At 47.0% G+C, this 71,730-nt stretch overlaps 1 protein-coding gene and 1 non-coding gene across 6 annotated transcripts; one reads left to right on the forward strand and one right to left on the reverse strand.

Moving 5' to 3' along the window:
• Positions 1-15,476: 15,476 nt before the first annotated feature.
• Positions 15,477-47,069, reverse strand: LOC128336851 (ATP-sensitive inward rectifier potassium channel 12). 5 transcript variants are annotated; one of them, XM_053277156.1, is made up of 4 exons: positions 46,448-47,069; positions 25,648-25,709; positions 19,174-19,290; positions 15,477-17,152 (listed from the first exon to the last, which is right to left on the reverse strand). In XM_053277156.1, the coding sequence occupies exon 4, from the start codon at positions 17,011-17,013 to the stop codon at positions 15,715-15,717; it is 1,299 nt and encodes a 432-aa protein (XP_053133131.1). In that variant the 5' UTR covers positions 17,014-17,152; positions 19,174-19,290; positions 25,648-25,709; positions 46,448-47,069; the 3' UTR covers positions 15,477-15,714. The 5 variants fall into 5 exon arrangements, with proteins under 5 accessions (XP_053133131.1, XP_053133132.1, XP_053133134.1 ...); XM_053277157.1 differs by lacking the exon at positions 25,648-25,709; XM_053277159.1 differs by lacking the exons at positions 19,174-19,290; positions 25,648-25,709 and adding an exon at positions 20,908-20,972.
• TRNAV-GAC (transfer RNA valine (anticodon GAC)) lies at positions 21,579-21,648 on the forward strand. The gene has a single exon. It is a non-coding gene; the product is annotated as a tRNA-Val (tRNA).
• Positions 47,070-71,730: the final 24,661 nt, after the last annotated feature.

The following is a 71,730-nucleotide window of genomic DNA, read 5'->3' on the forward strand; positions in this document are numbered from 1 at the left end:
CCTTTAAAAATCATTGTAAGGTTATGTATGTATTGCTTTCTAAGGGGGGGGGCAGTTCACGAAGAGGACGTTTCTCTGTCCCAAAGGGTTCGGAATCTTTAAAAAGGGGGGAAAAACAAGGGAGGCACCAGTAACAGCCCCCAGGAGGTTTGCTGTGCTCCACTAAATCGGAGAACTGCCCTCCTCCAGCTAAATATGAGAGTCACCACTTGAAAAAGGGCCTCTTTGTTCAGCCAGCAGAGGCTACCCACTATTTCAGAAGAGACCCAGGATAGAATTCCATGCAGGATTTGGAAACAATTGAGTTGTTTTTCTGAGCCTGTCACTGAATCCACTCTCACCCCTCTTATTGAATATTTATTCTAGTAGTATTTCCATCATCGGGTGGCTTTGATGCCAGGACCATGGACAGCTTCTGGGAAGAACAAGATGCTCTCCATAGCCAGCTGCTGACATCCGTCCATTTCCTTTCCGCTTATTGGGGCTGTGCTAATCATGCTGACCTCAGAGGACAAGAGAGGAGAATGTACATAGAGGAGAGGCGATGCTGTCTATTGCCCTGGCTTGTGTTACACAGATTATGCTCGTGGACAAGGACCAAGAGAGTTAAGTTGCAGAGAAGTAGGGGAGGAGAGCTGGTCCTGTGGGAGCAAGCATGATTTGCCCCCTTTGCTAAGTGGTTTGCATTTGGATGGGGCACTATATGTGAGCACTCTCTGCTGTAAGGGGATAGGACCATAGCTCAGTGGAAGAGCATCCACATGGTCCCAGGTCCCTGGCAGCATCTCCAGGTAGGGCTGGGAGAGACTCCTGCCTGAAACTTTGGAGAGCCTCTGCTAGTCAGTGCAGACAATACTGAGCTCGATGGACTCAGTATATGGCAGCTTCCTGTGTTCCTCCATATTCAGAGGCAGGATGCCTCCAAATACCAGTTGCAGAGTAGTAGTGGCAGGAGAGGGGGTATGCCTTCCTTGTGTGGCTTCCCAGTGGCATCTGGTGGGCCACTGTGCAAACCAGGGTGCTTAGGTCTGATCCAGCAAGGCTGTTCTTATTTCCCCCTTGAAAACAATTGTTTCAGTTGTATGCAGATCTGATTACAGAACAATTTGTTATGGGGTGGCTAACAAATAAAGTATTATTTCTTGTTTGCACAGGTGTTATTGACTGGTTTGTTTTATCCAGACATCGTGTCCTTCCCAAGGACCTGGGATGCCAGAATTTTGTTATCAGTATTGATGTTGTTATAGGTATCACTGCAAAATGTAGGCTGTTCCTAGTAAAGTTGCTATTTGTAATTGGCTGATGGTGATTTCTGTGGCCCCAATGGTGTTTAGGTGCTCTTCAAGATGTTTTGGAATTGCACCTAGGGCGCCAATTACTATTGGAATTATGTTGTTCTTCTTCTGCCACAGCCTTTCAATTTTGATTTGTAGATCTTTGTATTTTGTTATTTTTTTCTGTTTCTTTTTATTCTATTCTGCTGTCACCTGGTATTGCTATGTCGATTATTTTGACTTAGATAGATAGATACATTTCATTCATTCATTCAATTTCTATACCTCCCTTCCAAAAATGGCTCAGGGCAGTTTACACAGAGAAATAATAAATAAATAAGATGTTATTGACGAGTAAATTTGACTTTTTTTTCTTTCATCTCGGCTAAAGTTATATCTGGTGTATTGTGCGGCAGATGTTTGTCTGTTTGTAGTTGAAAGTCCCATAACGTTTTTACATCTTCATTTTCTACAACTTTTTCAATATTGTGGTCCCACCAAGTTTTGGCTACAGGTAGCTTGTGTTTCCCCCCCCAGATGTTCCAGTGTATCATTGCTGCTGCTGTTGTTGTTATTCTATTTACAGACAGTCTACCAGATGTTATTGACTGGATTTGGTACTTTAATTATCGGGCCATTTCCAAGGGTCTAGGATAACTAAAGAAGAATTAAAGATATCGTTGTGCTTTCCCGAGTAGCGTGGCCTTCTGTAGTTGATGTGTTGTAATTTTATTAATGCCCAAGGTGTTGAGATGGTGTTCAATATTATTATTGTTATTATTATTATTTCTTGTTCACACAGTCAGACAGGTGTTATTGACTGGTTTGTTTTATCCAGACATCGAGTCCTTCCCAAGGACCTGGGATGCCAGAATTTTATTGTCAATTGTTATAGATATCGTTGCAGAGTATAGGCTGTTCCCAGTAAAGCTGCTTTTTGTAATTGGCTGAAGGTGATTTCTGTGGCCCCTATGGTGTTGAGGTGCTCTTCAAGGTCTTTTGGAATTGCACCTAGGGTGCCAATTACCACTGGGATTACTTTGGCCACAGCCTTTCAATTTCAATTTGTAGATCTTTGTATTTTGTTATTTTACAAAGATTATTATAATAATTATATTATATTATAATTATATTAAATTTCTTCTGCTATTATTATCATTATCATTATTTCTTTATTTATTATTTATTTATTTAGCACATTTTTATACCGCCTTAACCCAAGGTCTCAGGGCGGTTATCATTACAATTACAATTAAACTTGTTTAACCAAAACAGTGTTCTTTAACTGGGTGATAGCCACAACGCCTGCAACATTCCAGACTGCACAAAAGTTATTCCCATGAGCTCCCAAAGAGGGTGAGAGAGGGCCAGGAGAGATTTGTGCATCACATCTGAAAATGTTCCAGTCTTTCTCTTTGGCTCATTGTACAGAAATCTTAGCGATCATTTTGTTAAGAGCTGCAAAGTGATGGGAGCACCAAGTCAGGCATTTTCAAATACAAATGTGTCCATTAATAAAGATTTGGGCCAGAGACCGAGGATGTTCGTGCACAGACATGTGTTTGCTGATGCAAATAACTCGTCCATTGACATTCTGGTCTTTCCTGATGGGAAACAGAATAAATTAAAGTTGCTGCTACCAGACCTAAGGGACAGAAATGCTTTCTCTCCAGAGTCCCAGGGAAAGTACGTGGACACATCATGTAGAGCAGGTTCACAAGATGAGATTCTTTCTCCTTGTGTTCTTCAAAAGAACTGCAGTGCTCAAAGTCCGATTTTTTGAATAGTAAAACTGGTACACAATAGAAATGTTTCAGAATCAGAGATACCTTTGAAAATGTTGGCCCTCTTATATTTAGCAGGGGGAGAGCAACCGTCCCTATTCAACCCAGGACAGCATCCCTCCAGTGGTTGTTGCTGGTAGGAAGCTACCTTATACTGAGTCAGACCACTGGTCCTTTGAGCTTGATATTGTCTACAATGACTGACAGCAGCTCTCCAAGGTTTCAGGCAGGAGTCTCTCTCAGTCCTGGAGATGCCAGGGAATGAACTTGGAATCTTCTGCTCTTCCACTGAGCTACAGCCCCATCCCTTAAGGGGGATAACTTACAGCATGCTCACATGTAGCCACCCATCCAGGGAAAGGGAACAGCGATCTCATGACGCAGAACAGGGCTACATCACTTTGCTCCCCTTTCCTTAGAATGACAAACAAGATTGCTAATCAGCCTTCCCTGTAACAGGAGTTTCCACATGTGGTGGGCTATGAGTCCCATGATTAGGGAGGTGCAAGTCGATTCGAATTCTAATCAATTCAACTCGAATCTGGGGGATTCAGGGGATTTGAATTTGAATGGAGTCACCCCTTAAAAGGGCAATTCGATCGAAATTTTCCAAATTTGATTTGAATTTGATTCAAGAGCTATTGGGCATCTTTAAAAACCATTCAGGCTGAATCAATTTGAATTTGATTTTAATTGGAAACCAATTTTCAGACCAGCTTTGAATTTGATTTGAATGCAAAACGAATTTTTGGAATTCGATTCAAATTCGAAACGAATATAAAAATTCATTTTGTGCACATCTCTACCCATTATCCTCAACTTTATGGCCTTTGGCTGGGGATGATGGGAGCTGTGGTCAACAACATCGATCTGGGCATCCTTGTTACAGGAACACTGCTGCTAAAGTCTGCACACCCAGCTGCCATTGAATGCATAGTAGCTAGCAACCCCATGTTGCTCTTATCGAGATGATGCAGCACCGTATCTAAGAGTGCAAACTGAAAAGTTTGAATCCATGAATTCATATGGTGGCCGCAGCCAAGTAGCCATTTCTCAGCCCCCTTTCTCCAATAAGGGATAATAACCCTGTCCTACCTTACAAGAGTGTTGTTAGAATTGCTGGGAATAGTAGACAAACTGTTCTGGGTGTTCTGGATAAACCCTAAGTATTATTCATATAGTGAAAGAGCTATTAAAGGGGAAACATCATCCTTGTCTCTAATACCAAACCTCAGGGAAACCCTTGGTTTTAAACCCCTTCATAATTAATAATTTAATAATGCAGTATTTAATTGGTTTTAAATGGTTTTTAAAAAATGAGTTTTTCATTAATATTTTAACTGCTTTTATTTTGTGTTTCATGTCAACCATCCTGAGCCACTCTGGGATGGGCTGTATAGAAATGAAATGAAATAGTAATAAAATAAAATTACTCTTTAAGGAGGAATGAAGAAATTAGATAGTTTTGGAGATTCCAGGGACTTGTCTCTCCTGTTATGTACTTTAATGCTAGGGAATTTACCTCAGAGTTAACCAGCTGTGGCTCAAGACTGCTGTGTGTCAAATGCACCCCACCTTGCATTAAATGCAACCCACCTTGTGTGCACCCTTCTCCCCCTCTATCCCTTTAAAAAAAGGGGGGGCATCTTGCCACTTCACTGATGTTTCAATAATCTTCTGCCTGAGGTGACCACCTCACTTTGCCTCACGGAAGGGCCGCCCCTAGAGTACACAACGAAGAACCAAGGACAAATCCCTTGCTAGCGGTTTCATGTGTGTGCATTTAATTGAGTCAAAGAGAGAGGGAGAGAAAGGAGCTCTTCCTTAATGCCAGCAGAAAAACAAAATTGACATTAGAAGCGGTGGAGAAGCTGATGATGTGTTACTATGGTTACCTCGTGAGTTACCTCTATGGTTACCTCATGGTTCCCAGTGGTATCGTACCCTAGGGTAAGAGCAGACATCCTCAGACAACAAGGCAGTGGGGCCTTCGCAGAAGGCATTGCAGTGAAAAAGCAGGTCTGGAAGAGGAAGGACACAAACAAAACTGAGGAGCAAAGGCAAACTTGTCTTCCCTTCCCTCTCATTTGGATAAAAGCTAGGCCCTAAAAGTGGGGGTGGGGGGAGAGATTTTACCTTCTGCAGATTTCCTAGGGGCCATGAGACATTTCCGTGTCTTGAAACAGAGACTGGTGTAGGACTGACATCTCTTTTCCATGTCTCTTGACAGGGCTTCCAAACACTGAAATGCAACTGATGAATATGCCCAGCATGGAGATAATTGTGGCAGAAAAAATTTCACTTGATGCACACTGGAACTGTGAAAAACACACATGAAGGGGTTGTCAAGAAGCTGGGAGTCTTGCAATGTTCAAAAAGAATTTTCCATAAAAGCAAAAGAGCAAAAGACATGTCATGTGGTGTGGCTGAAATACAACCAGGCTGCCGAGCACAGAGAAAATTGTCTCTTAAGGTTTATACACTCTGGTACAGCTCTGTATGCAGGTACAGTTATTCACATGCTGTCTTGAACGCAGGTACAGCAGTACACTTCCTGTTAGGGCTGTGCAAAGCTTCGGGTTTTTATTTGATTCAGCTGAGATTCAGGCCGAATCGGTCATCAGATTGAATCGATCAAATAGCTGAATCGATCATACAGGCCCAACCATTCACATGCAGAACTACAACTATTCTCCTACAGTAGGCAACCCTAACCCTGGAGGGTTGCCCTCCCTCTTATTTTTCCTATGATTTCTCAAAATATCAAGCCAACAAAATTTCCAGGTTTGCTTTCATGGGTCACCTGGAGATAGATGCTGATCCCTGGAGACTCCGAGCCAGCCCTCGAGGGTCGATCACACAGGCCCAACCATTCACACAGGCTGCTGCAAACCTAAAACTGTACTCCTAGGGTAGCCAACTCCTGCTGAAGCTATTCCTAGAGATTTCCCCCCAATATTTACAGAGTATCAAGCCATTAAAATCTCCAGGCTTGTTTTCAAGGGTCACCTGAAGATTGATGCCAATACCGTAACCTTGAGACACCTGTCCAGTCCTGAAGGGTTGATTACACAGGCCCAACCATTCACACAGGCTGCTGAAAACCTAAAATCTCCAGGCTTGCTTTCAGGAGTCAGCTGGAGACTACAGACCAGTCCTGGAAGTTTGGCATGGGCAGCCTTCTGTGAAAATCATTGCGTTGTGCTGAAATTTTCTTTTGAAGATTTGGTTCTTATGATGGTTGTGAGCCCTCAACCAGTGCCTGACCTGGCCAGCTCCTGCCACCACCCCTGGCTAAACATGCAGGAGAGAGTTGCCTTCAGGCTCCTACTTCAGAGGAAGTGGCTCCTTATTCATACAACATGGGTTAGATTTTTGTGGGGGTTTTGCCCCAGATACAGCTATGTGTATTTGCATCGGCTATCTCCACAACCAAGTTATTTTTGTACCCGTTCGATAAATATTTCCCAGGCTCCTCCATATTTCTACACCTTTGCCTCTCAGCTGGCGTCAGTTTTCCTTCTGGGCTTACCTTTCTGTGCCTGGTCTCTGCTCTCTTGTTCTTCCTGGTGCTCCAGTGTTCCTCCAATTTGTTGCTCTTACTCCTTCCCTTCTAAATATACTTTGCCTTCTAGGACCTTTCCCAGCCTCTCCCCGATTCCCACCCTCTTGTTTGGCAATAGGTCTCCGCGGACTGCTCCAGATGTGGGTCTGAAGGACAACAAGCAAGCAACTCAGTATTCCCAGTGCAGCAAGGGCGGCCGTTTCATGAGGCAAGGTGTCACAGTTGCCTCAGGCAGCAGCTTCTTGGGGTGGCAGCAGGGCGGCAGGATGCCCCCTCCACTGTCAGCTCCTTGGGGACCAATCTGACCCCTGAAAGCTTCACAAGAAGCACCTCTTCTCATTCCTTGAAAAGCTTGCAAGAGGCTGGCAACCTTCCCTCCTCCCTGTGAACTTCCAGAGCTTGCAAGGATCAATTTTGGCTAGGGGGACCATCGCAGGGGACAAAAGCTCATTGTGATCTTTGGCAACGTCTACCCTGCTAGAGATGGAAATGATCGTCTTGTTGCACTTTGCAGCTTTCTCTGTGTTATTGCCCCTTCTTTATCCCGATTCCCAAACCATCAGGGTAACACTGCAGTCATTTTTGCACAGAGAAAAGGGTTAGGGTAACAAGCAACAAATGGTAGTACATGTTGGGGTTTGTGATTATTTAGCAAAGTGCCAAAGAAGTGACCAGTTACAGAGTGCAGAGTTTAGTTGTTGCAGCTATTTAAGGAATATGCATGGAGATCACTGTAGAACAGGGCTGCTAAACGTTGACCCTCCTGCAGATGTTGGCCTACAACTCCCACAATCCCTGGTTATTGGCCACTGTGGCTGGGGATTATGGGTATTGTAGTCCAAAGGCAGCTGGAGGGCCTGATGTGTAGAGTCTAAATTGATTTATTGGTGAAGTACATTTGAGATAGGAAAGATCTATTTGATCTAACTACTACATAATGAATAGGTAGGGAGAGAGAGAGAGAGAGAGATGTTTCCATTTTCTTTCCAGGAGGAAAGGAAGAGGACTGACACACCACAGGAAGTACCTGAGGAGTCAAAGCAAGAGTCATAGAGTAGACACAAGCAGGGACAGGTAAGGAGACCCTCATGAACTACCTCTACTCCCAATGCCCCAGTGGTCATTAAAGAATAGTCGGTGCAAAAGGTCGATGCACTGGAACTCCATCTCCAACAGTACAATCTCCATGAAGTAATCTTTGGATTTGCATGTCCACTCCTCTGACCACACTGATGACATCTGATAGTCGTTTTTGTGTTTTTAAAACTTCTTAGAGCTTTTAGAACACAAAATTGTCCACTGCAGGCCTAGTGGTCAGGCCAATAAAAAGCAAGAGAACATCTGAAAGCTGCAAGTTTTGCAATACTATCCCTCCTTTTCCATCTCTCAGGATGTAGACAAAGTCATTCGCACCATCAAAAGCTGTGTTCTACCCAGAACACAGCTGTGAGAGCTCCCATTTTTTGCTTGTGTGGAAGCAAGGTAAGAGGAAAACCTAGTTAGAAGTGATTATGTGGAAGCAAGGTAGAAACCTAGGTCGCTTTTCCTCCTACCTTGCTTCCACAGAATCACTTCTTCCCAGGTTTTCCTCTTACCTTGATTCCACACAACTAACACACAACTCCCAAGCCCGGGTAGAACACAGTTTGTGATTGTGTGAATGACCTCCTTGTCAAAAATCACAACGAGCACTCATCCTCCAGATGATGCCAGCTGGGGTGGATGGTATCCTCTGGAGGACCGATGCTCATTGTGATTTTTGACAAGGAGGTCATTCACACAAAAACTGTGTCAGCTGAAGTCAGCAGCAATTCCTTGAGGATAGAGGAATCAAGAAATGTATATTCACGTGCGAACTGATCCTTTGTTCTATGAACAGAGCTGATCTCTGAAGAGCGAGTGCATCAGTGATTGCACAGCTAGATCCAGAAGAAAACTCTAATCTCTCCCTGGCTCCAAGCTGCCTCTCTGTAGTGCTGGGAAAATAAAGGCGAGAGAAATATCTTTTGGTCTTTCTGCCCAAACAGGAGAGCGAGCGAGCCACAGAGCTTCTTTAAAAAATAAACATGTTTGTTCTGCCTTATTAAAGATAGAGAAGGCGGCTTTGAATCCATTGCCCACAAAAGGTTTGAAGGTCAAGCAGCCACGGACTCCGGAAAGGTTAAGGGATATGATTGGCACCGACAGCTCTGAAAGCCAAGTGCCTGAGATACCAGAAGGAGGAGAGGAGATGTGTCTCAAAAGCGTCTTTCCCTTGCAAGCAGAGGATGGCTACAGAGTTTTCTTCTGCAGCTGGCACTAGACCAAGGGGGTATCATAATAGCCACTCCAAATCACTGACGGTCGCTACTGTGCAGTTTTTAGGGCTGTTGTGTGTTGCGTCTTTCAGAGGCAAAGCAAAGGGCTTCTGAAACTCTACTCCATTCAAAAAGCAGCTTGGCCCACGACACAGAATGTATATGAAGATATAGGGCTGCTGTCTACTGAGTCAGACTGTTGCTCCATCTAGCCCAGTACTGTCTACTCTGACTGGCAGCAGCTCTCCAGGGTTTCAGAAAGGGTAAAAGGTAAAGTGTGCCGTCAAGTCGATTTTGACTGCTGGTGCCCACAGAGGCCTCTCTATAAATGTCAGTGATTGAATCTGGGATGTTCTTGCATGCAAAGCAGGTGTTCTCCCACTGAGCGATGGCTTCACCCCTTGAAGCTGCCTTATGCTGAGTCAGAGCATTGGGCCATCTAGCTCAGGAGTGTCAACACTGACTGGCAGCAGCTCTCCAGAATTCCAGGCAAGAGTCTTTTCCAATTCCAGCCCTATAATGTCAGAGATTAAGCCCAGGGTCTGTCTATATCCAAAGCAGGTGCCCTGCCACAGAGCTATAGTCTCTTGCTAACTGAGTCAGACCCTTGGTGCATCTAGCTCAATATTGTCTACACTGACTGGCAGCAACTCTTCAGAATTTCAGAAATTCAGATTGAACCTGGGACTTTCTTCATGAGGCTCTACCACTGAGGTACAGTCCTTCCCCAACTTAAAGGAAACAGTAGAGTTAGTTTCCCCTCCGATTGTTTCCCGATTGTATTGGGAAGAAATATCCACAACAGCACGCACAGGTAGGCAAAAAATATATATATTATTATACATTATATAACAGCACATTCAGTTTCTAGAGCTATACATTTTATATAACATTATTCTCCATAACTAGGTCTTAACCAGAAAGGGATTGTGGAGCAGGACTCGGGGGGGGGGGGGAATACCTTGCAATTTTCTAAGTTTGCATGGCTTACCTACAAATTATTTCATGTTGATCTATGCAGTAGTTTTAAAAATACATATGTATATATTATTCTAGTCTTTGAGACTGAACTGTACAATTATATAATATAGTTTAAAAAGGAATAATTTACTTAAAGACTCTTTTTTTAAACAAATATTTACTGTGATATATATTTAGAAATTCATTCCCAGAGGAGTACCCTTTACCCGCTCCCCTGGCAGCAATCTTTCACTTTTTTATTTTTTAAAAAAACCCTTAAAAACTATTTTAAAAAATAAATAACACGCTCAATAAAAAGACTTAACTCCACCTCCTTTTGCCCTAAACTGTTGCTCAACGTGCAGGATCTGAAAGCAGTCTGTTAGGTCAAGGAAAGGGTATTTTAATGACTCTGAATACAAAGATGGTCAGTATCCTGGCAGGAATACATTGGCGTACATTTATACTGATTTCTAAATCAGCTCCAGGTCTTTAGCAATTCAGCTTGGTGTAGTGATGTGTGTATCACTGGGCATACAGATATTACAGATTTAAACTGCCTTAATAGCATTGCCCTCTTCCCAAGGAACCATGGGAACTGTAGTTCTGTGTGTGTGGTGTGTGGGTGTTAGGGACAAAAAGAACTTCATCGTACTATGGTTCCCAGGATGCTTTGGGGCAGAGGTAGGCAATTTGTGGCTCCCCAGATGTTGCTGCTGAACTACAACTGCCATCATCCCTGGGTGTAATGACTTGTGGCTGGGGGTGATGGGAATTGTAGTTCAGCAACAGCACATTGCCTACCCCTGCGTTGGGGGATGCCATGATAGTGCTATTGGTACCAAACTGTAATAAATTTATAGTGTAAATTTATTCCCAAGTATGGGCCTGCAGATATTGTTGGACTACAACTCCCAAGGGCCTTTGGCCATTGTGGCTGGGAGTTGTAGTTTCAACAACATCTACAGACCCCATCCTTGGGAACCTCTGTTGTAGACGAACCCATTGTATACAGCCAGACGGACAACTTTCCTAAGGGATCACCTTTTGGCATGCCACCTCAAGTCCACACTTTTGACTCAGCCTCTGGAACATCTGGATAGTTTTTATGTGCATCAAGGTGACCAGTACTGAGAACAATCTTTCAAGTGATTTAAGCCACACTACTTTAGTGAAAGTGACCATACCACCAAATGGTGGTAAAATCTAGATTCATCTCACTCCTACTGATCACCAGCCTTCATGTGTTACCAAGCATCTGTGTTTTTAGCATAGGTAGAAAGCAGGTTTAGAATCTCAAGGAGCTCTGTGGCTATAACAACAATAATATATGGTGCATTTGACATCTAAGGGTGCCAGCTTTATTTACCAGCCCCTGATCCTGTGCCTTCAGCAGATGTCTTCAGACTGAGCTTCAGTTAAAGGCACAGGAGCAGGCTAGGTTGCCTTTTTGGGGATAAGTTGGCAACCTGTATTCATTCAGGTCCCGGTAGTGGCTGAATTCTAATTTTAGACAGGTTCCCCCCCACCCCACCCCCTGCAAGCTGTCATGGAACATCTGCTGTCCTTCACCTCCTGGCTGCCTTTGCTTCTAGGCAAATTCAACCAACATGAGACCTTTTTTCATTCGTGCTTGCCTTTTGCAGTAACGGAGAGTGGCAGGCAGGAGAGAATCGATCTTTGCTTATACTGTGTGCCATGCGGGCCACATTTTATTGCTTATGAGCTGCTCTGGAGCTGGGTTGCACGCCTCCATCCAGATGGATGGACATGTGACACCCTGTAAGGCTGGGGAGAACAGAGTGTTACTCGGAAGTAACCGGAAGAAGCAGCAGCAACAGAGAAAGGAGGAGACAGTATGGCTTTGGATAGAAGGATAAAGAAGCATGGTTTCAAGGGAACACGTTTTGCATCACTCTTTTAAGGCACATTCCTTTGGAGGCTGGGAGTTCAGAAAACTGCAGGAATTGCTTGATTTTCTTCAGCCAACATCTCTTTTCATGAGAACATTGGTCTTAGGGATCTGCAAATCTATTCAAATTCAAATTATTTGAATCAGTTCAATGACAGTTTAGGAACATTTGGGCATCTTTTAAGAACCATCTAGATAGGACATTGGTCAAAAAAGCACCAAAACAGGTCAAATCAATTCGAATTTGAATTGAATCGATTAAAATTCAAATCATCTCAGGCCAATTCGATTGGAATTTGAATTGAATCGGCCAGTTTTGATTCGAATAGTATCTGAAAAGTCGATTTGTCCACATCCCTAATTGGTCTGCAAGGGATGTGTGTGCTCTGATGAGGTATAGGGAGCATGCCAGAGATGGCCAAAAGCCTTGCTGTGGCACCCTGCAATTGGCAAACCAAGGAACAGCAAACTATGAGGCATTGCTAGGAATTCAAAGGATTTGGGCCCCACATGCCCTCCTTTTGATAATTTAAACTCAGTCATGTCCCCCCAAGAATAATTACATCTGAGTTTTCCTCAAAGAGAAACTGGAGGAGACCAGTGCTGTACTGCTAAAGCATCTGTTTTGCCCCCCAGCATGACACTTTTTAGGGAGGAAACGGAGACAAGAAGAGATTGTTGCTGCCAGAGCAGCATCAGAGGTGAAAACCCTCTCCACCCCATTTGAGAAGGAGGTGGCTGATGAGATTTGGGATTCTGAGCCATTCATTGGGGGCCTGAGACCCACAGGCCACCCCTAATGACGCCTGTGCAACAAACTGAAGAATCATCAAGGTCCTGTCCTTTATATACAACCCTTCATCCATCTTCGTATTAGGACAGGCCTTGGGTGAGTCAAACGTTCCCGTTGAGAAATGGCTAGCCCAGAGATTCCCAGTGAGAGTCTCTATTCACTAACAGACTCCAAGTACACAGTCCATTTTGATTTGTTCTTTTCTGATTCTTCCCAAATTGTGAAAACTGGTAAGGGCCCCCCCCCCATTCAGAAAGGGACATTAAGGGACATGTTTACAAACTACATGTGTGGGTAGAGGTCATCATAATCGTCTCCAAACATGTGGTTTCCATCTTTTTTTTCTTTTAATTTCCCCCCCTTCCAGTACTCTTGTGCCTCATTTCAGGTATAAATCTTCAGGTGAAGCTTTACTAATCTTTCACCTCCATTGGTTCAGGAGGTTCTGTACGAAAGGCATGGCCATCATGATCCCTTCCCTTCCACACGTTGACTGCATCCACTTTAAGACTTTCTGAAATTGACTTGTATCATTTCTTAATGTCACCCGTCAATCTTGTGGTTAAAGGAACCAGTTGAAAAGCTGGCATCTCTACTGACCATCCCAGAGCCTGTAAGCTCATCTTGTCTTTATTAGTGAGGAATCAGTCTGCAAGGAAATATTTTCCCGTCAGACATTCTGGTTTGCCTATTTTGACAGGACAGGAGATGAATCTAAAATTGACCGACAATGGGTGTATTTCCGGTGAAGTCAACTGAATGACTAATTTATACCAGTCAAAGATTTGGCTCATTTTTTCGTTTAAGGTGCATAAAAGGTGAGAGTGAGGTGGGGGGAGAATCATTAAAGCAGTGCTCACAAAAGAAACCTTTCAACAAACCTATTTCATCATTCTTAACAAGAGAATATACTGGTGTGTTGACAGATAAGTCGTTTGTTTCACCAACGCCTTGCTATTTCTGTTAGCTATGGGCCTCATGTTACCACATCAAATGCTTATTCTGATGCTTGCTTGCATCAGAATAAGCACATGCTTATTTGCAGAATTTGGCAAAAGGCTTCTATGCATTGTGGGGAGGGGGGATTTGGATAGGATAACGGTGCGCAGGAAGAGTGTGGTTCACCCTTCCTTTGCCCACCGATCCATCTGACCAAATTCAACCCTGAGGGCATTTTTCTTCTACCTAGCCGAGCATGACGTGGTTTTACATATGTCATCTCAATGTGATCTTGTGCTTGGCATTGACATTTTTTCTCCCAGAGCGGATGCTGGGAACTCAGAGTTAGAGTGCTGGACTAGGACCGGGGAGACCTGAGTTCAAATCCTCATTCAGCCATGAGACTTGCTGGGTAACTCTGGGCCAGTCACTTCTCTCTCAGCCTAACCTACTTCACAGGGTTGAAACTCAAGTATGTAGTACACTGGGCTCCTTGGAGGAAGAGCAGGATGTAAATGTAAAAACTAATAATGACTGTGTAGGACCATAGTTAGGGGAGTGGGGGGGGGGCTGTGTGTCCCCCCCCGTCAGCTCTGCGAGGGCTTTCTGTGTGCATGCATACACTGCGCATGCCAGCAACGCCCCTTGTGTGTGATGTCACACACAAGGGTGTGTGGCTATAACCCTGGGAGGGCCGTGCAAGCCCTCCAGAGCTCATTTTCCTGCCGCGCTCATTGTGCGCTTTGTTCATGAGAACAAACAAAACACACAGCTGACAACCAACACAACTTGAGGGCCATGGTTCTCGGTGGGGAGGGGTGAAAGCGAGGGGTGGGTCAGGCAGGACTCAGGAGCTGGGCGGCTTGGATTCTTTGAACCCGCCTGCCCTTTTATAGTCCTGCCTGCCCCTGTGACTGTTGGTGGCACAAGGAGAGGATTTTAACCCTTCCCTTGGCATCGTTTCCCTACAAAAATATGCCACCTAAAACTGCAAAGAGCTAATTGGGGGGATTTTGGCAGGAACTTGGATTGCCCTCTACGCTGTGTATCTAGGGTACCAAGAACAGGATTCACTGATATATTTAATATCACGCCAAGTGACCATCATGAGGGTGGAAGGGTTAAAAATGGGCAGGGTGGGGCGTTTGAGGAGAAGAATTTGCTATGGAGAGCTACTTAAGCATCTATCCCACCCTCTGATTCTCCTGTTTAGTTGCTCCCTCCACAACGTCCTGCATTAGCGTTATGAGACGAATCACCATATTGGAATTCTACATTTGTCTTGTCATGGGTAGCTCTCCCTTGGGTTTTGTTGAAACCGTTTCCTCTGTTTTTTGAGGGCACTGAACAACGAAATACTATGGCAGAAACATTTTCCTAGAAGAAATTTTTTTAAAAGTGGTCCTCGATCACTATTAATTTTGCACTTCATCTCCCTCACCCCCTTAAAAAAAAATAATGACACTTTTTAAAAGTGGAAAAAAGGGTTTTGGTAAACAGCCCCCCCCCCAAATCGAGAAGTTGGCGGGGGGGGACAAATTAAAAACAAATCCCCCTTTCTTTCCCCTCTAAATTGCAAAAGAGTGCTGAAAATTGTATTACTTCAAGTGTTGAACTAGTGCAACAGAATCAGATCATCTGGCAGTATGTCTCTCTCTGTGTATACATATATATATATATATATATATATATATATATATATATATATATATATAAAAATAATATGATATAATATATTTTGTTCAATTTTTTAAAAAACACACTCACACACATGGTTTTGTTTCTTGACCTTTTGGAAACTTAACAGTGCTTAGCTTCAGAAGCAACCCCCATTTTAAACCATTATCTGAATTACCTCACTTGCATGCATTGTTACTCTTGCACAGAGTGTAAAACTCAAGGCGGTTTAGCTTATGGTTGGTGCCGCCATATTGAATCTGCCTACTAGTACGGTCCCTAAGCAGCTTTATTAACACTGGATGTTCACAACACTTTGAGGCCTCTTGTGGACTTCCAGCCCAGGCTGTTCAGTGGTTATTGCAATTAAAAAAAAAAAAAAGACCTACAAACCATACTAATTCTCAGGCATTCCTATGGCACTTGCATTGTTCTGCATAATTTGAGTTGGGTTTTTAGTAGGGGAAGAAACCAGAGGAAAAGACACCCTCAAAAGAGTTAGTGGGCTGCGGGTCATATTTCTGATTCCCTTCTGTATGACCTTTGATCCAGGCCTACTGTGGCCTGAAGTCTGTCAAATTCAGGCTGGTTGTCTGAGCTCGGACCGTCCAAACCTCTGCTGTCGTCGTCATCGTCGTCCTCCTCCTCCTCGTCACGGCTCATGAAGGCGAGCTCATTCTCATAGCAGAAGGAGTTGGTGCTTGGGAGGAGGAATTTATTCTCGATCAAGTCCTTGGCACTGCAGCACGGGGTAGATGGGACCTCGTAGGTCTTATGGAAGTGCGAGTAGTCAACTTTGTATTGGTTTTTCTCCTCAAACAAGACAGGCTCAAAGCGATGGCCCCACAGAATCTCACTGGACAAGTACGAGCTCCGGGCCTGTGTTGTCATGGCAGTGGCTTCCACCATCCCCTCAAGAATAACCACAATTTCAAAGTCGTCGGTCTCCAAATCCTGCCGGCTGATCCCAAACAACGGGCTTTCTTCGTTGATTTCGTGAAGGATAGTGAGAGGGGACACCAAGAAAATGCGGTCCAAGCCTTTATCGAACCCAACATCAATGTCTATTTGGTCAAGTGGGATATATTCCCCCTCTTCAGTGATCCTGGACTTGATGAGCTGGGCCCTGACGTGAGCTTCAACTATGTGGCTCTTACGAAGATTACCTACTCGCCACATCAGGCAAAGTTTTCCATCTCTCATGGCCACAATGGCATGATGGCTAAAGAGTAGGGTTTCGGCCCTTTTCTTGGGTCTAGCCATTTTAGCCATGATTGCACCGATCATGAAAGAGTCGATGATACACCCTATGATGGACTGGAGGACTACCATGAAGACAGCAAGCGGGCACTCCTCTGTCACGCAACGGAACCCGTAGCCTATCGTCGTCTGAGTCTCGATGGAGAACAGGAAAGCAGCCACGAAGCCGTTCACTTGAAGGAGGCAAGGCGTGAAAGTTTCGTCCTGCGTGGGTTTCTCTATATCTCCATGTACAAGTGCAATGAGCCAAAAAATTAGACCAAACAACAGCCAAGACACCAGGAAGGCAAGGGAGAAGAGCAGCAACATATACCTCCAACGGATGTCCACACATGTCGTGAACATGTCTGCGATATACCGCTGAGGCTTATCATCCATATTTGTAAATTCAACGTTGCATTGGCCATTCTTCTTCACAAACCGGTTCCGGCATTTTCTCCTTGTGTGGATCTTACCATTGCCAAAGCCGTTAACTCCAGGCATGGTGGTTAACGTCAATCCCTCTTCTTCAGAAGATACTATGCTGTAAGGGTTGACTCTGACCGTACTCATCCCTGAGTCAAGGGGCAGGGTGGGTGAAGGGCCTTTTGACTCCTTTGGGCTCTCAGCCTTGCCCGTCTCCAAATACTGCTGCTATGGAGAAGACTCTGAATTGTTTACTATTTGAGCCAAGTAGATCCAAGCCGAAGTTCTGCAATGAGAAAATGAGAGAGACTTTGGTTACCTCTCAAGAAGAGTTAGAATGCTAATATATCAAACATGGAGCCATACACTCTTTTTTAATGTTTCTGTGCAAGTGCAAGAAAAACACAGAGAGGTCATTCACACAAGTGAAAACTGTGTTCTACCTGGGTTTGGGAGCCCCCAATTTTCAGTTGTATGAAGCAAGGTAGAAGGAAAAGCTGGGTAGAAGTGATTGTGTGGAAGCGAGGTAGGAGGAAAAGCGACCGAAGTTTTCCTCCTACCTTGCTTCCACACAATCACTTCTACCCATTTTTTCCTCCTACCTTGCTTCCACATAACCAAAAACTGGGTGCACACACAGCTCCCAAACCCAGATAGAACATAGTGAGGCTATTCACATGAGTGTGCAAAACCAGGCTGAGGGAGCCAAGCCCGGTTTTGCATGCTCGTGTGAACCACCAGGATCACGCCTGATCCCGGTGGCTACACATCAGCGAACTCACCAAAATAGCCTCCTGCTAAAATGAGGCAAAGGGAGTGAGCCATGGCTGCTTTCAGCCACGGTGGGCACACTCTGTGTGTGTGTGTGTGTGTGTCCCAGTAATGCACCACACACTTGCACGGTGCCTTATTGGGGCTAAAGGGGTCGGTGCGCAGCGGCGCTCCCCTGTACCCACCCCCCCCAGAGCTTCTGGGCGAGCTGCAGGGGAAGCCACTGCTCGTCTGGGTGGGCCATCTGCCTGCTGAGGGATCTCACTGTGATTGTCTGCAGGGAAGGGAGTAAAACCTGCCTTCCCCACAAACTGCCCCAGAGCTCTTCTCACTGATCGTGAAAAGAGCTCCAGTTTTTGTTTGTGTGGATGACCTCAGAATGTGATGCTGGATGAAGAATTATGCATCCTTAGAATCTCTTTTTAAAAAACCAAGGTGCTTGTCCTCTTGATTTGCATATTATTTATTTATTGACTAATTCAGGAGTTTCCATCCTTGGTTCCCCAGACGTTGTTGACTACACATCCCATCATCCCCAACCACAAAGAGGTCCTTTGGCCATTGTGACTGAAGATGATTGGAGTTGTCGCCAACAACATCTGGGGACACAAAACTGGCAACCCTTGCATAGGCTGGCCTTGAGCTTTTGTTTGGGTGTGTGTGTATTATTACCCACAGGGGAGGGGATCAGGACTAGGACCATGGCATGGTGGGAAAAGATTAAATATCACTTCCACCTCTGCAGTTTTACGGTTCTAAAAAGCAAACACACAGAGCCAAACTACATACTGAAAGTGATGTGTCGTTTGGCCCTTAGTAATCAAGATCACACCGGCTGAGTTCCAGGAGATCTGGCAGATTCTCTGGAAGTTCCTTGGGCATTTACAAGGAACCTTTTAAGAGATTATAGGCTCATTCTCACAGTCCTAATCAAGGTAGGAGAAGTGCCCAGCCCGGTTAGGGGAACTGTAAACCTTCCCACTCGATTCAAAGATCAAGGTAGGTGGAGGGGAGGACCCTTATTGTAGTCAGGGAGACTGCAGAGCAGAGGCAGAACTGGCTGCATGGACTTCCTTCTGGGATGAAGGATAGCCCCAGCAGCCAATCACAGCCAGTGCGAGGGAGGAACTTCCTCCCTAAACTCCGGTTATAGCTCAGCGCAGTGTTCGGGTGTAACGCTGGCAGCTTACAAGCTCAGGCAGGAGCGGCAAAACCCACTACAAACCAAAGGTTCAAATTGAAGTTTCGGGAGAGAAGCTTCGGGTCACTTTTGGGTCCAAACCGCGGTTGCACGTAAAAAAAATTTCAACCCCAGGCCCCTTCAATACCGGCTCCCCATTGCGTGAGAATGGGACCAGAATTAGCCTGGTTGATTCAAGCCACTCCACGGATCTGCCTGGGCTAGTGGCAAGCAGCATCAAATGAACGAAGATGTACGTGGAGAGCATGAGTGTGGAGCAAGGTGTCAAGAGAAGGAAGTGGAAATATTCATGCCCAATGCTAGGCCAGGCCAGCAATTAGAATTGTGCAATGTACCACGCAGATGTAGAATGGAACACGTTTGTCTCAGCTTGCGAATCCAGGCATGTTGTTGTTTTGTATCTCACAGCTAGACTGGTCAATAGAGTCGATTCCTGTAATCAGTGCCAGGGCCTAGGGGAAGAAATGTAATGAAAACATCCTTGTGGTCACATTGATGGGCTGTATGTCAGCTGGGCAGGCCAGCCAGAGAGATGGCACGTCATCATGGAAAGGCAGAGAGCTGGATCTGTTCATTAAACAAAGGCTCCCACGATCCACTCCTCTTCCAAAGGAGCTGCAATGCTGCTTGGCTTCCCAAGCAAATCCACCAGCCATTCTGTTTGCTTATTTATTTTTACAATTATATCCCACTGTTCCTCCAAGGAGCCCAGAGTGGTGAACATGGTTATGTTTCTCCTTGTAGCAACCCTGTGAGGGAGGTGAGGCTGAGAGAGAAGCGACAGGCCCAGAGACATCCTGTGAGTTTCATGGCTGAATGGGGATTTGAACTTGGGATTCCCCGGCACTCTAACCACTACACCATCATGTTGGTTCAAGGGAGTTGTAGCCCAACAAGTCACAAGGTTGAGTACTTGGGAGGAGAGCTGGACTTGTGGTAGCAAGCATGACTTGTCCCCTTAGCTAAGCAGGGTCTGCCCTGGTTGCATATGAATGGGAGACTAGAAGCGTGAGCACTGTAAGATCTTCCCCTCAGGGGATGGAGCCGCTCTGGGAAGAGCAGAAGGTTTCCAGTTCCCTCTCTGGCTTCTCCAAGATAGGGCTGAAAGAGATTCCTGCCTGCAACCTTGGAGAAGCCGCTGCCAGTCTGTGAAGACAATACCGAGCTAGACAGACCAATGGTCTGTCTCAGTATATGGCAGCTTCCTATGTTCCTAGGTACTTCCGCCCTAAACATATTGTGATCAGCTGCTGGAGTCTATCTCTCATTCTGACACCTGTCTCTGCGCCTGTCTCTGCTTTCTAAAAAGGAGAGTTGGTCTTGTGGTAGTGAGCATGAATTGTCCCCTTTGCTAAGGAGGGTCTGCCCTGGTTTGCATTTGGATGGGAGACTACATGATGGGAGCACTCTTAGGGGACGGGGCCACTCTGGGAAGAGCACCTGCCGGTTTGCAGGCAGAAGGTTCCCTCCCTGGCAGCATCTCCAGATAGGGTTGAGAGAGACTCCTGCCTGCATCCTTGGGGAAGCCGCTGCCAGTCTGTGTAGACAATACTAAGCTGGATGGATCAAGGGTCTGACTTGGCATATGGCAGCTTCCTGTGCTCCTCGGATGAATCCTCCACTTCCATTGTCCCGTGCAAGAAGCTGAAGCAGGCAACATCACAGAGACAAAAAATAAAACACACAGGGCACCAAGATGCTACAAATGAACTCAGTCCCCAGATCCACATGGGTAAAATAACTGCATTATTCTACGACAGGGCTGCACATCTCCAGCCCTCCTGTGGATGTTGTACTACAGCCCCCACCATCCCTGACTGTTGACCACTGTGGCTGGGGATGATGGGAGTTGTAGTCCAAAACCACCTGGAGCGCCTAAGTGGTGCAGCCCTGTTTTATGATACCATCTTGAACTCTTGTAGTATCTGCACAAATCTCAGGGACCCGCAGGCAGGCAGGCAGGCAGGCAGGCAGGCAGGCATCGTATTAGAACACACTCTTTGCATGCATTCTAATCCTCTCTGGATTGTGCTGATGGCTCTTTTAATAACAACTGAACTGAAACACACCTGGAAGAGCCTTAAAGGCAGCTTGATTCTGCTGCTGTGCCCTCCTCCTCTGCCTTGCAGCCAGGCTAGGAAAGAGAGCATAAGAGAGCTTTAATTGAATGTCTGGCTTAGCCCTGGAAGACCCACTAATCTCTTTAAGTACAACCTCTTGTAAATTTCCTTTCACCTGCTGTCCCTGGTGCTGAAGCCGAAACTTACAAGAAGAGAGGCATTTTTGTATTCCTAGGCCTCTCGTTGGAACCGCCGGCCCAAAACTGGGGGTCTGGATGATTCAAATAATGACTCTGTTATAAAAATGCGTTGATGTTTTGGCTTTTTAAGATCCAGGGGAGGAGAGCTGGTCTTGTGGTGGCAAGCATGAATCGTCCCCTTTGCTAAGCGGGGTCCACCCTGTTTGCATTTGGATGCAAGACTACATGTGTGAGTGCTGTGAGCTAGATGGCGCAGTAGTCTATGGCAGCTTTTGCAGAGGGGCCACAGTGCAGCAACAGAGTGCCGACTTTGCACGCGGAAGATCCCCGGTTCAATCCCTTACAGCACCTCCAGGAAGTGATAGGAAAGACGCCGACCTGAAACTTTTTTAGAGTTGCTGCCAACCAGTGTAGACAATACTGAGCCAATGGTCTGACTCAGTATATGGCAGCTTCTCACATATCTAACATTAGGGCTGTGGCCATAGCTCAGTGGAAGAGCATCTGCTTGACACGCAGAAGGTCCCAGGTTCAATCCCTGGCAGCATCTCCAAGTAGGGCTTGGGAGGCACTCCTGCATGAATCCTTGAAGAGTTGTTGCCAGTTAGTGTAGACCAGGCCTGCTCAACTCCACCCCCCAGCTGCATTTATTTATTTATTTATTTAACATATTTTTATACCACCCAAACTTTATGTCTCTGGGTGGTTTGCAACAAACGTTTGGGACTACAACTCCCATCATCCGCAGCCACAGTGGCCACAATAGCCAGGGATGATGGGAGTTGTAGGCCAACATCTGCAGGAGGGCCGGAGCTGAGCAGCCCTGGTGTAGACAATACTTGGATGAATGTGAGCTTCCTCCAGAAGGAGCAGAAATATCCCCAGTCTGACAAGGCCGATGCCCTGCATGGATTAAAAGTGCCTTAGAATAATGCATCATATTCACCTCAAGGATGGCGACAACATAGGAACACAGGACGCTGCCATATACCGAGTCAGACCATTGGTCGGTCTAGCTCAGTATTATCTACACAGACTGGCAGGGGCTTCTCCAAGGTTGCAGGCAGGAGTCTCTCTCTCAGCCCTATCTTGGAGATGCTACCAGGGAGGGAACCTGGAACCTTCTGCATGCAGATGCTCTTCCCAGAGCGGCTCCATCCCCTGAGGGGAATATCTTCCAGTGCTCACACTCCTAGTCTCCCTTTCATATGCAACCAGAGTGGACCCTGCTTAGCTAAGGGGCCAAGTCATGCTTGCTACCACAAGACCAGCTCAAGACAACCCTATAAGGTAGTTTAGCATCATTTCCTATAGGGCTGCAGCACAGAGACTACAATCCTATGCATGTTTGTTTGGGAGCAGTGTTCCCTCTAACAGAGGTTCCCAGATGCTGTTGACTACAATCCCCACAATCCCCAGTCAAAGGCCTTTGCAGCTGGGGATGCTGGGAGTTGTAGTCTACAACATCTGGGAATCCCTGTTGTGTATTTTTTACTTTAGTGTAAACCGCCCTGAGCTGCTTTAGAAAGGGCGGTATATAAATCTGATAGATAGATAGATAGATAGATAGATAGATAGATAGATAGATAGATGAAGTTATCAGAAGTTTGGGGAAATCCATCAGCTTTTGGTACTGTCCTGTCCAGAAAATGGTATCTACATATTTAACTTAATTTACATTGGAGCAAAACACTTCACAAAGAATGTGTGTTTGTGTTGGGGTGGAGGGGAATTAATGATCTTCAACTAAGTGGAGCTTCTTTATCTGATGAGTTTATTACTTAGCGGCAGGGGTGGGTGGGGGGGAGAATTATGTAACCCTGTGGTTGTTGTTCCTCTGGAGGGATCATCAGGCTACCCGTTCAATTAATCCTTCCTAATTCACTGTGCTTGGGGACCTTCTGCAGAAAACACCAGGCAACAGAAATTGCGATCAGCTCTGGCTGGTTCTGGCTTGGGAGCTGGAGGAGTACCAGACGTAGCATCGCAGCAGTAAAAACCCTTCTGCAAACCTTGGGGAGGAGAGCTGGTCTTGTGGCAGTGAGCATCAATTGTCCCCGTGGCTAAGCAGGCTCCACCTTGGTTTGTATTTGAATGGGCGGCAGCCACACAAAAGCGCTGTAAGACATAGGGGATGGGGCCACAGCTAAAAGGAAGAGCATCTGCTTTGCATGCAGAAGGCCCCAGTTTCAACCCCTGGCAGCATCTCCAGGTAGGGCTGGGAGAGACTCCTGCCTGGAACCTTGGAGAGCCGCTGCCAGTCAATGTAGACCAGGATTTCTCAACGTGTGGGTCCCCAGATGGTATTGGACTTCAACTCCCATAATCCCCAGCCCCAGTGGCCTTTGGTAGGAATTATGGGAGTTGAAGTCCAATTACATCTGGGGACCCACACGTTGAGAATCCCTGATGTAGACAATACTGAAGAAAAGAAAAGAAAAGAAAAGAAAAGAAAAGAAAAGAAAAGAAAAGAAGAGAAAAGAAAAGACACCCACTGCCACCGTCACCAGATTCACCGTCACCACATTCACAGTCACCGTCACCACCATCACCATCACCCTCTTTCCTTTGCTCCCAAACCCTTACACACCTCCAAATGTCATCATAACTGCTTCTAAGAGAATTTTGGGGTCAGCTGTAAAACAAACACATCCAAACAAAAAAATCAGCCCTTGAGCAAGTTAGACAACCTCGAAACAAAGAGTGTTAACACAAAAGATTGAAGACAGGTGTGCGAGCACACAAACACAGACACACACACACACACACACACACACACACTGTTCAATGGTCTACAAATTGGAGGATTATGACTACCAGTGACTGACAGAGACCTTCCATGCAAATGTGCAAAGGAGGCATTGAAAGCTGGCAGCTCATCAGATGTTGCCTCTTGTCAAGATGGCTGCTGTCAGCAGGTAGCACCGACCTGCCACTTCCAATTTAAAATCACTCTCTGCTCAATTGCAAATGTAATTTGCAGTCTGCACGCTGGCAAGAAGCCCATTGTCACTGCAGGAGCAATGAGAGAAAACGCAGCCGGGGAAATCTCGATGCAAGAAGCAACCAAGAGAATGTGGGAGGCAGGACAGATCCTGTGCAGATAAGAGCGCAGATCTCCAACTTATCCCCTTCAGGCAAAGGGGATAAGTTGGACCACATCAGCTGGACAGCAGTGGAACTTCCAACCACTGTAAAAGTTTGGAGAGACTTGTTCTTAGGTGCACATCTGGTTCGACCAAATTTATGGGGCCTCCTAATTTCCCCAAGGCAACTGAGTGCGTCCTCTACAATACTATTCTTCAACCAGTGGGTTGGAAGGGACCCACACAAGTGGATCACATCCTAACCTAAGGAATCTGGGTTTTTTCCTCCTTTTTTCAATTATGCTGACATATTAACATTTCATATAAACAAATCTATAAGAGAAGTAGAGTTATATAACTTTCAATAAGTCTGTTACATTTCTGTCGTCCTTCTCTAACTTTCATTGGCAGTTAGTTTTGCCGTTGCTGCAAAGGAATTTGTACTTGGCCAATGAAGGCCCAGTGAAGGTCAGTGGCAGATCTAGACTAAATTGCTTCTGAGTAGTCCTACTGAAATTAAGTGTTCCTTTAGAGTAACTCCTGAGAGGTACTATAGAATAACTTAGTCTGGATATCAGCCCGTGAAGATAAAGTTTTCACTGACCTTCACTGGACCATCACTGCCCAAGCATAATTTAAAATGCTTGCCTTTAAAGCCCTAATCAGCTTGGGGTCCAGGTACCCCAAAGACCACCTTCTCCTACATAAACCTGCTCACATACTAACATCCTCTTTGGAGACCTTCTTTGAAGGTCTTTGGAGACCTTCTTCTTCCAAGTCCGTTCCAGGTTCATCAGTATTTTTTAAACTCAGTTCACTTCTGGCTTAGACACTAACTTAAAAAGTGGTCCAGTAATGCAGTCAGACATTTTGAACTGGTTCAGAGATGTTTCATACAGGGTAGCTTGCAAAGCTACCAGTTCTTTTGCTTGCAAAGTAACTCTGTAAAAGGGGACTTCTGCTTGCCACCACAAGATCAGCATAGTATTTATTTTATGGAGTCACATTGCCAATAAAAGAGCTTGGTATTTTTCTGCATGAAATGCATCAAAGCTGGTCAAAGTCCCTGAACTGGTTAGCAAATTGCTTTTTAAAGCTAGCAATGTGATATAGACTCTGTGTGTGTGTGTGTGTGTGTGTGTGTGTGTGTGTGTGAGAGAGAGAGAGAGAGAGAGAGAGAGAGAGAGAGAGAGAGGGGAAGAGAGCACTCCTACAATCCTTGCTATGAGAACTGGGATTTTAATAAAGCCAAAGGTAAAGTTGTGCCCTTGAGTTGGTGTCAACCTCTGGGGGAATGGGACAACTCACCACGGCCAACTTGCCGCGGCCAACTCAACACCGGTCAATTGGACGTGGCCAACTCACTTCAGGGAACAAGGCAACTCACACCGGAGGGGACAAGGCAACTCGATCCAGAGGGGACAAGCAGGAGGGAGGTGAGAGAAAGCTAAATTTCCACCTACCAGCCACCAAAGCATGTCTTTCATGTTCTGCAGTGGAAGGAAGAATCTCTCTGCATTCCTACCTGTGGGGTTGTGTGAGAAGTGAAATGTCATGTGTGGAGGATATGCAATATTCGAATACGCAGTGAAGTTGTAATTTCCTGCAGAGAATTAAAAAAACAACAATACAACATACACACACACCTTGGCCAGGAAATCTCCTCCTAAGAGTTTTGCTAAACAATAAAAAATTCAGCTACACACCAAATCTCCCAAGCATTCTGTTAATATCCCTGGGATACATGTGAGGTAGTCTGCTTTAATAAGAGAACTCAGCAGCAAGGTCTGCTGCTGCTTTGGGGAGACCCGCCAAGGGGCCACGTGAGGAGGAAAATGGCAGCTCGCCTGCTCTAAAGCTCTGGTGCAGGCTTCACACCTGACGTTTCACTTCTCATGAGGCACAGCCCCACAGGTAGGATATGCAGAGAGATCCTTCCTTCCACTGCAGAACGTGAAAGACATGCTTTGGTGGGTGGTAGGTGGGAATTTGGATTGTTCCCTGCAGCGAGTTGTCATAGACCCAACTCCTGGTGCCCACAGAGCCCTGTGGTTGTCTTTGGTAAAATATAGGAGGGGTTGGACATTGCTATCTCCCACACAGTCAAGATGATGCCTTTCAGCATCTTCCTAGATCACTGCTGCCTGATAGAGGTATCTCCCATAGTCTGGGAAACATACCAGCAGGGATTCGAACCGGCAACCTCTTGCTCCCTTGGCAAGTCATTTCCCCACTTTGCTATTAGGTGGCTACTGGGATTTTCATAGCATGCGCTCATTTTCATCTTTCTAACAGAGGGGGTGGGCCACAGAGAGTCCAGTTTTGAGGGCTGTGAGGTTTCTCCAAAGGAGGCACTTAACATCCTCTTGAGAAATGCAAATAAGCCCAGCAAAGGCTAATAGATCCAAAGAGAGCCTGAGAAACGTCATCCACGTTGGTTCATTAAAAGGCACCCTGAGAGGAGAGCTAGATTAGCAGAACTACTCAGGTACGCCAAGGAGAGAGAGAAAGGAAGGGAGAGAGAAGGAAAAATTACTGTGTGAGAAGAGGGAATTCTAGGCAATGCCTTTCATCACACCAGCAAAACCTTTCTCTTGCGAATTATATCCACAGTGAACCAATAAGGCTACAAGAAGAAGTGTGTACCATAACTGAGAGCCAGCATGGTATAGTGGTTAGAGTGTTGGACTAGGACTGGGGAGATCTGAGTTCAAATCTCCGTTCAGCCATGAACTTCACTGGATGACTCAGGGCTGGTCACTTCTCTCTCTTAGCCTCAACTACCTCACAGGATGGTTGTGAGGAGAAACATAATCATATTCTGGGCTCCTTGGAGGAAGAGCAGGATATACATGCAAAAATTACGTGAATGAATAAAAGGGTCTAGCTCAGGGGTAGAGCTCTTGAGACCCAGTTTCAGTCCGGCAGCATCTCCAGGTAGGGCTGGGAAAGGCCTGCTTGAAACCTTAGGGAGCTGCTGCCAGTCAGTGCAGACAACACTGAGCTGGATGGACAATGGTCTAACTCAGCAGACGGCAGCTTCCTATGCTCCTATGTTAATAGAGATTTCTTTTCCTTTAGGGAGGCTTTTGCCTCTCAAGAGACCAACATGATTAGAATCGGAGGCGATAAACCCAATGCACATCTCCTATTCAGCTTATTATTTCTGCTCCTCAATTTCCCTTCCTCTCCCTCTCCATCACAGGCCCTTCACTGTTGTCAGGGAACAGGGCCAACCTTGCCGAGACCTGCCTGGGCATCTGCTGCTGACAGGTTGCCAGCTGTTTCCTTGGAGATTCGGGGTCCCTTCTGCCGTGCGTGATGTCTCTTCTGTTGGGACCACGCTGACCTTTCAACTCTTGCATCTCCGAGCTCCGCCACAAATATCTCAGGCATTTGTTACCTTGTTAGCGGAAAGGTTAAAGCAGAAAGAGCGGCTCCCTGCAGGGCTCGGGCGAGGCTGTCTGGCGGGGCAACCTGGAACAGGGCTTGGGGGACGAATCGCATGACCGAAAGCCAGCCAGCCAGGTAGCAAGCAGTCCTATCCTTCTCCCACCGCCTCCCCTGGATGGGAGGAAAGCCAAATGGTTTGGCCTCAGATGTACTTCTCCTTCTGGAAAAGAGGCTTAGCTAATACAGGGATGGGTCCAAAGGGTAGCAAGGGATAGTGAGCACTCCCCCCAAAATATTTCCCAATTCTCCATGCACCAGACTGCAATTTTACAGCAATGGCTCAGACTATACAGTCATCATATATTATGGCTCTATAGCTTGAATTAATTGTTTTAAAAGACCTCCATTGTTTATTATGATTATGATTATGATTATTACTTTTACATTTATATCCCGCTCTTCCTCCAAGGAGCCCAGAGCGGTGTACTACATATTTGGGTTTCTCTTTCACAACAACCCTGTGAAGTAGGTTAGGCTGAGAGAGAAGTGACTGGCCCAGAGTCACCCAGCTAGTTTTATGGCTGAATGGGGATTTGAACTCGGGTCTCCCCGGTCCTAGTCCAGCACTCTAACCACCACACCACGCTGGCTCTCTTTAAAGAAGCCTCATTCACTCACTCCTCTAGTTCCCAGAACAAGTAGCAGAAGCCAGTGCAGTCAGGTAGGTAGGACTGTCCTCCATCCTCCCAGGAGCCAGGCCAGTGCCTGAACTTCCTGCCTGGCCTGGATCCGGGCTGGGTGAGACCATGTGTGCCAGGGGGTGCAGGGTCATCTGCCATGCAGATTTCAGCTGGTCTGCTGCTGACCTCTTTCCCCACCCCAGTCTCACTTGCCACAATGTCTTCGACAGGAAGAAAAAACTAACCTGGAAAGCAGACTGGAAGGTTTTGGCTGAATCCAAAAAGGCAATCTTTTCTCTGAAAAATCTGGCCCGTAATCTGAATGAGATTCCACGTATAGGAAAATCCCCATTCCCCTAATATTGTTCTTTGCCACCCCTTTGCTCCCCCAAACTAGGTGTCCTAGAGTCACCTCTAACTGGTTCTTTCCCCCATCAAGGGCGGCCCAAAGAATTCTGATACCTGAAAGGTATGGTACCAATTGCAGGTGCCCCATGATCCTGGTGGGGGAGCAGCCCCCACACACAGAAGTGGTAGAACCATTGGTTACTTGACAGTCTACACCACAATATCTCAAGAATATACGGCTGCCCTCTGAAGTGACCTTCTGCTGAGTCAGACCGTCGGTCCATCTAGCTCAGGATGGTCCACACGGACTGGCAGCAGCAGCTCTCCAAAGTATAAGCTAAGAAGAGTTTCCCCCAGCTACACCTGAAGATGAGGCTAAACTGGGATCTTCTCAGGCAGCTGAGAAGGCAGCTTCCTGGAGCAGCGTGGATCAACAGAGGCCAGGATTCATTTTTCTGGCCTCCGGATATCCCACAAGGCACTGCATGATGAGCACAGTGCCTTGGGGGGGGGGTTCCCCCATCAGATGGGCGCTCTAGGCACTCATCTCTGTGTCTCCTCAACTCCATGGAGACACACAAGCCTGGCAGCTGGGTTAAGGGAGTGCTCGTTCCCCTAAGGGGTGGGGTTAGGCTGGGTGGGAGTGCTGGGATCCACTTGGGTGGGTGCTCATGTGGACAGCCTTTGCACATGTGAGCACTGGAAGATATTCCCCTCAGGGGGTGGGGCCGCTCTGGGAAGAGCACCTGCCGACTTGCCTGCAGAAGGTCCCAAGTCCCCTCCCTGGCAGCATATATAGGTAGGGCTGAGAGAGACTCCTGCCTGCGACCTGGAAGAAGCCGCTGGCAGCCTGTGTAGGCAATACTGAGTTAGATGGCCCAAAGGTCTGACTCAGTATATGGCAGCTTCCTATGCTCCTAAGTTTGGCTCTCTTGCACATCATGTGAACTGGTCTTGTGGCAGCTGGTCTTGGGGTAGCAAGCATGACTTGTCCCCTTAGCTAAGCAGGGTCTGCCCCGGTTGATTATGAATGGGAGACTTGATGTGTGAGCAGCACTGTAAGAGATTCCCCTCAGGGGATGGAGCCACTCTGGGAAGATCAGAAGGTCCCAAGTTCCCTCCCTGGCAGCATCTCCAAGATAGGGCTGAGAGAGATTCCTGCCTGCAAGCTTGGAGAAGCCGCTGCCAGTCTGTGAAGACAATACTGAGCTAGATAGACCAATGGTCTGACTCAGTATATGGAAGCTTCTTGTGTTCCTGATTTCCTGTCTACTGAAAACAACATAGCAATCGTTTGACTCGGTAGAAGGCAGCTTCCAATGTTCCTGCCTTTAGGATCACATGCACTTTGGCTCTGGCCATCCCCACAGTCTCCTGGTCATTAATCCCACATGTTAATTATGTAGCCAAACTGCAAAAGCACAATAATTCCTGGAAGTAGCTGGCTGCCTTGGGCACACCTTAAAAATCAAGCCTTCCTTTCCTTCTTGTCTCCCAGGCACGCCTTCCTTTTTACCACCAAACAGTTCTCTTGCATCCGCCTTTTCTCCATCCTGATCACTGCAGACTGGAGTGTCCCTGGGCCTTTTGTCTTTTCCCCCTTTCTTCCCCCAGTGAAAGGCTTTTGGCCTGGCCTGTTTGTTTTTTAAATGGAGCAAACGGCTTGGACTGGCCATGTCTTCTAAAGATCCCAGCAACAAACACCCATGGATGACAAAAGGAGATACTTAGCATCCCACAGAGAAGGGACAGGGAGGCACCCTTCTGACGGACCCCTCTTCCAAGTGATTGAGCCCTGAGTGCCATTAGGCTCTGCTGGAGACCCAGCGCCAACCTCTTTTCTTCATTGGTTTCTTCAATGCCTCCATTGCATAATGCTCTTCTACAAACCCCCCAAAGAAACTCCCTCTAACAAACATTTTCTCCACTCTTGTGGATCTTCACAAAGGCTTCTCCCCCCCCCCCGCCCCCAGGAACTAATCTGGTTCACTGTATCACTCACAAAAGAAGAGGAGATGGTGGGGGTGGGATTACATCCCACCTCCTCCCTCTAACCCACAAGCTCACACAAACACATGAAAGAAAAGAGAGAGATGGGAGAGACCCACAGCATCAGCTCAGGTACCTTGACAAAATGCATCACACACACTCCCAAGTTGGGGGTGGGTGTTTGACAAAGTGCCTTTGTGTGGGTGTGGAGGTGTGGGGGGGAGGGTTTGACAAAATAATTGCAGGGTTTCCAGGCAATAAGTGGCACACATATCTCTTCCTGCATTCAGGACGGGGCGTAGAAGCACCAACAGAAGAAAACAGCTGGGCTAGTTCAGGGCTGGAATAGGATGGAGTTTTGAAGGGACAAGGAGGTGCCGGGGTGGTGGCAGGGGGGTCACTATGATAGGGCAAGGCAGGGGCGTAGCTATAATTGAGCGAAAGGGTTCAAAGAACACGGGCCCCCAGCTCCTGAGGGCCCTCCAGCTCCATCCCTCCCTATTTTCTTCATTATCTCCCTCACTCTGGGGGGCCGCCAGAGAGAGGGATGAACACGGGCCCCCTCTCCCCTAGCTACGCCCCTGGGGCAAGGGGAGACAGTTGTCTGGGGGCCCCCTGCCTTGGGCCCCCAAAGAGGCAAGTCACATGACTGACTCCCCCAGCCACGCACCCGCCCGGGCTTCCTTCAGTTGTATCCATCCTCCGAAATTGATGTGGGTGTTAAGAACTGGAGCTACCAGAACAGCAGGTCGTTCTCTAGTACCATGAAATGACTTGCATCGACCACAATTTACAGAACCTTTAAAAAACAATTTAGGATGATGATGTTCTGTTGTGGCACATAGGTTTTATATATAACTCTGCTTTTTGTTACCACTATTCAGCCTGATTTAAGACTTCTTTACTTCATGAGCTGAGCTTCGGTGAGCAGGGTGGGGGGGCATTTTAAAATCATGTCTCTGGGCCCACTACAACCTTGCTATGCCCCTGGGTGGTGGAGAGCCACCCAGGCAGCAGTGAGCAAGAATGGTCCCCTTTGCTAAGCAGGTCTGGCCTTGGTTTGCATTTGGATGGGTGACTACAGGTGATCTTCCACTTAAGGGATGAGGACCCAGCTCAGTGGTAGAACCCCTGTTTTGCATGCAGAAAAGGTTCACTCCTTGGCATCTCCAGATAGGACTGGGAGAGCCCAAAACCTTGGCGAGGTGCCTGAAACCTGCCTGAAACCTCAGAGAGCTGCTACAGTACTGAGCTAGATGGACCAAGGGTGTGACTCAGTAGGAGGCAGCTTCTTATGTTCCTATGGCTCTTTCATGAGGCGAGGCAGTGGCCTCAGGCGGCAATTTATATACGGCGCCAGCATGGTGGCCAGAGTCCCTTTGGGACTGATCTGAGCCTTGCAAATTTTGCAAGGAGTGCCTCTCCTCCTGCGCCTTGTAAAGCTTGCAGGAAGCTTAAGCAGAACAGACGGGGCTCTTGGCAGCCTTTCCTTCTCGTTGGCCCCCACCCATGCACTTCCAAAACTTGCAAGGATTGGTTTTGAAAGGGGCCGGCCCCCACTAGGGGTGTGGGGCAAGGCACCACAAGACCTTCGGCCACCCCGAGGAGGTAATCAATGCAAGGGACATCTTTCCTTATATCACAAGGCTCAGGAAATCCACTAGTCTACTAGTCTGTGACGAGTGAAAAATGATGCCTGATGAGCAAAAACAAATCCTGACGAGTAATGTACCAATGGAGTAAAAATGTACCAAAGGAGTAAAAAATGTTGTTGGTCTGGTGAACAGAGCCAATATTCCTTGACCACTGTAATCTATTTCCAAAAGAAATTGAAATGTTATTGTCCTTACGGAGGCCTAACTAGAGTGCCTGCAGGCACATGGGAGGTACCAGTAGATTCAAGGTGACCTGTAGCAAAAAACCTGAAGGGCAAAAACCCTAGGGAGCGGACCCCCCTAAAAAAACCCAGCCCTGGTGTTAGTCAATGGGACAGAATGTTCATGGGCTCAGGCAAGTGAGTGCAGGCAAGCAAGTGGGTCGAGCTAATGGAACTCTGTGGTGCAGAGGCAGGGAAGGAGGGCTTGAGAAAAGCAGGGAATTTCTCAGCTTGAAGAATAGTCTGGTGCTAGAGGTGAGCAAGAGCTGACTCTCCCGTGTATGTCCTGTTTGTGATCTCCACAGAGGCTGCCCACTGTCGGGAACAGAATCCTGGGTTGGAGGGACTTTTAACTGCTCCTTATGTTCCCAAGAAATACTGTGAGCCTCCCTGACAGACGACGGTTAGCTCTTGATGGACGGGACAGATTGAGGCCAATAGGAACCTGCCTTCCAGCATGCCTTGTGTACACTGTGTCTTTGCCTGGCCTTCTCAAAACACTGCCAAGTGTAGCCCCCACCGCTAGCAATGAACAAGCACAGCCAGCCAGTCGGTTCCACAGACCGCCTACAAAGCTGCAAGTACTGGCAGAGAGCAGGGGGAAGCAGGATCCCAGCTCAATCTGTCAGTGACAGTGTGGCCTATGGTGCAGGGGGCTAGAAATAGCTCAGATGCCATGGTGGGCGTGCGCAGAGCTCTCTCTTCTTCCCCAAGTGCCCTTCATTCCTGTCTCACGAAACATGGACCTGGACAGCCACATCTCCCGCTTGCTTCCAGCTCTCTCCCTTGCTCAGCTCAACTTAAACGGGAAGAAAGGGCGCAGGGTGGGACAGGTCTTCCCGGACTCTACCACTTCAGACACCGTGGGGGTGATCTCATGCTTGAGTGCTGTCCTGCGTACAAAGAACCCTGGCGATTATGTGAAGTGGCCAAGAGACATTCACTAAGAAGGCACATAGGAACACAAGGAAACTGTCATAAACCGAGTTGGACCATAGGTCCGTCTAGCTCAGTATTGTCTACACGGCCTGGCAGCAGCTCTTTAAGATTTCAGGCAGGCGTCCCTCCCAGCCCTACCTGGAGATGCTGCCAGAGATCATACCGGGACCTTTTGCATGCTAATTTGGGATGACACCACACATTTGGGATGACACCATTGGGGATGACACCACACATTCTCACTGCTCCCTGTAATTAGGAACCAAAAGAAAAGAAAAGAAAAGAAAAGAAAAAGGCAAGAGCTCATTGGACAGGTCTTCACCCCCCCATGGCGGGATCAGTATAAATGAGGGGTGCCGATGATACACTCCATGTATATCAGGAGGGGTGTGTGTGTGTGTGTGTGTAACACTAGGAGGGGGGAAATGAATTGAGAACTTTCTTAGAAAGTTGTATACTTTTTTCTGCTTCAGGGAGTCATAGCTTTTTTGCGATTTTCTGTTGAAATGTGTTTGTCTGTGGATATTTACATAATGATTTTGGTTGTTTTTATAGCTGCTTCCCCCATAAAAACAAAGCAATCTTATGTTTGTTTAACCAAGACTTTATCCCAGAAACAACTCCATTGCCTTTCACAACTCCTCCTTTCCCTTTCTGATTCCATCCCCCACACTTTCTACAGCAGGCCTGCTCAACTTTGCCCCCCCACCAGCTGTTTTTGGATTTGATTGACTGATTGATTGATCAAGTGCTGTCAAGTCGGTGTCAACTCTTAGCAACCTCATAAATAGATTCTCTCCAGGATGGTCTGTCTTCCACTTGGCCTTGAAGGTCCCTCAGTGGTGCATTCGTTGCTGTCGTAATCGAGTCCATCCACCTCGCTGCTGGCCGTCCTCTTCTTCTCTTTCCTTCCACTTTCCTCAGCATTATGGGCTTCTCAAGTGAGCTGGGTCTTTGCATAATGTGTCTGAAGCATGATAGTTTGAGCCTGGTCATTTGTGCCTTGAGTGAGAATTCTGGATTGATTTGTTCTGTGATCCATTGGTTTGTTTTCCTGGCTGTCCATGGTCTCCTCAAAAGTCTTCTCCAGCACCAAAGTTCAAAAGTGTCAATCCTTTTTCTATCTTGCTTCTTCAAAGTCCAGCTTTCACATCCATAGAGTGTCACGGGAAAAACCATGATCCAACAATTCTAATCTTTGTAGGTATAGACACGTCACAGCACATAAATATCCTTTCCAAGGCCTTCATTGCAACCCTACCAAGTGCTAGTCTGTGGCATATTTCTTGACTGCTGGATCCTTGACTGTTGATGATCGATCCTAAAAGGCAGAAGCTCTCCACCACTTCAATGTCTTCATTGTCCATTCTGAGACTGGTTGCTGTACCTGTTGTCATTAGTTTAGTCTTTTTGACATTTAGTCGTGGTCCCATTTTTTCATTGTGCTCCTTGACTTTCATTACTAGAGCTTGCAGATCATCCGCATTCTCAGTTATCAGAGTGGTGTCATCAGCGTTTTACCAACTGTACAACCACGCTCATCTTCTTCCAATCCAGCTTCTTTCAGTATATGTTCAGCATAATTTGAATAAGGAGAAAGTAGACAACCTTGTATTTGTCCTGTCCTGTGTCTAGGTTTCTCATGAGAACAATGAGATGTTCTGGGACGCCCATTTCCCTAAGGATATTCCACAACTTGACATGGTTGGTTGAAGCAATTGAAGGCTTTTCTGCAGTCAGTAAAGCACATATTGACTTCTTTTTGGTACTCTTTGGTGAACTTGCTGCACATATTCAATGTTTGAAATGGGTGGTGGTGGAGGGGCTAGACACTTTTCCGGGAAGGTGCTTGCCAATTCATGCCCCACTTCCCAGAGCCACCCTTGATCTGAAGTGGTGTAGTCCATATACAGATTTAGGAACATAGGAACATAGGAAGCTGCCTTATACTGAGTCAAGCCCTTGGTCTATCTAGCTCAATATTGCCTGCACAGACTGGCAGTGGCTTCTCCTCCCGTGCAGTGTGAGATGATGCCTTTCAGCATCTTCCTATATCGCTGCTGCCCGATACAGGTGTTTCCCATAGTCTGGGAGACACACCAGTGGGGATTCGAACCGGCAACCTCTGGCTTGCTAGGCAAGTCATTTCCACGCTGCGGGAGGGTGTCATAAATCTTCTCAGTTGCAAGGGAGCAACAGCAGGAGAGAGGGCATGCCCTCACCTCTTGCCTGTGGGCTTCCCAGGGGCATCTGGTGGGCCACTGTGTGAAACAGGATGCCGGACTAGATAGGCTTTGGGCCTGATCCAGCAGGGCTGTTCTTATGTACAACATAATGTTTGAATAGGGCTTCAGCGTTTGTATACATGCATAAGTAAACAGTCATGCCTCTTTCAGAATTCCTACCTGAGTTTTGCGATCTCTGCACAAGGCGCATACCAAATGTTAGCGAATATTTCCTACTTAGGTAACATAACCAGCATCAAACATTTGGTGAATGCATCTGTTCCACACCTGTGCATGTATTTTAGGGAAAGTATGATTAACGGAATGATTTGGGCACCAATTTAATCATCCCATAAGAAAGCACAGGAAACATTGCGTGGGTTTCTCAACCTTGGGCTTCGAGGTGATATTGTACTACAACTCCCACCATCTCCTGGCTCAATGCCCTTTATAGTGGGGGATGATGGGATTTGTAGTCCAACAACATCTAGGGTCCCAGACTTTAGAACCCAGGATGTATAGAAAATGCGACTGTTAGCATATCACTAAAATCAGGAAACATTAGCTCAAGAAAGACCAGACATCTACGCCAAAGACAAATCATCACTGCTGAACTCTTCTCTAACCTGCCCATCCATGGTGTTGCCACCGTTTTTTAATGCACAAGGATGCTGTGCTTTTAATGGCAGCATAACAGGCAGAGATCCACAGGAGACTTCCCCCCACCACCCCAGTATTACATTTCCATCCTCAACAGAGCTGCACATGATTATTTCTGCCTGTTATACAGCCATTAAAGGCCCAGAGCCACTTTGTGTATATTAAAAACCAACACCTTTCCCCTTCTCCTTTCTACTGTTGATAGGCGTGTGCATGAATCCGAACTTCGTTTTGAGTAGAATTTGAATCAACGTGAGCCTGTTTTGGTGCCTTTTTTAACCAATAAGGGGGGAGGTTTAAAAAAGGTGCCAAACGGCCTTCAATTTGAATTTGAATTTAATTTTGAGAATTCAATTTGAATTCGAATCTAATTGCCCTTTAGGGGGTGAGTCAATTCAAATTTGAATCACTTGAATTACCCAGATTCGAGTCAAATTGATTCGAATTCGAATCGATTTGCATATCCCTAATTGTTGATGTCATTTTTCCATAGTTCCCCGTGACCATCAACCCCCAGACTGACACCATGATTCCCAGCTGTACTAAAAGATGCCTGATTCGATATTCCTAAGAGAATAGCAATGCTGGACATTTAAACTTGCTTCCTGTGGGGCAGTGTAACCCAATCATGCAGGCATGTGCTTGTTAAACCTAATCTTCTGCACAGAGGCGAAGGACTTCTGGGCTGAAGTCCAGGACCTCCATGATGATGCTTAACTTGCAAGGGGAGGAGCCTCCAAAGGCCCTTAGGTCAAGGCTCCAAAATTACCTAGCTGCACCTCTGTTCTGCATGTATTCCTGCCTCCATTTCCCTCTTCTGCCCCTTTGTGTCAACTTTTATACTGTATGTTCCTTGGGGCAGGGTATATTCCTCTATACCAGGCCTGCTCAACTTTGCCCCCCCCAGCTGTTTTTGGACTACAACTTCCATACTCCCCAGCCACAGTGGCCAATAGCCGGGGATGATGGGAGTTGTAGTCCAACATCTGCAGGAGGGCCGAAGTTGAGCAACCCTGCTCTATACTAGGAGCAGGCCATGTAAAGCTCTCCATATGTTGCTGAACTACAACTCCCATCATCTCCAGCTGTAATGAATTGTGACTGGGGCTGCGTCAAGCATCTCGATGGCACGATAACCACAGCAGCAAGATGGCAAATGCAAAACCATACCTGGCCAGAGAGTACCAATGACCTAAGAACCGGAGTCTCATGGTGAGCTGGGGGAGGATTGTTGGGGGTGTCAAGATGCCCCCTGCCCTGCCATCAGATTTGGACCACAGACGTTCTCAAAGGTGCACGCCCCTGGGCACTGCCGGGCATTTGACTGTCCCGGCCGAAGAGTGGCCCTTCCATGAGGCAAGGTGAGGCAGTCGCCCTCAGGTGGCAAGATTATTGGGGTGGCAAGATGCCCCCTCTGCTGCTGCCATCAGAGCAGCCCTTTGCTGGATAGGACCCTCTGCTCACACTCCTGGCAAAGTTTGCAAGAAGCACAAAGAGGGAAGCTGCTGGTAACTTGCCCTCCTCTGTGCCCCCACCCACTCCCAAAGCTTGCAAAGGCTGGTTTATCAAGGGGTCTCCCCCCCACCCCCCAGCCTCAGGCACCACATTGCTGTGGGTCACCCCTGCAGCTGACCTTCTGTCCGTCTTGGCCCTATACAAGGGTGTTGCAAAGCTGGAGCAGGCCCTGGGGCCGAAGGTGAAGATGGGTCCCGTCCCTCCCTGCCAGCCTTCTTCTTCAGTGATGTCCGAGGGGGGAAGCAAGGAGCAAGCTATCTTCAGGGGGCCAGGAACACTTGTCTCACCTTTGCCCAATTGTAGCTACGCCCCTGCCCCAGGAGACCTGGGAGAGCTGGTCCTGTGGCAGCAAGCATGAATGGTCCCCTTTGCTAAGCAGGGTCTGCCCCTGATTTGCATTTGGATGGGAGACTCCATATGTGAACACTGTAGGATATTCCCCTTGCGGGAGGGGGCCTCTCGGGGAAGAACATCTGCTTGCTGGCATGCAGAAGGTTCCAAGTTTCCCTCCCTGGCATCTCCAGATATTTGTTTGATTGTTTGTTTAACATGTTTTTATACTGCCCAAAACTCACGTCTCTGGGTGGTTTAAAAGAACAACAAACAAACAAACAGAAAAAGTTAAAACATTAGTTAAAATAAATGACAACAAAAATTAAAACATTAGTTGAAAGAAAATATGATACAGTAAAAGTTACAACATTACAACAACTTAAATTTCAAAACAACGTTGTCAAACAATGCTAAAACTACTAAAACCATATGTAATTAAAAGCCCGGGTGAATAGATGCGTCTCTAAATACTTTTTAAAAGTTGTCAGAGATGAGGAGGCTCTTATTTCAGCAGGGAGGGTGTTCCAAAGCTTCGGGGCAGCAGCGAAAGCCTGTCCCTGAGTATGGTCCCCGACATATGCCTGAGAGAGACTCCTGCTTGTAACCTTGGTGAGGCTGCTGCCAGTCTGTGTAGACAATGTTGAGCTGGATAGACCAAGGGTCTGACTCGGTATTATGTTCCTATGTTCCTGTGCTATAGCTCAGGGCTTCTTATCTATTTTTTAACAAGTGTACTCCTTCTGGTGCAAACCTCCACCTAAAGTACCCCACAGAGATTGTGTGTGTGTGTGCATGCAGATTTTAAATTTTACAATCATGAGACCAGCCAGTCACTGGCTCCCATCCAGACTAAGTTACTCCCCATTGAAATTAATGGGACAGGCTTACTTCTATTGATTTCAAAGGGCGTATTTAGTGCTAATTTTCTGAAGCCAGTTGGTCACACTGAGAGGAGGAGCACGCTGAGCTTCAGCACGTAGCAACCAATCAGGAGCAGAGGAACAGGGTCTTCACCCTCTTCCCTCCCCTTCTGCAGTGGATACATCGCTGAAGACATGCTGGCTTCAAGACAGTGGTCCTCAGATGAGGAACAAATAGCCTGGCTTCAGTGTGGGGAGGCAGGAGAGCTCTGAGCACCCCCAGGAGACCGTCAAGAACCCCTAGGGGTCCTAGGACATCCTGCTATAGCGCAGTTAATGTCCCAGTTAATCTGGCTTCCCTTCCCATTTCCAAAGGAGGAGCCACTCTGGGATGGGGAATCCGAGGAAGACGGAAAAACCCAGCCACTTCCCTGCCCAAAGCTTTCCTTGATACAGCTACATTTGGAGAGGGCTGTCAGACTCAAGCTGTTCCAGGCTTTGAAAGGGCAGCCCGTCCCACTCAGAGATCTTGAGTTACTCTCTTCCTTAAGGTCGGTGACGGGACAGCCCCTTGGAGCTCTGGCAACTGGCCTCAGGCTCTGTCTCTTGCTAGCTGGCATGGGTGCACACGGATCATCTTCTAAAAGAGGGAGAAGTCACACACTCGGCTTGTGCGTCAAGGTCGTGGAAGGAGCCAGCAATGCAAACAGCTTAGGCTCAGGGTATTTAGGAGAACGCCTTCTCTGTTATGAGCCCTGCCACCTATTGAGAACATCCGGAGAAGAGGTCTGTCTACAGTTTCCACCACCAGCTCGTCTGGTGGCTACTCAGGGACAGGCCTTCTCCATTGCTGCCTGGAGGCTTTGGAATGTGCTCTCTGCTGAAATAAGAGCCTCCCCATCTCCGACAGCTTTTTAAAAACACATGCATTCATCCAGGCTTTTAATGAGACTGAGATAACTCATCACTGTTTTAAAATTGTTTTAATGTTTCGATTTTGCTTTAATCTGTTATTGTAAACCTCCCAGAGACGTGGGTTCCAGGCAAGAGGTGTCTTTGGCACTGAACCCCACTTCTTCCACATCTGAATGCCTTGATCTTTAAATAAACAAATCTTTAAAAATCAAGGCAGTCAGACGTGGAACAAGTGGGGTTCGGTGCCAAAGACACCTCTCGCCTGGGTCACCGTCAGGTTTAGGACATAGAAACACAGGATGCTGCCATGTAGTTCTGCTGGCATTTACTCTTTTGCATGTGAGAATGCTCGAATGCAAATCAAATCAAATCAAATCAATAAATCAAATAAATGTCAGCATACGTGTGCTTGTGTGTGGAAGGATGATCGCACGATGGAAAAGACAGCTCATCATATCTCTGTAGGATTCTTTTAAAAAGACAAAAGCGCTGGAGAGATCAGTGAAGGTTTTATAAGAACAGGATTTTTCAAAAGTATTATTTGTGCATCTTTAATACTTTGATCTTCTTTTGCTTTTGCCAGGTTCTCCCTTAGAGTTTCAGGGCTATTCTGAACCTCTACATTTTTACCCTAGAAATGGACCTTACCACAAAACAGCAGAAGTCTGATACTTTCTGCTCACTTGACTAGAATCAGTCAGTCCCCTCTGGCTTCGATCTCTAAGTGACTTTTACCTGTTGTTCCTACAATCTGGTATTTGGTGATGCATTGGGAAGGATTAAATAGGTGCCCATTTCTGCAATCCATCCTTGCTTTTTATACTTCTCTACTGCTGAAAAGTATTCATAGGAAACATAGGAACATAGGAAACTGCCATATACTGAGTCAGACCATTGGTCTATCTAGCTCAGTATTGTCTTCACAGACTGGCAGTGGCTTCTTCAAGGTTGCAGATAGGAATCTCTCTCAGCCCTATCTTGGAGATGCTGCCAGGGAGGGAACTTGGAACCTAGATGCTCTTCCCAGAGCAGCTCCATCCCCTGGGGACTATCTTAGAGTGCTCACACATCCAGTCTCCCATTCATATGCAACCAGGGCAGACCCTGCTTAGCTATGGGGACAAGTCATGCTTTCTACCACAAGACCAGCTCTCCTCTCCCTCATAGGAACATAGGAAGCTGACATATACTGAGTCAGACCATTGGTCTATCTAGTTCAGTATTGTCTTCACAGACTGGCAGCGGCTTCTCCAAGGTTGCAGACAGGAATCTCTCTCAGCCCTATCTTGGGGAAGCCAGGGAGGGAACTTGAAACCTTCTGCTCTTCCCAGAGCGGCTCCATCCCCTGAGGAGAATATCTTTCAGTGGTCACACTTCTAGTCTCCCTTTCATATGCAACCAGGGTGGACCCTGCTTAGCTAAGTCATGCTTGCTACCACAAGACCAGCTCTCGTCTCCAGTTGGGGAATCTTATCTGTTGCTTATGGTACTTGCTTCACTTGCTTATGGTACTTGCTTCATCTACCCACACAGCCTTTTTCTGCCACAGACGTTTGCTATGACCTTGGTCAAGTCATTCATTCTCCATTTCCTTTTCTCCATCTGTCAAACAGGAACTAGGTTATTTCCTCCAGGGAAATACTGAAAAGACAAGCATAGTTTGTAGGGTAAGTGGAAGTGCAAGGTGAAGGTAGGTAGCCAAGGGATTAGAGGGGCTGTGTGGTGCAGTGGGTAGTGTGTTGATCTTGCAAGGGAGATTTCAGTTCACTCACCTCTCAAGCTCACAGGATGATCTCAGAATGGAATAGCTCAATATGTGATACTGCCTAGGTCCTCATACGAAGGGCAATTACAGCTATGATAAATAATAATTAGGCAAGGGTGCTACAAGATCGGTGGAAACATTAGTTCGGCTTCCAGACTGCTGAAGCGGCAACGGGTGCCTATTTTTATACGGTTTGACAACTGTGCTTTCCATAATTATAATGTGACGACTTGGGTCCACTTGAACCTATTAAAGCATAAGTAATGTGTCGGTATCCAGACCCTCCAGTTTGAGGAATCGCTCACCCCTAGTGGTCTCTGCCCTGGAGGCACTGAGTTTATCAGCACCCTGATCCAAACTTCTCAATAAGCCCATTTCTTTTAAATCATTCGATATAGGCTGGTAAATAAGCCATTGCATTTCTTTCTAAGAACTGGCAGCGAAAATAGATTCTCAGCTTGCACCTCTTACAAAGCAGGCGGCTTGAAACCAGAATAAGGCTGGGTGTCGTCGTTGTTTTAATCACACACCACACACAAAGCAACTTTTCTGCAATCACACTCTCACAGTTTTAACAGTTCTGGAATTAACACTGCAAGTGTTACTCTGTCTCATGCATTTTCAGTCTAAAGTTCTTCGGTTTCTAAATATACCGCCCATTACAATCCACCAACTAACCAAGCAGGTGAGATGTTAGAGGAGGAACTGGAGGCGCTTTCCAAATAGGATACTTGGAAAGAAAAAATTAGCAGATCCTGTTCTTGCCAAAAGATGTTACTATTCTTGTAGCACAATGCCATTTTAGGCATGTGGCTCACTTGTTTAGATTAGCACTGTTCTTTTGAATAACAACAACAAATATTTATATACCGCTTTTCAACAAGAGGTTCCACAGCGGTTTACACAGAGAAATAACAAATAAATAAGATGGCTCCCTGTCCCCAAAGGGCTCACAATCTAAAAAAGAAACACAAGACTGTTTTGGGGACCAGTCAAAAGAAAAATCCCACTGGAGGGATGCTGTGCTGGGGGTGGAGAGGGCCAGTTACTCTGCTAAATAAAGAGAATCACCAGGTTAAAAAGGTGCCTCTTTGCCCAGTTAAAGGTAAGGGGTGCCGTCAAGTCAGTTTCGACTTCTGGCGCCCACAGAGCCCTGTGGTTGTCTTTTGGCAGAATACAGGAGGGGTTGACCATTGCCTCCTCCCACGCAGTATGAGATGATGCCTTTTAGCATCTTCCTATATCGCTACTGCCCGATCTAGGTGTTTCCCAGAAACATACCAGCAGGGATTCAAACTGGCAACCTTCTGCTTGTTAGTCAAGCATTTCCCTGCTGTGCCACTTAAGTTAGCAAGGGTAAACTCAGTGTTTGGCACACAGCAGGCTTCAGAGTTTACTAGGCCTTTACTGTGAGTTTCAGGTTGCCCTCAAAAAACCAATACAAAAAGTGTTTGTTTGCTTTTACCCTGGGCAACACTCTTGACGAGCAATGAAAAACCCGAATTGTGTATGAAGTGCTCCCGATAGCTCAAAGGGACTTTGGGGTTAATCTGGCCAATATGTGAATGTACACCCTCCATTCCGGAGGAGATGTGAGCTAAACGCCCTGTGTGAAAAACACCCTGCTGTGGAGAGGAATATATTGTAAAGTGTGTTGCTGACACAGAATATCAAAAAGATGATAAGCAAGAGGTAAAGGTAAAGTGTCCCCTCAAGTTGATTTCGACTCCTGGCGCCCACAGAGCCCTGTGCTTGTCTTTGGTAGAATATAGGAGGGATTTACCATTGCCTCCTCCCATGCAGTATGAGATGATGCCTTTCAGCATCTTCCTTTATCGCTGCTGCCCGATATAGTACCAGCGGGGATTCAAACCGGCAACCTTCTGCTTGTTAGTCAAGCATTTCCCCACAAGAGGACAGATCTTGAAATGGTTTACAACTACACCACACACACACACACATATCTAAATTTAAGGGACCATTCACAAGAGGGATTTCTTTGAGTCCACATTAATGTCTCCCTTGCATGCAGTTCTCAGAATCTGTCAGAAAAATCACTCACACCTTCTAGCGTAGGGTCAGCAACTTGCACCCTCCTGGATCAAATTGGCCACCTTGATCCTGCAGTTCCCATTTCAGAGGGAAAAGGGGAGGGCAGATGACCACCGGCTCGGGCAATGGGGCTTAGCAGCAGCTCATCTGGGAGGGTGGGGTCTTCTCTATTTCCTTCTCTATTTCCCAGCCCCTCTCTATTTTCAGTGGGTTTGCAAGGCAATTAGTTGCTAGTTTGGTGGGAGAGAGAAAAAACCCCACCCCAAAACCTTTAGTCTACTGCAGGAGTTCTCAGCTTTAGGTCCCCAGATGTTGGACTACAACATCCATCATTCCCATCCACATTGTGGCCGGGGATGATAGGAGTTGTAGTCCAACAACATCTGGGGACCCACCTTTGGGAACCTCTGCTCTTCTGTAACAAAGTTTACTATGTGTAACTAAGATAGTTGCATATCCTCCCCTGTTTGCTCCTGCTTCAATTTCACTACTTTCCCCCTGTTATGTCCTTTGTGTCAATATCTAGATTGTAAGCCTCTTGGAGCAGGGACCTAGGTTTTCATTCTCCATACAGCACCTAGCACATGGATGGTACTATATCCATTTATTATCAATGATAATAAAAATAGGAATTCTACCATATTCTCACAATTGCTTAATAAAGACAGTCCATCTCTTCTCTTAACCCTCTTTATGCACACACTTCTGTTCACACAGTCAAACTAGCTAAAGTGTGGTTAAGAAACTGGATTTCCCTCCCACCTCGTTCCTCACCCCCCACATCCCTTACTTTCCATGCATCTTTGTGACAATCGTTTCCCACAAGCTTCTATTAATACGTGTGCTTTACTTCAAACTGATTGCATCAGAGTGACCGCTCTACTTTTAAAGGAATGTTTGCCCTTCTCAAACTCTGTCGGCTGGAAAAACTCACAAAATGGTTTTAAGTAAGTTTAGAGATAAAGGGATTGTGATTTCATGATCCTGGGAGGAGAAATTAGAAATGTTTCAAAGCAGACCCAAAGACCTGAAGGTCAAGATCTCAGACTTCCCAGAGAGAATTAAAAATGAACGCATGGGAACTGGGGAGTCATAGAAACTGATTTAAAGAAAAGGAAAAAGAAATGGAACTGGAATCATCCAGAAAGACAATAATGGATGTACAGTTTTGCGTGGCATAATCTTACTTTCAGTAGTTAGCCTGCAACTTTAGATGGCAAATTGGCAGGAAGGGCATTTTATCTTATACATTTTTGGACAGTGCATAGCAATTTTAGATGCTTCAATTATAATCACTACCACACAGAAGCAATCTCTCAGGTTAGACAACCCAAGATAGCCTGTATGAAATTCACACTTCCTTTCCCTCTTGTTTTGATTATTCGCTTAAAAAAAAATCATTCTGGACCCTCAAATTCTTTCAAAACACGGAGCCCTGCACTGAAATACCCTCCCATATACAAGTATCTCTGTGATCTAGAATAAAAGATGCCGCTAATGATACTTAGACAAAGAAGATGGTTGCTTTATTACTTTCATTGCTGTATATTATTTGTTTTATTCCCATTCATTTAGGTCTAATAATGGATCTCTGGCCCCCATAGAGCAGGCAGATGGCAGGCCACCAGTGGGCAATTGGCTAATTTATGATGGATCATTTAGTAATGAATAGTTGCCAAGTTTCTTGCAGAGAACCCTGGATTAGTGGGCCTGGTCGAATCCAGCAAAGTGTTTCTTCTGTGATTAAGCTAGAATATATACTCCGACAGCACAATCCAATGCATTTGCTCAGAAGTAAGCCTCATTGTGCTCAAGGGATTCATCCCAAACAATTCAGCATCACTACTTCTACAACAACGACTATAGTTATTTATATACTGCTCTTCAACAAAAGTTCTCAAAGTGGTTTATTTCGAAAAATAAATAATGCATAAGATGCTCCCCTGACCCAAAGGGCTCACGATCTAAAAAGAAACAGAAGATAGGCACCAGCAACAGTCACTGGATAGGGCCAGTTACTCTCCCCCTGCTAAATAAAGAGGCACCAGCAACAGCCACTGGAGGGATGTTGTGTCGGGGTTGGAGAGGGCCAGTTGCTCTCCCCCTGCTAAACGAATCCCCACTTCAAAAGCTTTTTCTCTTTGCTCAGTTAGTAAGGGTTTGGCAGAAGCATTCACTTTGCCTTAACTTGCGCAGAAACCTTAGTGTGTACACTTGCTTTCTCAACTGCACACATGCCATTAGTAGGACTGCCAACTGGCTTAAGCCGTTCCTGGAGGGGAGCCCACCCACACCCCAATATTTTCTCCAGTATTTCTCACAATCTCAAGCCATTCAAATCTCCACGCTTGTTTCCAAGAGGTGCCGATTCCTGGAGGAATCCTAGAAGGCTGGTGATCCTAACCAGAAAGTTGTGGGGGTTGTAATAAAAGTGGGTGGGGGGTCTTGTGCGCCCACACCCCTGCACTCAGTCGCCTCTGAGGTTTCTCCCAGCGTGGGGAATTCGGCTCTTCCTCCAGTTCTCTGCCTACACTTCACAGCGGCAGGATCCGGTGTGTGACTGAATCATTTGGTATGCGACAGCTCCTTTGTCTCCACCCTGAGGTTTCTCAGGTAAGTCTAGAAGGCCCACAACTCCTCTGTGTGTCTATTGTGTGTGTGTCCCTACCTGTGTGCCGCCTGCCAGCAGTCTGGGGCCAGGACTGTCACTTACCTGTCACTGCAAAGATCCGTTCCCATCCCTCGTTCTCCCTGTAAGTCCCAAGCAAGTCGGAATCCTTAGAGCTTTCCTGGCTTCCCACGGGATCCCTGCTGCGCTGATCCTCCTCAGGTAGGGAATCTGCCACTCCATTGCAAGCAGGACAGAAATCTTGAGGATAAAAGCAAAACCCACACAGACAAAAATCCAAAGCCTTTCTCTTGCTGGCGGTGGGGAGGGGGGAGATTCTTTTAAAAGTATACCTCTTGTTTCCTTAAAAATTATCTGGATCTTTCCCCAAAATTATACAGCTCTATCCCTCCAGATGCAGGGGGCTGAATGCCCAACTACCCCGTCGGAGTGGCTGGGCTCCAGTGAGGTTGGGAAGATGCCAGCAGATCCATCGTCCCCCCACCCCCAAAGTCTTCCTATAGAATCCACTTTAATCCTGTCTGGAGATGCTGGCTGCCTTGTGCTGTTCTGGCGTGCCCGTGGCAGGCAGATGCCGGGCCTGGCTTCTCCCCTTGTGGACTTGTGGCCACTTTCTTGCCTCCGAATCTTCGGGGTGCTCTTGCTGTTTGATCCAGGGGCGATGTTGCAGCGGAGAGCAGCTAGGAGTGCGTTCTTAGCTAAGCCTCTTGACAGAGCATGTAACACAGGCAACCAGTGAGTGAGACAGAGAGAGAGAGAGAAGGGGGGGGGAACTCTCTCCCACAACACTGCACTCCCTCCTGCTGTGGAGCTCAAGAACAGCAACTACTCAGTGTCTTCGCTTTGCCACAAGCTGCTTGGGCCTCCCCTGGGCTCCTTTTCCTTGGCCCTGCTTTGACCCTCTGGCTGCCCACACCGAGATTTGCCCCCACAAGCGCTCTCCGTCGCTGATCTGCTGCCTGGTCCCTTTTTTTGGCAGTGTCTCTGGATCCATCCAATTATCCCTGCCCTTTGCAGAGAGCACAAGATTTGTTTTCTGACTGGATCCAGCTGATTAGGGGTTGGGGAGGAGAGCTGGTCTTGTGGCCGCGAGCATGAATGGCCCCCTTGGCTAAGCTGGGTCCACCCTGGTTTGCATTTGAATGGGAAACTACATGTTAGCACTGCAAGTTATTTCCCTTAGGGGATGGAGCCGCTCAGGGAAGAGCAGGAGGTTCCAAGTTCCCTCCCTGGCAGCATCTCCAAGAGAGGCCTGAGGGAGAGATTCCTGCCTGCAGCCTTGGAGAAGCTGCTGCCAGTCTGGGTAGACAACACTGAGCTAGATGGACCAAAGGTCTGACAGTATATGGCAGCTTCCTGTGTTCCTATGTCCCCACCCTGTGGGCCAAGTTCTCAAGGGGCCCATCAAATAGCAGTGTTATCCTTTCTGCTTTCTTTCTGCTGCAAAAGAAGTGTGTGTGTGGGGGGGACATCTTTGCCACTCACATTTGTCAGCAAAAAGGTTATCTCTTCAGATTTCTAGCCTGGGTGATTCACATTTTTATTATTATTTATATTTATTTACACAGTCAGACCGGTGTTATTGACTGGTTTGTTTTATCCAGACATCGAGTCCTTCCCAAGGACCTGGGATGGCTGAATTTTATTATCAGTTTTGTTGCTGTTATTATAGCTATCGTCACAAGTTGCTTTTTGTAATTGGGTGATGGTGATTTCTGTGGCCCCTATGGTGTTGAGGTGCTCTTCAAGTTGTTTTGGAATTGCACCTAGGGCACCAGTTACCACTGGGATTATTTTGGTCTTTTTCTAGCAGGGGTTAACTTGGAGTCAGGTCAGAGCTGTGGGAAGCTGTCCTTGAATCCAGGCTGGGATAATCTGTTCTCCTGTCCAGGGTGCTGAGTTCAGATGCAAAGGGTTAAATACTCATTTAATGCAGGTCTGCACAATTTGTGTCCTATCAAGTCAAGATCAGCCATGGATAATGGGCTCCCCATTTCTTGTTCCCGTCCATCATTGTGAGGCCTGAATATTAGCTCAGATACTGAAGCCCGATCCAGATGTTACATGGCATGTGCATAGAGGTGTCTGAACACAGGGGCATATTTTTGTCTGAATGACTGCACATGTGTTAATTTCAAAAGTGAACTTTAGTATAGGCTCTTCAAATGCAAAGTACAGCTAGGAAATATACTACTGTACATTTTGTTAAACAGAGTGTTGGATATGGAGTTCCTGTGCATCAACCTTTTGCACCAACTATCCTAATGACCACTGGCAGTAGAGGTAGCTAGTGAGGGTCTCCTTACCTGTCCCTGATTTACCTCTACCTATGACCACTGCCTTGACTCCTCAGGTATTTCCTGTGGTGAGTCAGTCCTCTTCCTTTCCTCCTAGAGAGAAGGTGGAAACATCTCTCTCTCTCTCTCCCCCTAAGGTAAAGTTGTGCCGTTGAGTTGGTGTCGAATCCTCCTGGTGCCCACAGAGCCCTGTGTTTGTCTTTGGTTGAATCCAGGAGGGGTTTACCATGGCCATCTCCCGCACAATAGGAGATGATGCCTTTCAGCATCTTCCTATATCGCTGCTGCCTGATAGAGGTGTCTGGGAAACATACCAACAGGGATTCGAACCAGCAACCTCCTGCTCCCTAAGCAAGTTGCTTCAGAGATACGTCGTGACCCCGTTGCAGGGTCTAATCTGGAAAGTGCCCTGGATCTGCCAGAGATTGAAGCTCTCCTTCTGCATGCAAAACAACTGCTCTACCACTGAACTATAGTCTCTTCCTGGGTCCATCTCACTCAGGATTGTCTGCACGGACTGGCAGCGGCTTCTCCCAGGTTCCAGGCAGGAGTCTTTCCCAGACCTACCTGGAGACACCAGGGAGGGAACTTGGAACCTTCTGCCTGGAAGCAGACACAATCCCCACGGAGCTTCGGCCTTTCTCTTTCGGCTCGGCTTCTGCCTGCCACGCATTCGCTTCTACCTGGACTGAGCATATGCATGGAGCACATTTGCTTCCGCTGATCAGGAAGCCAAGCCAACGGCGCCAGCACGGCAGAACTGCAAAGCATATGGAAGGCAAGAGCAAAGGAGGAGAGGCAGCCCAGAGCCTGTCTGTTGTCTTTTTGACCTGCCTTCGTCGCAGCCGTGCTGCATCTCAAATGTTTGGCACAGACATCCAGGTTTTCTTTCACTGGTCCATGGTGCCTAAGCCTTATGCCAACCCACGAAATGCCAGCTGGGACCCAAGCAATAGATGTTCCTTTGCAGCAGTGAAATCTCTGGCAGTAAGCAGCCCTTGCGAGAGCAATCTTGTGGTCATCGCTGACATCCCTTCAGGGCTGCACTTAAGTGTTACAATACATATTGCAGAAAGAAGGTGCTACTTTGTGGAGAGTCTGGAATGCCGATCCTCTAATCCAGGGGTACTTAACCTTGGGCCTCCTCCAGATGGTTTTTGGACTACAAATCCCATCACCCGCAGTGCTGCAGCTGTGGATGCTGGGGTCTGTAGTCCAAAACAACTAGGGACCCATACTTGCGAAACCCTGCTCTAATCCATATGACTGTTATATATATAACAGCTGTCAACCAGACTAACGTTGTGTGTGCTAAAAAACATTTTGCATGTGCTTTACCGTGGAAGCTTTACTGTGGAGGAAGTGGTGTGATGATTTGGGATGGATTAGGACCACGTATAAGCAATAATACATGTGAATGCAGGTAAATTTCACATGTATTTACCTGTGCCAATATGTTTACCTGGCTGCCAACATGTTTATGAACAAAATACAAAGTGCTGGTTATTACCTATACAGCCCTTAACGTCTTAGGCCCAGGGGTGCTTAAGAGAGAGCCTTCTCCAGCGTGAACCCTGCCGCCTATTAAGATCATCTGGTGAGGTCCGGCTATGGTTGCCGCCAACCCGTTTGGTGGCCTTCTCTGCCGCTGCCCGCGCTGCCTGCTGAAATAAGAGCATCTCCTTCTCTGTTTGTCTTTCAGAGGACCCTGAAGGCGTACCTGTTTTCCCAGTCTTTTAACTTAAAGCTCATTTTTAAATGTTAACGTCTTTTTATCTATTATAATTTTCTTCTTCTTTTTATGAATGTCACATGTTTATATTTTGTATTACGTTTTTAATTCTGTACACCACCTAGAGATTTCGATATCGGGCGGTATATACATTCTATAAATAAATAATGAATGAATGAATGATTGGGGCCCATTCATATGGCTGCCTTCGCCTCCCCCCCACTGCCCCAGCTGCCTGCCTCCGCTGTCCCCCGCCCCACCCATCATCCCTCCTGCCACTTGCCTGCTTTCTCTCTCTCTGATCCACCTGGTGCATCAGCTTGCTGGCGAGCCTACAAGAGGCTGGAGGGACCTGCTTCTTCTCTCACGCGCAACCAGAGAAAGCAGGCAAGCACCCAAAGGGTAGACAGGTGCTGAGGCAGGCAGCGAAGGTAGGGAGGAGGGGGGAGGGGGGAGGGGGGCAGCAAAGGTAAGCAAGAGGCGCAAGGAGGTGTCAAGGCAGGGGGCAGCACAGAGGGGAAGGGTCCCTCCAAAATTCTGGAGTATCTCACACACACACACGCAACCTTTCTAGGACAGAGATACTGCGCAGTAACTGCCACGAATCACCATGAAAAGAGCCGTTTGCTGTATGGACGGCCCCGTATTGAAGCCATCACTCCTATGAACTCTCCTCTAGCCCAGGTGGAGTAGAGCAGAGCCAGGTGCTGTTTAAACCACCACTTGGAAAAGCTCCGGGAGCAGAGAGAGGCCACCTTAGCTCTCCAGCTGTTGTGGAGCGACAAGCCGCATCGTCCTCTGTCCTCAGCATCTGGAACTCAAAGGTACACTGCTCCAGGATAGGGAGGCCAGGAAGGCAGGGAGGGAGAGAGAGGCAAACTAAGCGGGCTGTGCTCCATAAGAGCTATGCCGCCATGAGGACAGAAGAACGGCCCTGCTGGATCAGGCCCAAGGAGGCCCATCTAGTCCAGCATCCTGCTTCACACAGTGGCCCACCAGATGCCTCTGGGAAGCCCACAGCCAACATCATTCCATTTGTCTTGAAGGTGCAGGGAGACCAGCGGTGGCCCAGGTTCTGCTGCCGCCACAGACCCCTAGCCCCTCCCCCTACATCTGATGACAGATGCAGGGGCGTGGTTAAGCTCCCAAATGGGACGTCAGATGTGGGGTCGTGTCTGGGCTGTGAAGCGCGGCCCCTGAGGGGTGGTGGCCCGGGTTCTTTGAACCCGTTCGCTCCATGGTGGCTCCGCCCCTGATGTCTGCAGTCCCCCAAACTCTGCCTGAGAGGGATCCCACACTGGACAGACAGACGGATGGGGAATAAGCAGAACTTTGCCTCCAAAATGGCCAGCGTGGGCGGGCGGACTCAGGCCTCAAGCTCGGATTGTCCCACTAAACTGAACTCAGGAGGTTTAAAAGTTCCCGGGGTCGCGTTTCACACATAACACACAGATCAACTTGGCAGCGTAAAACTCCTGCCAACATCTTACATAAAATACCTCAGGCCACCAGGGCGGGCAGCAGATGTTCCCAAGTGAAATCCTTCCCAGGCTGAGCAGACGTCACCTAATCATCGCGTTGGCTGCTGGTCAACGTGATCTCAGGCAAGACAGTAAATACTTTATGTAACTGGTTCTGGCTCATCTTTCATGTGCCCCCTGCCCCCTCTTGGAGCGAGAGGAGCCCACCTCAAGGAAGTGGGCAGAGAGTCCAAAAGGTGGGGCTTGTTTACCAGCTTGGTCCAGCAGATCCATCCATGAAAACAGAGCTGTCCCCCACGAGAAGTTGCATGATGCACATTACGACGAGCCAGATCCATAAGGGAGGATCTAAACATGTCTAGCCTTTTACCTGCAGGTAAAAGACTAGCTCCAGAGGGAACAGTCTGGATTAGAATTCCCACCCTCCCTGAGATGCTAGTCCTTTACTTGTGGGGAAGTTTCTTTTTTCAGGTAAGGGAGCATCTAAAAGTGGTAACCTGATGCAGCTCCTCATTCCACAGCTTATTTTGCTGCATGTGCAGAAGAGACCTGGAGCCCAGGAAAAGGCAAATTCCATGCTTGGGATAATTAGGAAGGAGATTGAAAATAAGACGGCTAATATTATAATGCCCTTATACAAAACGATGGTGCGGCCACACCTGGAGTACTGCGTACAATTCTGGTCACCCCATCTAAAAAAGGACATTGTGGAACTGGGAAAGGTGAAGAAGAGGGCAAGCAAGATGATCAGGGGCCTAGAGCACCTTCCTTATGAGGCCAGGCTACAACACCTGGGGCTTTTTAGTTTAGAAAAAAGATGACTGCGGGGAGACATGATAGAGGTCTATAAAATCATCCATGGTGTGGAAAAATGGTGATAGAAATTTTTCTCCCTCTTTCACAACACTAGAACCAGGGGTCACCCCATGAAACTGATTGCCAAGAAATTTAGGACTGACATGAGGGTGTACTTTTTCACACAACGTGGAATCAACTTGTGGAATGCCTTGCCACAAGATGTGGTGACAGCCAACAGCCTGGATGGCTTTAAGAAGGGTTTAGATAAATTCACGGTCGATAGTTCTATCAATGACTACTAGTCTGAGGGCTAGAAAGCTGCCTCTGAGTACCAGTTGCAGGGGAGTAACAGCAGGAGGGAGGGCATGCACATACCTCTTGCCTGTGGGCTTCCAGCGGCATCTGGTGGGCCACTGTGTGAAACAGGATGCTGGACTAGATGGGCCTCCTTGGGCCTGATCCAGCAGTGCTGTTCTTAGGTTCTTAATCAGGGTCCTCTGCAGCAGCTTTAAAAAAAAAAAAAGAGTTTCAAGAGATAGAGATATGATGGCACATTTCTTGCCTTGTCTAATTTGGCCTTCTGGGACTGGAAAGAGCACTTGCTTAGAGGAACCCATTTTTACTGCCACCTTTAATCTGTTCTCTGGTCTTATCAATGAAGAAGTGGGGGGAAAGATTCCAGGACAAAGGTTTATTCCATCGCTTCGTGGCTTAGCCCTCCAGGACCCCATCCAGGAAAATCCCCCGTTCTTTATTAAAATGGCAAAAGAATCCTCTGTCTCCAGGTGACATTTTGCTTTGGAGCAGCAGGGAGACTTCTCTAATGAGCCGTGACATTCACCCCAGACAGTTAGACACAGACACACCGCCTCAAGGAGGATGCTGGGTAATGAGGGGGTCGCTCCTCCAGGATGGGGACAACTTCGTTGGCTGAGAGAGGGAATATGAAGGGATTGCTCTGATACCTCTTTGTCCTGGCCATGTCCTCCTTTTGCGGGGAAAGCTCAGGGTGGGGAAGGCACCCTTAAAGGGTTCCAAGTGGAGTGGCCCGAAGCCACTGAGGTGAGATACAGAAGGCTGCTTTGCCCCACATCCCTGATGGGGGTCAGCCCCCTTTCAAAACCAACCCTTGGAAGCTTTGGAAACTCCGGAATGTGGCAAAAGGGTCCTTTGAAGAGAAAGTCAGGCTGAGGCTGACATGCCCACTAGACAAGCCGAGGGCACCAATTCTTTGGGGACCCCTGCATGAAGGGCACAGAAACTGTGCCAGCATATAGCCCTGCCGATTGTTCTTCTTCTCCCTCTTGCATTGCATGCCTGAAGGTACTATGCTCACTGAGCAAAGAGGCACGTTTATAAAATGGCAATTCTCTTTATTGAGCAGGGGGAGAGCAACTGGCCCTCTCCATCCCCAGCACAGCATCCCTCCAGTGGCTGTTGCTGGTGTCTGTTTTATGTTCCTTTTTTAGATTGTGAGCCCTTTGGGGACAGGCAGCCATTGTATGTATGTATGTATGTATGTATGTATGTATGTATGTACGTATGTAACTTTGGGAACTTTGGTTGAAAAGCAGTCTATAAATATTTGTCGTATTCGTATTCGTACTGCGCAGTGATGGAAGGATGTAAGTTGGAATCCTGGCCCCTGCTCCCACAAAGGGCCTGCACCCCCAAATTCACAGTCTTATTTTCTCATTGCACCTCAGCCCCTAAGAAACAGCTAGTCTCATAAGCTGTGTTCCCTCTCTTGAACATGGATTGCCAACCTCAGCATTCATTTGCAAAAATAAATGAGCCTGATTCTGATACTATGCTGTACGAATGTACAGAGGTCTGCACACTCGTACATGTGTTTGTGTGAATGACTGTACTTGTATTCACTTCAAAAGTGAACCTCGATACAGGCCCTTCAAATGCAGGGTACAGATGGGGAGTGTGTTTCTGTACCTGCGTTCAGCATAACACATGAACGAATGTACTTGTGTACGGATCTGTGCCTGTGGACACCATGTGCTTGTTGTACAAGTGTTCAGCGTAATGTGTGAATGAGTCTCTGGTCTCAGGCTGGATTTCCAAATTAACTGCAGCATCTTTTCATCTCCATAGGGTTAGAGCCCCCATAATAGATTGGGAGCTCTCTCCCACTATACCTTCAAATCAGTGCAGGAGAATCATTTAGCCCCATAAATGAACAGTCTGCATGGTTCATTTTAAAGTTGGGGTTCTGCACTTCTTAGAAGGGGGGCAGCAAATATAACTTCACCGAGAGCACCAGCAACCCAAAGACTGGCCCCGTTCAGGGCTCCTCCATGGAGAATCATCTGAGGATGTTCTCAGGTGGTCCCTCTGGTTTCTCCACAGCCCTAGGGTCAAGGTGCACAACGGAGCAAGTGAGGGGTGAGAAGAGGGAGAGTGTGGTGCTTTGTTGCCGAATCTCTCTGGATCGGAGAGCAAAGCGATTCAGCCAAGATTTGTACTGTTGTGGATGCCCTGTCCTCCTACGCCCCTTTCCCCAGCGTGATCTTTCCATCTCTCTCTCTCTCTCTTTATATATATATAGCCTGCAAGCATACCAAGGTTATTGCTTCCACATGTGAGCCCTGAGATCTCAGCTATATCGAGCCCGGCTCTCAGCTCCAGTTACATAGCCCTCTTAGCCCAGCCCAGAAAGACAGAGAACCCCTCGGCCAACAAGGCACAGGGCCCGGTCGAACGGAGGAGGATCTGCTGGGAAAAGGTCACGCCTGAAGTGTGTTCACAAGGCTTTTGGTCCTCAGCTTCTTGGAAAGTCTTTGCCCTGTTGCTTTCTGCATCCTCAGGGCCAAACTGCACGTGACATTCAATGTGTCACAGGCCTTGCCATGTCTTGAATTTCTTGGTAAGCAGCTGCTGGTTCGGGGACACCCGTCCATGGATTAATTGTATCCCCCCCACACACAGTGCGGAGAAATGCAGGGCGGAGAAAGATTCTCATCCCGCGAGCTCCTTGCAGCACTAGTTTTCTGCTTGCGGGGAGGGTCGCAGTTTCCACATGGGGAGCATTTTTTAAAATGGTGAAGCTTCACCTGTGGTCTGAAGTGGTACAGTCCCTCCTGCCACCTCAGGACTCTACTACCTGATGGCCACTTGCTTCATGGGTAGACCCAGCTTTTGTGGAAAGTCAACCACACTCAAGACGTAAAAGAGCTCTGAGCATGTTTTAGCGGGTAGTTTCATGCGACTGGTAGTTTCATGGGATACATTTCCAGGTGAAATACAAAGTGCTGGTTTTTACCTATAAAGCCCTTAACAGCTTGGGACCAGGGTTTAAGAGAGTGCCTCCTTTGTTATGAAACCTGTCACCTTTTGCGATCTTCTGGAGAGGTCCGGTTACGGTTGCCACCGGCTCTTTTGGTGGCGACTCAGGACTGGGCCTTCTCTGTGGCTGCCCCAGGGCTTCGGAATATGCTCCCTGCTGAAATAAGAGCATCTCCTTCTCTGTTTGTTTTCAGGAAGACCCTCAAGACTCACCTATTCTCTCAAGCTTTAAATTAGAATTAATTCTTAATAATTTTAATAATTTGTTTTAATAACTGTTTTATGCTCTTGTTCTTATTGTGCCTTGTGCATTGTAATCTGTGCTGACTTTTAAATATTATTTTAAATTTTGTACACCGCTTAGAGATGTACATATCAGGTGGTATAAAAATATGATAGATAGATAGATAGATAGATAGATAGATAGATAGATAGATAGATCACCCATTTCAATTGAAATCCAGTGCCCTCCTCCATTCTGCTCCCTCCTCCCTCTGTTTTCAAAGTGGGGGGAGTGTGGGGAAGGTTGCAAGCAGCAGGCCCAGCATTTGGGGGTGCACTTCTTCAGGTTCAGAGCTTTGGAGCAGATGCTGTAAACACCAACACCCCTTTGGCTCTTTATAAAATGTACAACATAGCCTTCGAGGACCAGATGGGATGCTATTCTACCATTCCAACCCCAGGCTGAGCTGATTATTGTGTAAACCAGGTCTAAAGACATAAGCCACACTCGACCTAATGGTGCTGTGGGGAAATGACTTGACTAGCAAGCCCGAGGTTGCCAGTTCGAATCCCAGCTGGTATGTTTCCCAGACTATGGGAAACACCTCTATCAGGCAGCAGCGATTTAGGAAGATGCTGAAAGGCATCATCATCTCATATTGCGTGGGAGGAGGCAATGGTAAACCTCTCCTGTATTCTACCAAAGACAACCACGGGGCTTTGTGGGCACCAGGGGTCGAAATTGACTTGACGGCACACTTTACCTTTACTGCAAGGCCAGAGAGAAGTGTGACGTACATCATGTGATGCAATACATCACATGAAGTACAAGTGACGTTCAAAGGGCTCTGTGCTCGCCAGGAGTCAGCACCGACTCGATGGCACACTTTTATTAATTAATTAATTAATTAATTAATTAAACATATTTGTATACCGCCCAAAACTCACGTCTCTGGGCGGTTTGCAACAAAATAAAAACAGAAAACAAAACATTAGTTAAAAACACAAACAGGAAATTTAAAACAACAATTTAAAGTTTTTAAAACAATATTCTAAAACAACATTAAAACAATTACAACAACATTAATTAAAAGCCTGGGTGAACAGATGCGTCTTTAAAGACTTTTAAAAAGCTGTCAGAGATGGGGAGCCTCTTATTTCACTACGGAGCACATTCGAAAGCCTCGGGGCAGCAGCAGAGAAGACCCGGCCCTGTGTGGCCACCAGACGAGCTGGTGGCAAATGCAGACGGACATCTCCTGATGATCTCAGAGGGCGGTGGGGTTCATGATGAGGAAGACATTCTCTTAAATACCCAGGGCCCAAGCTGTTTACGGCTTTACCTTACTTACATTACAAATACAAATACAAGAGATATTTATATGCCACTTTTCAAACAAAGCTCCCAAAGCACTTTACACAGATATAAACAAATAAATAAAAGGGCTCCCTGTCCCCAAAGGGTTCACAATCTAAAAAGAAACATAAGGCAAACACCAGCAACAGCCACTGGAGGGATACTGTGCTGGGGATGGATACGGCCAGTTGCTCTCCCCTTGCTAAATAAAGAGAATCGCCACTTTTAAAAGGTGCCTCTTTGCCCAGTGAACATCCAATCCTGTGGTGGGCTTCAGTGTCAGGGAAGAGGAGACCAACCCAGGCGTCACATCTGTGCAGCAATTTTCCTGGGTGTGAACTATTTTCTCCTCCTATTCCCCCGGCAGGCGAAATGTGATGCCTTAAAAGCCGGTGGTGTGGGTGATACCAGGCCTGGCGGGGGCGAAGGGTTTGTTCGCATGAACAGATCTGTCTCAGTGCCTTCCGCTTCCTCGGCACAGGAAGGCCGAGTGCCTCATTGGCAACCGCTTTCGGAGAAGAATCACACAGGCGGCCAGGAGGTTTCTAGAACCGTGCCTGGAAACATGTGCCGCTTTGGAAGAGAAGCTGCCTCCCAAAGTAAGATCACGAAAGCTATCAGACAGCACACATTTGCCTGCCTAAATATAACGAAGACGGTCGTTTGTGGCACATCGTCTGAAAAGAGCAGCCGGGGAAGAGGCGTGGAAATTCTTCAGGGTTTTGTGGTTTTTTTAAAAACCATTTCCTGTTCAGGGGGTATTAATACTATTAATTGGCAGTTTCTGGGATATACAGTTGATTAAATTTATATCCTGCCTTGCCTCCAAGAAGCTCAGGGTGATCGATGAGGCAACAGATCAGTGGGAGAGCACTAGGTTTGCATGCCAAAGGTCCCAGGATCAAACCTGGGCATTTTCAGGTAGGGCATTGAAAGACCCCGATCTGAAATGCAGGAGAGCTGCTGCCAGCCCGTGCAGAGAATACTGAGCTAGATGGAGCAGTGGCCTGACTCAGTATATGGCAGGTTTTGCAGAAGGGCCACAGCTCAGCAATAGAGTGCCTACTTTGCACGCAGAAGGTCCCAGATTCAATCCCTGGCAGCATCTCCAGGTAGGGCTGGGAAAGACGCCTGCCTGAAACCTTGGAGAAGCCGCTGCCAGTCAGTGTAGACCAGGGATGTCAAACTGTGGCCCTCCAGTTGTTTTTGGACTACAACTCCCATAATCCCCAGCCACAGTGGCCAATAGCCAGGGATGATGGGAGTTGTAGGCCATCATCTGCAGAAGGGCCACAGTTTGACATCCCTGGTGTAGTCAATACTGAATGAGATGGGCCAGTGGTCTGAATTGGTATAAAGGCACTTCCTTTGTTCCTTGTTTACATGGTTCTTCTTTCTTCACACACACTCCCCTTTAGCCAAACAGCAACCCAGCAGGGAAGGCCAAGTTGCCCAAGGCAACCTAGTAAGTTCAAGGCTCAGTGGGGATTGGAACGGAGTTCTCCCTGGTTCTAGACTATCTGGGAGAGGAGAGCTAGTCTTGTGGAAGCAAGCATGACTTGTCCCCTAAGCTAAGCAGGGTCTGCCCTGGTTACATTTGAATGGGAGACTTGAAGTGTGAGCACTGTAAAATATTCCCTTCAGGGGATGGAGCCACTCTGGGAAGAGCAGAAGGTTCCAAGTTCCCTCCCTGGCATCTCCAAGATAGGGCTGAGAGAGATTCCTGCCTGCAACCTTGGAGAAGCCGCTGCCAGTCTGTGTAGACAATACTGAGCTAGATGGACCAAGGGTCTGACTCAGTATATGGCAGCTTCCTATGTTCCTATGCACTTCACCACACAGGATCTGCTGTCTTATGTCCTCCTTGTGTGTTTCCCAGAGACATCTGGCTGGCCACTGTGGGGACCAAGATGGTGGATTACATGTTATTTTGGTCTGTTCTAGCAGGTCTTGTGTCAGTGAGCATGAATGGCCCCCTTTGCTAATCAGGGTCCACCCTGGTTTGCATTCAGATGGGAGAATACGTGCCCGAGCACTGTACGCTTTTCCCCTGAGGGGATGAGGCCACTCTGGGAAGAGCTTCTGAATGCTTTCATGCAGAAGGTTCCAAGTTCCCTCCCTGGCATCTCCAAGATATTGCTCGGAGAGACTCCTGCCTGCAACCTTGGAGAGGCTGCTGCCAGTCTGTGTAGACAGTACTGAACTAGATGGACCATGCGTCTGACTTAGTATATGGCAGCTCCCTATGTTCCTAGGCTCCTAAGACAAAGCTTTCCAGTTATGGGTCGCCAAATGTTGCTGGACTACAGCCCCCATCTTCTTATGGGATCATGGGAGGTGTAGTCAACAATATCTGAGACTCCCTCCTCCAAGGAACACTGCCCATATCCCATGCCTATTGCCGCAAGGGAAGATGGGAGCTGTAACCCAGCAACACCTGGGGACTCGAAGCCGGAGTCTCCCATGCTCTGCACCAGGTTTCCTTGTGTCTGAGGCAGGGCACCAGATCCGGCACCCTTCAATCAATCCATCATTTTAATCTGTTCTCAGACCACTCACCAAGCATTCAAAGCAACATTTCTTTAAATGCAGGAAAAGTACAAGTAAGTAAGAGAAGACCAAACAAGAAAATATAATAGCAGTCTAAATACTAAATACTAACATCGATCTCAATATGAAAACTAATACTTAGATCATTGAGCACACTGAAAACATCCACAGTTCACATAATCCACAAAATCGATCGATTGACATCATCCACAATCAATCATTTAGCCACAATTGATCAAATTATCAATTTGATCAATTATAGAGATCAAATTAATAATAATAATAATAATAATAATAATAAATCGTGCACAATCATGCACAATTATCATGCTGCAATCAATCATCAACCACAATCATCAATCATCATCCACAATGATCATCAATCATGATATACCCACAATCATCAATCATCAACGATCATATCAATTCATCAATGATCACAATCATCAATGATCATCAATCATGCTATTTATTTATTTATTTGTTTGTTTGTTTTTGTTTAATTTATATAATGCCTGACTCCAAAGGCTCCACAATCATCCACAATTATGTTCAATGATCCACAACTGATCAATTAACAACATCATTGATCTCAATTAACAACATCGATCTCAATACGAAAACTAGTACTTACTCATTGAGCCCATTTTAGACATCCACAAGCCACAAACATCCATCATCACACCATTTCCCCTTCCTTTAACTGCCCCCTTGCATGCACACCCCTGCCCCTCGTTTTTAAAAGCAAGGGTGAGGAGGGCATTTTGCCTTCTCGCCAGTGCCCCCTGGACCTGCTGCCTGAGGCAACCACCAACCCTGACCTCATGGAAAAGCCGCCCCCGCTTTGCACATATGAAATACGACAAGGATAAAGCCTCCCAGCTTCTGTTTTCAAGCCATGGACAGGCCTCCCCCAACAGTTCAGATCCTGCAGCTCTGCCACAGGTTGGACCCCAAGGAACCAGAATGCTGACATGTCTCCGGATTGAAAGACAAGGTTATCCAGCAGAGAAAGGTGACCCCTACTGAAGAGGAAATAGCATCACCCTGGGAACAGAGAATTTGGCTTTCTTCTGACTGTCAGAAGTGCGGTGAGAAACACGTGCTTCCCTTTTGTTTTCTGACTGTAAAGGAGCCGGGGTTATCAAACTAAACACGGGATCCGTCGTGAATCATAAATGAAGTTGGCAGTGCCACCAAGCCCTTTGAAATCTGAACAGGCTGTGTCAGAAAAAGAGAGCGCTTTGACTTCCACGAGAGATGGGTATGAATGGAGATCTTAAGTAATCCAGGGCCTGTCAAGAATGTGTGTTGATAAGACAGAGGGATGTGCAAACGGGTAATTATTAGTTTCTTTATTTTTACATTTCGATCCCGCTCTTTCTCCGAGGAACCCAGAGCAGTGTACATGCTTATGCTTATCCCAACAACAACCCTCTAAGGTAGGTTAGGCTGAGAGAGAAGAGAGAAGTGACTGGCCCTGAGAAAGTGAGAGAGCCACCTGGAAGTTTTTCACACCCAGCTTCTAGTTCTCATCTCCTCCGGAACGGAGGTCAGCATTCACATATTGGCCAAATTTATCCCAAAGTCCCTGCGACCTATCAGGGAACACTTCACACACAATTCAGGTTTTCCATCGCACTTTAGAGTGTAGCCCGATTTCTATCCGGGGTTTTAAAAAATCCCATTTTTGTGTTGTTTTTTTCCGGCAACTTTGAACCCCTGCTAACAGGGCAAAGAGGCACCTTTTACCGTGGTGATTCTCTTTATTTAGCAGGGGGAGAGTAACTGGCCCTATCCACCCCCAGCACAGTACTTCCAGTGACTGTTGCTGGTGTCTATCTTGTGTTTTGTTTTAGAATGTGAGCCCTTTGGGGACAGGGATCCATCTTATTTATTTATTATTACTCTGTATAAACTGCCCGGATCCATTTTTGGAAGGGCGGTATAGAAATCGGATTAACAACAACTACTACTACTACTACAACTCGCAGTAAAGCCTCACAGAAAACATGCAATAAATCCTGCTGTCCAGGAAAGCTCCTAGTGAGGTTCATGGCTGAACAGGGATGTGAACTCAGGTCTTCCCAGTTCTAACCACTACACTACATAGACTCTAAACACTGCTTACGGGGTGTGTGTATGTATGTATGTATGTATGTATGTATGTATGTATGTATGTATCTATCTATCTATCTATCTATCTATCTATCTATCTATCTATATCTATCTATATTTATTTATTTATTGCTGGAAACATTTGGAAGAGGAAATCCTGCCAAAGAGATCCGCACTAATAAAACCCGACCTAGCAAGACCAATCGGCACCTTTCATAGGAACATGGGAAGCTGCCTTCTACTGAGTCAGACCCTGCGTCCATTTAGCTCAGTACTGTCTACCCAGACTGGCAGCGACTTCTCCAGGGAAGCAGACAGGAGTCTCTCTCAGCCCTGTCTTGGAGATGCCAGGGAGGGAACCTGGGACCTTCTGCACGCAAGCCTGCAGGTGCTCTTCTCAGAGTGGCCCCATCCCCTAAGGGAAATCTCTTACACGGCTCACCCATGTAGTCTCCCATTCAAATGCAAACCAGGGTGGACCCTGCTTAGCAAAGGGGACAATTCATACTCGCTACCCCAAGACCAGCTCTCCTCCTATGACTCCCACCATCCTCGGCCAGTAGGAGTGCAACTCCTACTACAACTCCCATCACCCTCAGCCACCGTGGCACTTGGCTAGGGATGATAGGAGCTATAGTCCAACAACATCTGCAGACCCAAAGTTGGGAACCCTTGGTTTTGCACCACGACATGATTGTTGTTGTTTTTTTAAAGATATATCTTGTCATCATCAGATTTTTCTTTCCTTTTGCTGTGGACTGCCCAGAAATGTGGGTTTGAGGTGGTGTACAAATATACATAATGCAATAAAATAAACGAATAGACTAACGACATAAATCCATACATAAAGTGCAGGGCCAAAGCCACCCACCGGAGACGGCACTGTATGCCAGCCACTGACCTGCCTCCGTCCCAGGTCAGGAGGATCGGTCCCCCATCAAGGGTGACGGCCACATCACTCCTCTCTCCCCACCAAAGGGCCGGGTGTCTCTCTGATTCGCCAGGGCGGACGGTCTCCTTGCCTCGACGGGCCACTCCACCTGCCGCTGAGCCGTTAGTGGCAAGCCAGAGAGAAGGAGGCCGGGAAAAGCTCTGATATCATTATCGAAGCACTTTAGAGAATGCCTTGGCAGGAGGAGGCCACCATCTCTTCCCTTCCAGTCTTTTTGTTCCGTGCCTTTGCTGCAGGTTTTCTTTCCTGGCACACCCACCTCAGTTAATGACCTTTATTCCTGGGGTGTGCACGGTTGCTCCAGGAAGAGAGCGAAGCTGCGAGATATAGGGAAGCAAGGCTGCAGTGCGTAGGAACCCAGGATGCTGCCTGACGGAGTCAGATCTTTGGCACATCCAGCTCAGTATTGTCTTCACGGACTGGCAGCGGCTGTCCAAGGTTGTAGGCAAGAATCTCTCTCAGCCCTATTTTGGAGATGCTGCCAGGGATTGGAAAGCAGTGTGAAAAGCAGATGGTCTTCCACTGAGCTAAAGCCACCAGGGACCTTAGGAAATTACTTCTTTGTCTTTATAGATAGATAGATATAGATATAGATATAGATATAGATATAGATATAGATATAGATATAGATATAGATATAGATATAGATGCCTTTCTGGAGTCTGTTGAGTCTTGCAAAATTATATCACTTCTCTTGAGGGTCACTTTGCTCCATGAGCAGGGAACAAGGCCTGCTTGGCATTCACAAGGTCTTCCCAGGGGAAGGAAGACGGATGCCTCGTACACTAAATTGGCCCAAACTGGTCTCCATACATTACTTATGGACACAGTGGATTGCAAGAAGGGCAGTGTCTGAGGCTGGAATCGTCTGGACATTCCTCAAGGGAATCATAACATATGGAGAAGGCTGGCCAAAGAGGTTGGTAAGATCTGTGGATCTGGGCCTCGGGTAGTTTATGCATTACTGGGCAAGCAGAAGGAGGAAGGCAAGGTGGTTTCCTGTTTTTCTCGTTTCCAAGTGGCCAAGGGGGTTGTGTGACTTGCCCGCTACCAGCTGGTCTCGTGGTTGCAAGCATGACTGGTCCCCTTTGCTAAGCAGGATTGACCCTGGTTTTCATTTGAATGGGAGACTGCATGTTTGTCCCCTTTATCCCCTTTAGGGGATGGGGCCGCTCTGGGAAGAGCACCTGCCTGCTCCCTCCCTGGCAGTATCTCCAAGGTAGGGCTGAGAGAGAATCCTGCCTGCAACCTCAGAGAAGCCGCTGCCAGTCTGTGCAGAAACTATTGAGCTAGATGAACCAACCCTCTGACTCAGTGGAAGGCAGCTTCCTGTGTTTCTAGGATTTGCATAGGCTTCTAGTCCATTTCCAGGTACAACTCCCTTCTCTCCCAGGCTGAGCCAGGGTTTCCGGAGCACAAGACCATGGGCAGCTCCGAGGGCCAGAACCTCAGTCAGAGCTAACCGGGTAACAGGGCTGGCTACTGCTAGGGTAAGGCAACATTGCTCCAGGAAAGTCTAGCAGCAGACTGTTGGCTTTTATAGCCACTGGAACATAGGAACATAAGAGGCTGCCATATATGGAGTCAGACCATTGGGCCATCTAGCTCTGTATTGTCTTCACAGACTGGCAGCAGCTTCTCCAAGGTTGCAGGCGGGAATCTCTCTCAGCCCTATCTTGGAGGTGCTGCCAGGAAATGGACTTGGAACCTAGGTGCTCTTCCCAGAGCAGCTCCATCCCCTGGGGGGAAGATCTTCCAGTGCTCACACATCAAGTCTCTCATTCATGTGCAACCAGGGCAGACCCTGCATAGCTAAGGGGACAAGGCATGCTTGCTACCACAAGACCAGCTCTCCTCTCACCTTGTCTCCTCGCTGCTTACTCAGTGAATTGGCTCCCCCTTACTCTTTGGAAAGGATCTGTTCTTTAAGGAGCTTTCCCCAATTCTTTAAGCACTAGGTCCGGGAACACTGGCGGGGCCTCTGCGATGACCAACCAGTCCTCAGGAGACTCCTTTGAGTTGGATGACTGCATCCTCAGGCCACGGTGGGGCAATGTCTCCAATTCCCCCAGTGTGGAAGGTCCTAGTGGCAAGAAGATCACCCTAGGCTCTGGATCCTGACTGGTTCAAAGCCCATCTCCTCCCCCAAACTCTCTGCCTTGTCCTCCGAGTGAAGGGCATCCCAGATCTGACAGGTTCAGGTCCAGTTATAAGGTCCTCAATAGTTTGGGATGGACACACCTGAGGGGTCACCTTCTCCCACATGAATCTGCCCAGTTGTTCAAAATCAGCTCGAGTTGTTGTTGTTGGGGACGGGGAACAGTTCTCTGCATTCCACCAAGATCTGTCATTCTGGGCAGGACTCCCAGTAGGGAGCCAAACCATTAAAAATGTGGGTTGGTTCCAGTACGGATGCATCAGTATTTTTCAACTCTCTGGTTCCTGTAGCTCAGTGGTAGAGCATCTGCTTTGCATACAGAAGGTCCCAGTTTCAATCTCCGGCATCTCCAGGTAGGGCTGGGAGAGAGACTCCTGCCTGAAACCTTGGAGAGCTGCTGCCAGTCAGTGTAGACAATACTAAGCTAGATGGACCAAGGGTCGGACTCGATTTCTGTTCAGGTTCAGACCCTGCCTTTAAAAATGGTATGATAACTGCTTCAGACACCTTAAACTGCTTCTTAACTGGTTTAGATCTGTGAATAATAATATCAAACTCTGGAGATTAGATCGAACGTCAAACTCTTCATCATATCAATGCCATTGACAGTATTTTAAAAGTTTTTTTTTAATGGGTTAGAGTTGCTGAGTTACAGGAAAGACCTCCCTTAATTAAAATGAATGTGAATGATGAATAATGACATGTTAACTCACGAGTAACAGTGTGCATGAGGATAATTATGAAATCAGATAGAACTATGCAACAGATAATATTTCCTTGCACATTCCCGCTGACCTCTGCCTGTTGGCTTCTCCTGCCTTTTACTGCGTATAAATTTTGTTTAGAAAGAAAGAAAGAAAGAAAGAAAGAAAGAAAGAAAGAAAGAAAGAAAGAAAGAAAGAAAGAAAAGAAAAGAAAAGAAAAGAATTGGTCCTTTTATTCCTATCATCCAGGTGTGCTCCCCACTTTTTGGCCTCGTTTTCCTGCCTTACTCTTTAAGAATAGAAGTGCCTCCTTCTGCTTCCCCACCACTTTCTTAAAACTTGTATTGTCTTTCACATAAGTTTATCTAAGCCTCATCCCTCCCTTTTCCTTTTGCCCAGGTGCGCCCCACTTTCTGGCCCTATTTCCCTGTCTTATGCTATGAGGAACAGAAGCATCTCTCTGGCGCTCCATGGATGCACCATTCTAAAAATGGCCCAGGGTTCTGGTTTCTGGCCAAAGCTTCTGGTTTCTCCTCACCCCCCCCAAGACCTCCCTTTCTCATCAACCCTCAAGATCTCCTCTCATCCCCTTTTTGCCCAGTTAGCAGATCCCTGCTAACTGGGCAGAGAGGCATCTTTTTTAGGTGGTGATTTTCTTTATTTAGCATGGGGAGAGCAACTGGCCCTATCCACCCCCAGCACAGCATCCCTCCAATGGCTGTTGTTGGTGTCTATCTTGTGTTTCTTTTTAGATTGTTTGCTCTTTGGGGACAGAGAGCCATCTTTATTTATTATTTTATTTATCTATGTAAACAGCTTTGGAAACATTTGTAGAAAAGTGGCATATTTATTAATTCGTTTGTTTGTTTGTTTTTACATTTATATCCCGCTCTTCCTCCGAGGAGCTCAGAATGTACATGCTTATTTTTATCCTCACAACAACCCTGTGAATGCGGATTTGAACTCGGATCTTCCCGGTCCTAGTCCAACACTCTAACCACGATGCTATGCTGGCTCTTACAGTGCTCATACAGGTGGTCTCCCATTCAAATTCAAACCAGGGTGGACCCTGCTTAGCCAAGGGGAGAATCCATGCTTGCTACACAAGACCAGCTCTCCTCCCAACCAGCCCTCTGGCAAAAGGCCTTCTGAGCAAAGGGCTACGGGCCACCAGCAGCTGGTCAGACAGGTCTACGGTCCTGCATTGCATTTCGCAGCCCAAAATAAACCCTGCGTGTCAAGATGATAAAGCCATTGTGGGCTCTCCAAAGGGAGGATGTCACAGCCAGAGCGCACTCATAATTAATGGCAATGCCAGACACTTCCCCGTTAGGCTAAGAATAAAACATTCCCCTCCAAGGGATCCAAAAGTTTTGAAAAATATCCTCTTCAGGTTAATTATATTTAAAGAGGCGACACAAATTTATCACTTGCTCTTCTTCAGGGAGTGAAGCCTCTGCCTCCTTTCCCACTCCCTTTTCTTGATCCGTGCAGACACATTTCATTACAAGTCAAAAAAAGTATGGTCAGAGGAAGCTGCCGTCGGCTGAGTCTGACTATTGGCCCATCAGTCTCAGTTCTGTTTACCCGGACTAGCAGCAGTTCTCCAGAAACATGGGTCTCCCCCTGCCCCAGCCCTACTTGGAGATATCAAGGACTGAAACTGGGATCTTCTGAATGCACTCTTTGGTGGAGCTAGTGCTTGCTTTCTAGGAAGTTGTGTGGCTCCCAGAGAAGCTGAGGTTCAGAAAGTCAAAGGGCTCGCTCTCATGCTTGTGAAGATGAGAGCGAGGCAGGATATGGCAATCATACTGGCAATCATACAGGCAGGATCTCAAAAAAGGGCCTGTTTACGTCTGCTCTTCTGGCGGAAGGGGAGATCACTTCTGGGGGAAGGGGAGATCAGTGAAAATCATGCCCATGCACGAGCACTCACTCTTCAGAAGCAGGGACGCTGCCACCAGAGCCATGCATTCTTTCGAGGAGGAAAAGGACAACGATGATGATGATGATGATGATGATGATGATGATGAAGATGACAAGAAGCTTTATTCAGCCCAGGATAGAGTCCCTCCCAGTGGCTGTTGCTGGTGTCTCCTTTGTGTTTCTTTTTAGATTGTGAGCCTTTTGGGGACAGGGAGCCATCATTCTTTTTCTATGTAAACTGCTTTGATAACATTTTTATTGAAAAGCAGGATTGATGGTGATGATAAATAATATCTGCACTATGATCAGTTTTATACCTGTGTTACTTTTGTGGTTTTACTCAGAGAATTTTGGAAACTGGTACAAGTGCTGAGTATTCTCTGTGCAGGATCTCCAGTCCCCTTTGTGGAACTATATCTCCCAGATCAGCCCTAGGAACTTGGAACCTTCTGCTCTTCCCAGAGCGGCTCCATCCCCTGAGGGGAATATCTTCCAGTGCTCACACTTCTGGTCTCCCATTCATAAGCAACCAGGGCAGACCCTGCTTAGTTAAGGAGACAAGTCATGCTTGCTACCACAAGACCAGCTCTCCCCTCCCCAAAGGGCTTTAGCTGCAGGTTCCAAAATTATCTAGGTACACTTCTGTTTCTACCCTACCTAAGCCCCATTCAGAAATTATGCTATACGAGTGTACAGATGTCTATACACTTGTACATGTTTGTGTGAACGAAGGTACATATGTTTATTTTAAAAGTGAAAAGTGGGGGGAGCTTCAGGCCCTGCAAATGCATTGTAGATAGGAAGTGTGCTTCCGTACCTGTGTTCCGCATAACATGCAAATGCCTGAACTTGTGTACACTGTTAATTCAAGGTGTGAGTGTTCAACATAACATGTGAGTGGGCCTCTGGAGAGCCTTGACAGTAGTAGAGCATCTGCTTGCATGCAGAAGGTTCAGTCCTTGGCAGCATCTCCAGGTAGGGCTGAGAGAGACCCCTGCCTACAATCTTGGAGATTGCTGCTGCCAGTCAGTGTAGACAGTCCTGAGCAAGAGGGACCAATAGCCTGACTCAGTATAAGGTGACATATCAATCCACTTTTATTTGGAGAGGAGAGCTGATGGTCTTGTAGCAAGCATGACTTGCCTGCTTAGCAAAGCTGGGTCCACCCTGGTTGCATATGAATAGGAGACTACATGTGAGCACTGTAAGATATTCCTTTCAGGGGATGGAGCCTCTCTGGGAAGAGCATCTAGGTTCCAAGTTCCCTCTCTGGCAGCATCTCCAAGATAGGGCTGAGAGAGATTCCTGCCTGCAACCTTGGAGAAGCTGCTGCCAGTCTGTGAAGACAACACTGAGCTAGATGGACCAAGGGTCTGACTCAGTATATGGCAGCTTCCTATCCACAGATCAGCAAAATAGAATACAATCAGTACAGTAAAACGCAGCACGCTCAACTCTCACAAATACAGAATTAATTGCTATTATTACTATTGCTACTATGTCTAATCCCTAATTTATTATACAGTTGATCAACATTCTAGAAGATTAATAGAACTGAAAAGGACCTCGTGTCGAATTCTGCAAGCTGCCGTGCATAATTTAGCAATACTATAGGCTACGATTGGGTTCTGACCAGCCCAAAGCACCTTCCTATCACGTGTCTATGAGAGGCGAGAATGAATGTGTGAACTCCCCACCAGAAAGTGAAAAAGAACCGGGGAGAAAGGCAGAAGAAGAAACAGAGGTTTCAAGCTAGACTTTGTGGGTGGCAGGGACATGCCGTATGTGCTCACACAGAGAGCGATATTCTGCTGAGCCTTCATTCTCTCCTCCGTTCTCCTGAAACCCTCTTTTTGTACGACAAGAGGAGTGCTTGGGAACCCAAAGCTCCTTTTAGAAGTGATGAAAAGGAGACACTCTGTCTGTAGGTCTCATGGGAGAAGGAAGCCCGTGAGTCACCACCAGCGGCGGCGGGATCCTTTTACAGCCGGAAGGGGCACAGGTGTGCCTGCTGAGAGATTGATAGGGGCAATTCCATACTGCCTCTTTGGGGTATCGGGTGGTTGTGTTTGGGGAGCTCCAGAAGGAAGCAGCCTAGGAAGGAAGCAGACTAGGGAATAATCTGGGTGAGTTATGGGATGGTTGGCCTTTTCCAGAGGTCATTGGGCGCTGGTATTCTCTGGATGTTTCTTCCACTTGAATGCCGCGGAGTTCTTGCTTAGGCCTCCACGTCGCTTTCTGAAAACAGTTCCTGTAAATGCACTTCTCATATAACCCCATCATATCAAAATTGCTGGGGGTAATCTATAAACCTGAGACCGGCCCTCTCTGCCCAGGCTGCCGATCTTTTAAATACTCACCCCTCAAGAAATTAACCTTGCATTTGTATTGCCCACCACCTAAAAAATTTTTTTCCCCCCTGGCATTGCCACTGCAGCTATGGAACAACTGATCTCATGATAAGAAAGCACCTCTGAGCATATGCGGCCTGCCTTCCCATCAAACGGCCCCCACCTCTCTGGGATTAAGGAGAACAGTTTCCTAATCTGAGGGTGTGACACCCCCCTGCGAACTGAGCAAAGAGGCCCCCTTTTAATGTGGTGATTTTCTTATACTTAGCAGGGGGGGAGCAATTGGCCCTCTCCATCCCTAGCACAACATCCCACCAGTGGCTGTTGCTGGTGTCTGTCTTACATTTCTTTTTTTTTCTTTTTTTGAGCCCTTTGGGGACAAGGAGCCCAGCAAAAAGGTGGATGGACTCGATCACGACAGCAACGAATGCACCACTGAGAGACCTTCAAGGCCAAGTGGAAGACAGAGAATCCCAGAGAGATTCTATCTATGTAATCACTAAGAGTCAACACTGACTTGACGGCAATGATCAGTCAATGAATCTATCGATCTATCTAAATTTTTAAATGTAAACCTATACTAACAATAAATGCACTACAAAATCTTAAAAATATATATATTAAATGTAAACCGCTTTGGGAACTGTGGTTGGAACAGCAGTATATAAATATTCGACATATTTGTGTTTGAGTGACTTTCAGACCAAAGCAAAGCATTTTAGCCCTGTGAATCTGTCCTGTGAAACTCTCCTTCCTGGCCTAATCCTGACTCCAGGGAAGAGCGTCAGCTTCTCTGCTCCTCCAGCTCTCAAAATCAACTGGAGGCAAATGAGGAAATGTCTGGACAGCATTGCAGGCTTCCAGCCGGTGAGTCACCACACACAGGGCCAGCAAAACTTCAGGGTTCTATTAAAGGGCAGGGAAATGTCAGCTGTGGAGTGTGTCCGCTTCTTTCCTTGCCATTTGGATCTTCCTGCTCAGGTGCTAAAAGGTCTCGGGCCGTCTCTGACTCCCAAGTTGTGGGAGTGAGAGGAGAGGATGCAGGTTTCTCTGCCTGGGGGGTCCTGCATGCCACTCCATCCAGTTCTCGGCTAAATGCACCTAGGAAGTTGCCTAGGGCGCCAATTCTTGGCGGGCACCTAAACAGTGATCGAATAAAGCACTGCCAGCTGTTCCCCCTCCCGGCTTTGTATTGCACTCCTCAAGGTACAACAGAGCGGGGTATAGGTGTCAGATGGAATCCGGACCCCTGCTCCCCAAAGGGCCAGCATATTCTGCAGCGGCAGCCCAGAAGACACAGCCTTCTTTGCTGATTGCACCTCAGCCCCCAACGAACAGCTCGTCTCCTAAGCTGCTCTCCCTCTCTTGCATATGAATCGCTTGCCTTCATTTCCCAAAAGAGACCACTGTCATTAATACAGTTG

Source organism: Hemicordylus capensis, chromosome 13 (genome assembly GCF_027244095.1).
Source record: "Hemicordylus capensis ecotype Gifberg chromosome 13, rHemCap1.1.pri, whole genome shotgun sequence".
Lineage (NCBI taxonomy): Eukaryota > Metazoa > Chordata > Lepidosauria > Squamata > Cordylidae > Hemicordylus > Hemicordylus capensis.

Excerpts from the sequence above, each read along its gene's own strand:
- LOC128336851 (XM_053277155.1), bottom strand. The coding sequence starts at position 17,013 with ATGAGTACGGTCAGAGTCAACCCTTACAGCATAGTATCTTCTGAAGAA.